This window comes from Cherax quadricarinatus, chromosome 87 (genome assembly GCF_038502225.1).
Source record: "Cherax quadricarinatus isolate ZL_2023a chromosome 87, ASM3850222v1, whole genome shotgun sequence".
In the NCBI taxonomy this organism is placed as follows: Eukaryota; Metazoa; Arthropoda; class Malacostraca; order Decapoda; family Parastacidae; genus Cherax; species Cherax quadricarinatus.
This window is the reverse complement of record NC_091378.1, coordinates 3,198,768-3,270,856: the sequence shown is the minus strand read 5'-3', so window position 1 is coordinate 3,270,856 and position 72,089 is coordinate 3,198,768. Positions and strand designations below refer to the sequence as shown.

The 72,089-nt window shown below is 41.6% G+C and overlaps 1 protein-coding gene across 2 annotated transcripts; it reads right to left on the bottom strand.

The window, feature by feature from the left end:
• Window positions 1–28,583: 28,583 nt before the first annotated feature.
• Spred (Sprouty-related protein with EVH-1 domain) lies at window positions 28,584–55,530 on the bottom strand. 2 transcript variants are annotated; one of them, XM_053798590.2, is made up of 5 exons: window positions 54,460–55,530; window positions 44,438–44,621; window positions 40,356–40,524; window positions 32,054–32,079; window positions 28,584–31,543 (listed from the first exon to the last, which is right to left on the bottom strand). In XM_053798590.2, exons 1-5 carry the CDS (start codon window positions 54,492–54,494, stop codon window positions 30,488–30,490), a joined length of 1,470 nt encoding a protein of 489 aa, XP_053654565.1. In that variant the 5' UTR covers window positions 54,495–55,530; the 3' UTR covers window positions 28,584–30,487. The 2 variants fall into 2 exon arrangements, with proteins under 2 accessions (XP_053654565.1, XP_053654564.1); XM_053798589.2 differs by having other exon boundaries at window positions 32,054–32,121; window positions 54,460–55,527.
• Between the last annotated feature and the right edge of the window lie 16,559 nt (window positions 55,531–72,089).

Here is a 72,089-nt window from a genome sequence, read left to right as displayed (position 1 = left end):
TATAACTACCATACACTTTACCAGGTACACTCAACAGACTTATCCCCCTATAATTTTTGCACTCTCTTTTATCCCCTTTGCCTTTATACAAAGGAACTATGCATGCTCTCTGCCAATCCCTAGGTACCTTACCCTCTTCCATACATTTATTAAATAATTGCACCAACCACTCCAAAACTATATCCCCACCTGCTTTTAACATTTCTATCTTTATCCCATCAATCCCAGCTGCCTTACCCCCTTTCATTTTACCTACTGCCTCACGAACTTCCCCCACACTCACAACTGGCTCTTCCTCACTCCTACAAGATGTTATTCCTCCTTGCCCTATACACGAAATCACAGCTTCCCTATCTTCATCAACATTTAACAATTCCTCAAAATATTCCTTCCATCTTCCCAATACCTCTAACTCTCCATTTAATAACTCTCCTCTCCTATTTTTAACTGACAAATCCATTTGTTCTCTAGGCTTTCTTAACTTGTTAATCTCACTCCAAAACTTTTTCTTATTCTCGAAATTCTTCAAAGGTAAGGTGTATAGTTTCCACGTCTAATGTTACTGCAAAGGTTATGAAGATACAGAATTTAATATTACACGAGAAAACTCGCGAACTATTCCTCAGACATACCATGGAGTGAGGTTTGAACCTAGGGCAAACAATTCTTAAAATTCACAGGCCAGTAGCCATCGAGTTTTAGAACTCCCCATACCACGGGCGAGGATTGAACCCATGGTCAGTCATAAAACTCCAGACCGACGCATTAGCCACTGGGCCAGCTGGCTACAATAAGATTCACCCAAGTAGGTATATTTATACACCATAGGAAGGTTAGCACAAGCACCACTGTGACCACAAATCCAAGTTTTTACAGATGAATCTCCCACCAGCGTGGCTGTTCCACGGTTAGTTTGCAATTGCGTTGCGATTTCCTAAGTCATTACTTATAACATTGCAGTAGAGAGCACTAACACGGTACAGTAATTTGATTTCACTATTGTAAAAAAAAAAAAAAAAAAAGCTTAATAGGGTTTCTGCCAAAGGCTTTACAACAATTTTCTTTAAACATTAAGACTATGAAGCAATTCACAATTTCCAGAACATGTGTCAATCCTGCATAAATTGTGTGCTAAAGATATATAAAATATGTACTTTACTTGGCTGGTAGGGGCTCATTTCTCCTAGTAACTAGTTCCATTAGATATTTACTAAATTAATTACATACAAGAAACTGTTCGATACACAAATGCACAGCAGATTATAATTTTTTTGAAATTACAATTAAAAAACTGCACCTTATAGTCCTGTAAAAAGCTGGAAAAAAAAAAGTCAAAACCTTTCAATGCTAGCAATTCCCTCTAGACATACATCTTTAAATTAATATTCTGGATGATGTACTATTTGATAAATTTGGTTTAGTGTTAGTACTGCATCTATGAGCAATATCCAGATATATCCTTAGAGTAATGTAATCTAAAAACATTAATATTTACAAATATTTAAGCTCACACAGTTGGCAATTAAAGCCAAAACAAATAACTAATATAACAGACACGAGCTTAAATTACTGATGCAATGGTAAATAACCTCGTCAAACAAGAGGGCTGTTGTGGGTGGTAATAATACATTCCACAATAATTAGTGCTTGGTGAGTACAATTTAGGTGATGCTCATAAGAGCAAACTCAACATCTAAACTTTGGTAAAAAAAAAAAAAAACTGAAGCTATAAAACAGTATTGATGCAAGCAGAACAAATAATTATTTTGTATGTACATTATGTTTTAAAACATTTTACCACAGTTAAGATACTTAGTTCACCCTTACTATCCAAAACTCTTCCAACAAATCCAAGCATGGTAAGAAAAACAAATTAGCCTTTGTTGTGTTACCTGTAAACTGCAACAGCACTTAGTCCACCTGAGCAAGTAAAATATTGTAAATACAGAATAAAAATTTAAACTTTTACCTAACAGCCAGTCTGGTGCTTTTAGACAAGCTTTTAATAAAAACTAACAAAACAATTAGCAACAGAAATCAAGAAAATATACTATAGGTAGTGCCTAATAAGCCAAGTTGGCCAAACAAGTTGAATTGCCTTTAATTTTTTTTTTTTAACTTTTACCTTCTACATCAGTTTATTTAATGTAAATAAAAATAGCATGCAGATTTTTAATTCTGCACCAAAACTAAGCAACCTAAAGTTTGCATGAACATAATATAATGTAGCTTAATCTAACCTACCCAACCCCATCTTGTATTACAGTATTCAACATAAATTAGGTTGTTGATTTTGTTACTTTCAACTGATTTTTGGCAAAATGATGTATGCTGATAAGTTTATGTGGCAAATCTGGTTTTAATAATAAAAAAAAAAGGTGCACAGCATACAGTGCATGTATAGTTACATACATAGGCACACAAGTATGAAAAATCTCGTTAACCTTAAGTAGCAGAAGTTTAGCTACAAATTTACATTTATGAGAGAAGTACTAAACTCTTAGAGATCATATAGCACATGAAGGACTGAGTGGCAATCAAGTTCAATCCTGGCTTGGGACCAAGCCTAACCCTGTGCCAGGCTTGGCCCAGGTGATGTAAATGTTTGTATGACTATGGAAATCTGCTATTTTTGTTGTGCATATAGCTGTATAATGAACGGACACTAAGATTTATTTTTGTCATTACATGTACCACACTTTATATTTACGCATAATATAATACCTTAGCATGTCATGTGGTCCTTCAACCTTAAATAGCCAAAATACTGATCATAGAATCTAATACAAAATGGGAGTTTAGATAAATGGTTCAGAGAACCGATAAGCTGATAAATTAGACAAGTGCAACACTTGAGTATCTTTACTGAAGAAACATTTTGCCGCACAGTGGCTTCATCAGTCCAGTCTTCTTTGTATAGGACTGATGAAGCCACTGTAGCAAAACATTTCCTTAATAAAGATACCCAAGTGTTGCACATGTCTAATTTATCAACTTGCCAGTTCTCTGAACCATTTATCTACATTCCTGTCAGACACATCATCTTGGGATCTTGATAGTGAATTCTTGACTTGCCTAATCTACTTCCACATGTGAATCTGTCTGGTGTGATATCGCCTATGACTGCTTCACCTCACCTGCCTACAGTATATGAGCCACTTTGTCATGCATGTGCTATATTCTTTTCAAGATTGATGGACTGATTACACTGACTCAAGGCTGAGGAACTGATTACCTCAAACTCATCCTGATCTTCACCATTCTTTGTATTGGACTGATGAAACCACTGAGTAGCAAAATGCTTCCACAATAAAGATACACAAGAGTTGCACTTGTGTCTAATTCATCAAAATGGGAGTCGTCTCAAATGCTTTTTGTTTTCGGGAGATTCGGAAGAGAAGCTGCAAAGGTTGGTGGATGAATTTGCGAGGGTATGTAAATGAAAGAAATTAAAAGTGAACATAGGAAAGAGAAAGGTGATGAGGGTAACAAAAATTAATAAGGAAAGACTGGATTTCAGATTGGGAGGAGGGAGTATGGAGGAAGTGAATGTCTTTAGACATTTAAGAGTGCACATGGGTGGATGGGTCTATGAAAAACAAGGTGAACCATAGAATTGAGAGGGGAAAAAAGGTGGGTGGTGCATCAAGGAATCTGTGGAGCCAAAGAATGTTATCCATGGAAGCAAAATGGGTAATGGATCAGTACAGTGGGACCAAAGCTCTTTATAGGTGTGAAGCATGGGTTGTGAATATTGTATTGAGGAGGCTGGAGGCAATGATGTGTCTTGAGGGCAATGTGTGGTGTGAATGTGTAAAGAATTCATAGCTTGGAGATTAGAGGGTGCAGGGTTACTATAAAAGTATTATCTAGAGGGTGGAAGAGGGATTGTTGAAGAGGCTCAGACATTTAAAGAGAATGGAACAAAACAGGATGACTTGAAGGGCATATGAATCTGTAGTGGAGGGAAGGCAGGGCAGGGATCATCCTAGGAAAGGTTGGAAGGAGAGGGTAAAGGAGGTTTTGTGCGAGGGGGCCTTAGACATCCAGAAAATATGTTAGGAGTGGAGACAAGTGGTTTTTACAGCTTGACGCGCTGTAAATGCGTGAGCAAGGTAACATGTATGAAGGAATTCGAGGAAACCAGTCAGCCAGACTAGAGTCCTGGAGGTGGTAAGTACAGTGAAGGGGTGGGGATATCTGCAGTTTCGAAATGTAGTATCGGCATTGCTCTGGTAAGACAGTGATGGAGTGAATGGTGTGAATGGTGTGTGTGTGTGTGTGTGTTTTTTTTTCTACCTCAGTGGGAGACCACTGGTTTGCTGAACACACACACACACAGTGAAACCCCGGATTTCGTCCGCACTGGATATCGTATGATTGGATTTTGACCACTTTTTACGGCGAAATTTTGCTCTGGATTTCGTACCTCGTCCCGGAAATCATTCGTATCAGATGAGTCCCCCTGGGCTGCTCATACGTTTGTGTCTCACTCTTGGGCAAATTAACCCTTTCAGGGTCCAAGGCCAAAATCTGAAGTGGTGCCCCAGTGTCCAAGAATTTAAAAAAAAAAAAAAATTATTTTTTCTTATGAAATGGTAGAGAATCTTTTTGTGAAGGTAATAAAACAAAAAGTATGAAATTTGATGGAAAATTGACGAAATTATGCTCTCTCGAATTTTGATGTCAGCAATATTTACGAATCAGCGATTTTGCCGACTTTGACTCCCATTTTAGGCTAATTACATTATTCCAGTCTACCAAATTCTTAGCTATTTCACTAGTATTACTTCCATTCTATCGATTAAGCACAAGAAATTGCCAAGTCAACCGTTTCAACTACAAAATAAAGTGATCGGAAATTGGTAATTTGGCCAATTTAACACAGTTCAAAATATTCCAATTTCAAAATAGGGTCGAGAATAAACAATGTAGGTATTCCTGGCACTAAACTAACATTTCCTCTGTTCATTAGTTATGTTTTGAGGCTCTACAAATAAATTCCATTTTGATTTTTTATTCACATAATGAATTTTTATTCACACCAAAAAATAGATTTACTGTTATGCAATATTGTAATAATTGTATAAATATCATCACCATATTTGTGAATGTATATTAGACCCACCAGCTGGCGTGTATTAGACGTGCAAGGTCATTTCTTTACTCTTGAACATCGGCAAAAAATAACATTTCCGCTACTTTGAGCTCAGTTTCAAGCCATTTCCAGTGCTAAAACTAATCAAAATCATCTCTATTTCTGTAATATGTCTTCCATTCTATCAAATGAGACCAAGAAATCGCAAATACAACTATAAAAAACATACGAAAAAACACTGCAAAGTCGCAGTTTTAATCGAAAATCACCGTCTCAGTTTTTTTTTCTCTCATTATATACAGTGTGCTGCAGGATTTGATTTATGTGGTGCACACATACCACATAGATGTATTCTCTCATATCTGGGCCCAAATTTACCACTCACAGTTTATCAGAGTGAGCTGAGCTCATGGCGTAGATCTACAGTTTGGACCCTGAACGTAAAGCCATAGATCTACGGGACGGACCCTGAAAGGGTTAAATGTCTTATTTTACGTTAATATAGACATTTTCATTAACACAAAGTTTAAATATTCCAATTTCAAAATAGGGTCCAGAATTAACAATGCAGGCATTCCTGGCATTAAACTAACATTTTCTCTGTTCATTAGTTACATTTTCAAGCTTTACAAATGAATTCCATTTTAGTTTTTTATTCACACCAAAAAATGGAAGATTTACTGTTATGCAATGTTGTAATACTTGTATAAATAATATCAGCACATTCGTGAACGTATATTAGACCCACCAGTTGACAAAAATTGAACATTTCCACTACTTTGAGCTCAGTTTCAAGCCATTTTCAGTGCTAAAACTGATCAAAATCATCTCTATTTCTACAATATATCTTCTATTTTATCAAATGAGATCAAGAAATTACAACTACAACTGTAAAAAACATATGAAAAAACACCGCAAAGTAGCCGTTTTAATCCAAAATTACAGTCACAGTTTTTCTCTCATTATGCACTACGAGCTGCAAGATTTGTTTTATGTGGTGCACACTTACCACATAGATATATTCTCTCATATCTAGACCCAAATTTACCACTCACAGCTTATCTGAGTGAGCTGAGCTCACGATGTAGATCTATGGCTAGGACCCTGGCTTCAAAGCCGTAGATCTATGGGACGAACCTTCAAAGGAAGGCGTCCTGCACAAAGTGACAACAATTCAAGAGCAGTGTATGAAATTTGGAAAAGCCAAATATACGGAGTCATGCAAAGCAACGATGAAGATGACAGTGTTTAAGATATCAAAAGGACATGATAATCTTCATTTACAAAAATGCAGCTCAGTACAGTACAGTGGACCCCCGGTTTACGATATTATTTCATTCCAGAAGTATGTTCAGGTGCCAGTACTGACCGAATTTGTTCCCATAAGGAATATTGTGAATTAGATTAGTCCATTTCAGACCCCCAAACACACATACAAATGCACTTACATAATTGGTCGCATTGGGAGCTGATCGTAAACCGGGGGTCCACTGTACTGGTCAACCAAGTATGAAATGACAAAAATAGACGTACTATTTCAGGCCAACAAAATTAAAAAGGTTTTGAAAACAGAAGCATGTGGAAAAAAATGTGACTACTGTACTCTCATTTTATTTATCAATCTTTACTGCATATACATCAAAATTAATATTTTGTATTAGTTGACCCTTTCAGGGTCCAAACTGTAGATCTACGCCATGAGCTCAGCTCACTCTGATAAACTGTGAGTGGTAAATTTGGGCCTAGATATGAGAGAATACATCTATGTGGTATGTGTGCACCACACAAAACAAATCCTGCAGCACACTGTGTATAATGAGAGAAAAAAACTGAGACCGTGATATTTTATTGAAACCGAATTTACAGTGTTTTTTCGTATGTTTTTAATAGTTGTATTTGCAATTTCTTGGTCTCATTTGATAGAATGGAAGACATATTACAGAAATAGAGATGATTTTGATTGGTTTCAGCAGTGGAAATGGCTTGAAACAGCTCAAAGAGTGGAAATGTTAAATTTTTGCCGATGTTCAAGAGTAAACAAATGACCTCACACATCTAATACACGCCAGCTGGTGGGTCTAATATACATTCACAAATGTGGTGATGATATTTATACAATTATTACAATATTGCATAACAGCAAATCTTCTATTTTTTGGTGTGAATAAAAATTAATTATGTGAATAAAAAATCAAAATGGAACTCATTTGTAAAGCCTCAAAACATAACTAATGAACAGAGGAAATGTTAGTTTAGTGCCAGGAATACCTACATTGTTTATTCTGAACCCTATTTTGAAATTGGAATATTTTGAACTTTGTGTTAAATTGGCCAAATTACCAATTTCCGATCACTATTTTGTAGTTGAAACAGTTGACTTGGCGATTTCTTGTGCTCAATTGATAGAAAAGAAGTAATACTAGTGAAATAGCTAAGAATTTGGTAGACTGGAATAATGTAATTGGCCTAAAATGGGAGTCAAAGTCGGCAAAATCGCCGATTCATAAATATTGCTGACATCAAAATTCGCGAGAGCATAATTTCGTCAATTTTCCATCAAATTTCGTACTTTTTGTTTTATTACCTTCAGAAAAAGATTCTCAATCATTTCATAAGAAAAAAATAAAAAAAAATTTTTTTTTAAATTCTTGGACACTGGTGCACCCTTTGAAATTTGGCCTCTGGACCCTGAAAGGGTTAAATTGCAACACTGGTGAAAGAAAAGGAAATATCAACAAAATTGGTAACCCATCCTTGCCATCTTTGGGAAACTAATAACTAATGTTAAGCATGAGGGGAGTCTATTAACTCTCAATTTGCCGATTTCCATGCACAGTATTGTCCAGCCAAGCCTCAACAGGATACTATAAACTCCAGAGAAATTGGCATGTTAATGACACCGCTAAGATAATGGGAAAACAGGCAATATTGCTAGACTTGACGGGGAGGGGTGTGTGGGGGATAATGAAATAGGCATTTCATGCATGGAGGGAGAGAAGAACAGAATTCGTTAGGAGGGAGAAGGTAGAGGCAACAAAACGGGCGAGTTGAGGGAGGCCTGGTCATGGACCAGGCCTCAGAGGCATTGATCCCCAGAATACCCTCAAGGTACACCCACCAGGTAGGTGGTGAGCATGTTGTATAAAGGGTAAAACATCAGAGCTAGAAAAGGTAGAGATTACATACTGTCCATGTAGAGTCAATAAAGTACTGGGAATGATGAAGTATTCTCCAGAGCAGAGAAAGATACTTGTGGGCTTAGTTCAGAACTACATGCTAATGTAAAAAGAGCCATATAAAAGGATGTGTGAAATGGAACCAGTGAAAAAACTGGTGCTAAGGGAACAACAAAAGAAGTGTCAACATCCACAGTCCAAAGCTATTCAACTTGCTACCAGTCGATATCAGAAATGCTTCCAAAACAAGTACAGAAGTTAACTAGAACACAGTGGATCAATACCTCTGCCAGGTACCAGTCTCAGTAGTATCAGTTCCCAGTAGTACCAGTTACCAGTAACCAGTTACCAGTAGTATGACTCACTACCAACCGTCTGTGTGAATCACTTGTTATTCACTGTTCAGCTGACCTAGCATGTTTTGAACGCCACTCACCCCTAGGACCTAATTCGTGAGTCAGTCTTAAGATAGAAAGCAGAGAGGCAGGGCGGGCCTGGTGCTTCCCATATATTCCATTATAATTATACCCCATTATTGTCTATGTGACTTTCCTTTACCCAATCCACGTAATCAAACCCCCCACATGACAATTTAGCGGTGTTCAAAACATGCTAGGTCAGCTGAACAGTGAATAACAAGTGATTCACACAGACAGTTGGTAGTGAGTCATACTACTGGTTACTGGTAACTGGTACTACTGGGAACTGATACTACTGAGACCAGATCAACAAGGTTGTGATAGCTATGCAAGCTGCCACTGAAACAGCCTAGTCAAACAGGCAACCAACATAAAAACTTGGCCCCAGGCCAGGCTGTGAGGGTAGAAACAATTTAACACCATCACAGGTATATCAGACTACAGCAGTGCTATCACTAAAAGTGGGGAAGCCCACAATCTACTGATTTTTCTAAGGTCATTTAAAACAAATTAATGTGTAAACTGAATATTCATATCAGAACCCTACAGGGTGATGCACCAATTGTCTATTATTATTTTTGTATGTCTGCCTCATGATAGGCAGGGAGTTTTCATATTTGAGATTTAATAGGTCACAGGTCATTTTGTTGCAAAGAACTGTTGAATTAATTACAAGATAAAGTATAAGTTCTAGCTAATAAAGTGGATAGGAATTTACATAAGTACCCCAAAATCATCTTGGGGTAACCTTCAGGTAAGTACATGTATATAACTTGGTGTTAAGCTAGATTGTCACCCTACTTCCCATTAAGTTTCACGCCTACAAGTTTTTTTTTAACCTCAAATACAGCAAGACCCAAAAGTCTGGACACATAGGAAATATTACTAACATTCTGTTTTTTCCCAGCAGTTACTGGAATTACTGCATTGTGTTCATGTGAATCTTGCATAGCGCACTGAACTTTGCATTGCTAATGGTGGACAACAAGTTGAAGATAAACATATTTTTCATCAAAATTATTGTATAATTATTACAAAAATGCAATTTTGCCTATATGTCCAGGCTTTTGGGTGGCCCTGTAGTTCATTTTTTAATAATTTAACAGATTCCTACATTAATTACATGTTCCTAAAAATGATTTATTTTTCCAAAAAATTTAAGGGATAATAAGTTTTAAGGGATGAAAGCTACTTGGCTTAGCAGTCAAGGTTCTGCTGAGCCGAGGCATCAATAAGAAAGAATAACTGGTCTAGTACTGAAGACTTTCCTACTCAACCATAAACAATTACTGTAAAAGGTTAATGAAGAGATAATAAAACTATCTAGGGAAGATTTCTCACTCACCTTCTTGAAGCCAATATCAGCAGAGTATTCTCTGAAGCACTGACGACACATCATGAGGCCATATTTCCTGATGAGACCATGACGGTTAGAACAAGACCGGCTGAAATAAAAACAGGATTACTAATGCTGACAAAAATAATAAATCAGTATAGAAGAAAACAATGATCAGTACATGTATGATTTGGGCCCAAATGTGGATTTCAGTTTTTTATTTTCAACACGTATCATTATTCATATTCATTTCACCGATATTCCCCCTTTTCCACGCAATTATAAGTTCAATGATAATATTTAAAGGGAAAATATTCCTGAAACAAGGGTTAAATGTTATTTTTCTACATTTTTCCAGGACATTTATGGTCTTCCATTAAAACAGACAAGAACTGTACAGAACAATTTAAATCGAGACAAACATTCATGCACTGTTGTCTTGGCTTCGGACTTCTAACTGCATAATTTTTTTTTTTTTTTTTACAACACTGGCTATACCCACTAAAGTAGGGTAACAAAAAAAACTCCACACACACACATTTTCCACCATTCTTTCACAATTCAAGTCTTGTTAGAAGCTCTCAGACTTCACAATTTAAATTATCTTCTGAACAGCAACATCCACTGTAATGGGGTGTATGGAGGTGCTGGTGTGGACACTCTACCTTGTCTGTTATTGCAGGGTTGTAGTTGGTGAGCAGGGTACTTGCAGGATATGGTAAACTTACTGGAGATTAGACAGTAGTTTACAGGCTGAGGGTACAACAGGCAAGAAGGGTGAGGGGGGCACCCAATGCAAGGTCTTAGGAGGGGAAGGTGTTCCTCGTCAAGCCGCTGTTGAGAGTGGGGACATGGGGGATACCTTCAACCTCTCTCTCCACGTCAGGGGATGAAGGCTACACACCCAGGCACATGGAAATCATGTATGAGGGCACTGTTCATCCTACGAGGATAGACTGAGGGCACTGTTTATCCTACAAGGATAGACTGAGGGCACTGTATCCTATGAGGATATACTGTGGGCACTGTCCATCCTACGAGGATATACTGTGGGCACTGTCCATCCTACGAGGATATACTGTGGGCACTCCATCCTACGAGGATATACTGTGGGCACTCCATCCTACGAGGATATACTGTGGGCACTCCATCCTACGAGGATATACTGTGGGCACTCCATCCTACGAGGATAGACTGAGGGCACTGTCCATCCCACGAGGATAGACTGAGGGCACTGTCCATCCCACGAGGATAGACTGTGGGCACTGTCCATCCCACGAGGATAGACTGTGGGCACTGTCCATCCCACGAGGATAGACTGAGGGCACTGTCCATCCCACGAGGATAGACTGAGGGCACTGTCCATCCCACGAGGATAGACTGAGGGCACTGTCCATCCCACGAGGATAGACTGAGGGCACTGTCCATCCCACGAGGATAGACTGAGGGCACTGTCCATCCCACGAGGATAGACTGAGGGCACTGTCCATCCCACGAGGATAGACTGAGGGCACTGTCCATCCCACGAGGATAGACTGAGGGCACTGTCCATCCCACGAGGATAGACTGAGGGCACTGTCCATCCCACGAGGATAGACTGTGGGCACTGTCCATCCCACGAGGATAGACTGAGGGCACTGTCCATCCCACGAGGATAGACTGAGGGCACTGTCCATCCCACGAGGATAGACTGAGGGCACTGTCCATCCCACGAGGATAGACTGAGGGCACTGTCCATCCCACGAGGATAGACTGAGGGCACTGTCCATCCCACGAGGATAGACTGAGGGCACTGTCCATCCCACGAGGATAGACTGAGGGCACTGTCCATCCCACGAGGATAGACTGAGGGCACTGTCCATCCCACGAGGATAGACTGAGGGCACTGTCCATCCCACGAGGATAGACTGAGGGCACTGTCCATCCCACGAGGATAGACTGAGGGCACTGTCCATCCCACGAGGATAGACTGAGGGCACTGTCCATCCCACGAGGATAGACTGAGGGCACTGTCCATCCCACGAGGATAGACTGAGGGCACTGTCCATCCCACGAGGATAGACTGAGGGCACTGTCCATCCCACGAGGATAGACTGAGGGCACTGTCCATCCCACGAGGATAGACTGAGGGCACTGTCCATCCCACGAGGATAGACTGAGGGCACTGTCCATCCCACGAGGATAGACTGAGGGCACTGTCCATCCCACGAGGATAGACTGAGGGCACTGTCCATCCCACGAGGATAGACTGAGGGCACTGTCCATCCCACGAGGATCGACTGAGGGCACTGTCCATCCCACGAGGATAGACTGAGGGCACTGTCCATCCCACGAGGATAGACTGAGGGCACTGTCCATCCCACGAGGATAGACTGAGGGCACTGTCCATCCCACGAGGATAGACTGAGGGCACTGTCCATCCCACGAGGATAGACTGAGGGCACTGTCCATCCCACGAGGATAGACTGAGGGCACTGTCCATCCCACGAGGATAGACTGAGGGCACTGTCCATCCCACGAGGATAGACTGAGGGCACTGTCCATCCCACGAGGATAGACTGAGGGCACTGTCCATCCCACGAGGATAGACTGAGGGCACTGTCCATCCCACGAGGATAGACTGAGGGCACTGTCCATCCCACGAGGATAGACTGAGGGCACTGTCCATCCCACGAGGATAGACTGAGGGCACTGTCCATCCCACGAGGATAGACTGAGGGCACTGTCCATCCCACGAGGATAGACTGAGGGCACTGTCCATCCCACGAGGATAGACTGAGGGCACTGTCCATCCCACGAGGATAGACTGAGGGCACTGTCCATCCCACGAGGATAGACTGAGGGCACTGTCCATCCCACAAGGATAGACTGAGGGCACTGTCCATCCCACAAGGATAGACTGAGGGCACTGTCCATCCCACAAGGATAGACTGAGGGCACTGTCCATCCCACGAGGATAGACTGAGGGCACTGTCCATCCCACAAGGATAGACTGAGGGCACTGTCCATCCCACAAGGATAGACTGAGGGCACTGTCCATCCTACAAGGATAGACTGAGGGCACTGTCCATCCTACAAGGATAGACTGAGGGCACTGTCCATCCTACAAGGATAGACTGAGGGCACTGTCCATCCTACAAGGATAGACTGAGGGCACTGTCCATCCTACAAGGATAGACTGAGGGCACTGTCCATCCTACGAGGATAGACATAAGAACATAAGAAGGAAGGAACACTACAGCAGGCCTACTGGCCCATGCGAGGCAGGTCCAAGTCTCCTACCGGCTTAAGCCAATGCCCCAACCTATTCAGGTCAGGTCACATTCACTTAAGGAAGGAACACGGCAACTGACCTAGTAGCACAAGCTAATCAGGTCCAAATCACACCCACTCACGTATTTATCTAACCTATTTTTAAAACTACACGTTTTAGCCTCTATAACTGTACTTGGGAGTTTGTTCCACTCATCCACAACTCTATTACCAAATCAGTGCTTTCCTATATCCTTCCTGAATCTGAATTTTTCCAACTTAAAACCATTGCTACGAGTCCTGTCTAAAACCATTGCTACGAGTCCTGTCTAGACTAGATATTTTCAGCACGTTATTTACGTCCCCTTTATTTACAGATAGACTGAGGGCACTCTCTATCCTACAAGGATAGACTGAGGGCACTCTCTATCCTACAAGGATAGACTGAGGGCACTCTCTATCCTACAAGGATAGACTGAGGGCACTCTCTATCCTACAAGGATAGACTGAGGGTACTGCACTCTGGAAAGACATTTAATTAGAGGAGATAAGACTGAACTATATAAAGACAGAATAATTAAAGGGGTTACAAATAACTTGCCAAAAATATATAACCAAGACACCTAGCAGAAATAACTCGGCTTGGTGCTAAACCCACATGGGTCATACAAGCTAAACATAGTGGAAGGGTACACGAGTAGTTATGAGTTAGACCTACTTAGCATGGGCCAGTATTATTATAATCAAAAAGAAGCGCTAAGCCACAAGGGGCATGGGTCAGTAGGCCTATTAATAATTTTAATCTATTTCTACCAGTACATGTACAAGGTATACAGACCATAGCTGACATTAATAACATACTACTATATAGAAAGTCGCTTGTTATGCTGAGCATTTCCCAAAAAATTTGGTCAATTTTGTCCCAGGATGCGACCCACACCAGTCCACTAACACCCAGGTACATATTTTACTGATAGTGGAACATGGACAGCAGGTGTCTTAAGGAAACACGTTCCAAGGTTTACATCCGTACCGGGGATCGAACCACGGACACAGCGTTGTCTACCAGACTTATTGCCGTGTTCAAGGACCCAATATAACTGTCACCGACCTTTTTTGGTTATACTAGGTAATTTACATACGCGCTAAATTATATATATGATAATTGTACGTATATATACCTGAATATTATTATAATCAGAACTTAGCGCTAAACCCACCAGGGTCATACAACTATACCTGAACAAGCCTCACGTGGGCGCCACACACAGCCCTCCATTACACCCTTAATACATCACCTACCACAACCACACTCACTCTACCAACTCCACACAACCACATCAACACAACCACAACCATACTAACCAGCGGCGGGAGCCTGGGCCGTATTTCTTGGGGTGAGAATTCCAGACAGTGTCAAAACCCATACTTGTTGTTTCTCAGCTCTGGCAGGAAGGGGATACCTGCCTCCCCAATGGTTCTTATTTTAACTCTTTTTTTCCCATTATTTAGCCACTTAATTTATATATGAGTATCTGGGCGAGATAAATAGAATGATTTTTTTTATTATTTTGTAATGTATCTTTGTAGTAAATCGTTGTAAATGAGTAAATGCTACTGACTTTTTTTTTGTACCTAACAATATTTTATTGTATGTAAATTACACTACTGCAAAAAGAAATAAATTTATTATTATTATTATTATTATTATTATTATTATTATTATTATTATTATTATTATTATTATTACGGAAATAAGTCACTTTGAACTTTTTTTGTGTTAGTCATTTTGTAAATTACCTAGGATAACTCATTGGGGTCCTTGTATTTCCACTGGGGTCATTGTATTTCCATTGGAGTCCTTGTATTACCATTGGGGTCATTATATTTCCATTGGGGTCCTTGTATTACCATTGGTGGTCCTTGTATTACCATTGGTGGTCCTTGTATTACCATTGGGGTCCTAGTATTTCATTGGGGTCCTTGTAGTCCAATGGTGTCCTTATATTACCATTGGAGTTAGTTCCATTGGGGTCCTTGTATTTCCACTGGGGTCCTTGTATTTCCATTGGGGTCCTTGTATTTCCATTGGGGTCCTTGTATTTCCATTGGTGGACCTTGTATTTCCATTGGGGTCCTTGTATTTCAACTAGGGTCCTTGTATTACCATTGGGGTCCTTGTATTACCATTGGGGGTCCTTGTATTTCCATTGGTGGTCCTTGTATTTCCATTGGTGGTCCTTGTATTACCATTGGTGGTCCTTGTATTTCCATTGGGGTCCTTGTATTTCAACTGGGGTCCTTTTATTTCCAGTATTGGTCTTTGTATTTCCATTGGGGGTCCTTGTATTTCCATTGAGGGTCCTTGTATTTCCATTGGGGATCCTTGTATTTCCATTGGGGTCCTTGTATTTCCATTGGTGGTCCTTGTATTTCCATTGGGGGTCCTTGTATTACCATTGGAGTAAGACACATGCAACACCTGGGTATCTTTATTGAGATATTTTGCCCACCAAGGGCTTTATCAGTCTAATAAGAGACTTGAGAATGAGGTCTTTTACAGTAAAGCAAGTGGAAGAAATGTTTAAAATTGTACCACTGTTCATTTAGCTACCTCTCTTATTGTACATTTAACTGCTTACCAATAGCTTAGGCCAGTAGGTGACTTGGACCTGCCTAGCATGAGCCAGTAGGCCTGCTGCAGTACTCCTTATGTTTTTAAGAAGCCATACTTAATCATTTATGCCTAGTTTTTAAGTAGTCTTTAAGCATTATGATTAGTTTGCGCAAAATGCATTACATACTAGTGACTTTCTGTTGTTGCTACCAATGTTTTATTGCATGTAAATTACATTATCTTTGTTAAGTATAAAAGAAATAAAAATTTTAATTTGAACTGCATAATCAAAAAGCACTAAACCTACAAGGGTCATACAGAATTTGAACTGCAATGAATTATAATCACAACAAAGCACTAAATCCACTAGGATGAACTACAGTGAAGCAGTTGTAAATGTGGTCATATGTGAGTGGGGCCACTAGAAGTGGGTCAGTCCCCGAAAGTGGGTCAAAGATTTAGCAATTTTAGTTGTGAATTATGAGTATTATCAAAACTAAGTGCTAAACCCACAAGGGTCATACAACTTTTGATTGTGGAGCCATTGGAATTATTATAATCAAAAAGAAGCGCTAAGCCACAAGGACTATACAGCGGAGCCATTGGAAGTAGAATGAAGCAGCAGCAGATGTTGTTGCATGTGGGTGGGGCACATTAGTGGGAGCAGGTCAGGCCTATCCTTAATATTCAAATGGGAAGTGCTAAACTCAATAGGGGTCACATAATATCTGGGGTACTGGAGGCATTCAGATTTAATCCAAGGGAAGGATCATGAACCCCTCACTAGCCCCATCAGTTAGGGGAGGCACTAAACCTGTGAGTTATATTACATTATCTAATATTTAGAAAGTTAAGGTTGTATCTAGGCAAGTTACAGTATGTAATTATGAATTACAATAGCACATTCAGGGTGGTTACAGATTTTTATTATAATCGTAATGAAGCGCTAAACCCTTAAGGGCCATACAGCACTGGGGTGGTTGCAGAATTACCGATCACACAACACACTGGATAAAACACATAGGTTTATTTAGGTACAGGTACACGTAAATACAGTTATTATACCTAGTAAAGTTACCTAGAATAACCAAGAAAGTCAATGAGTTATTTTCATTCAGGTCCTTGATATCTTAATCAAGGGAGGCAGTGGCACTAAACCCATAGGTGTTACATAGCACCCTGGGGATGGGTGGCATTCAGGTTTGATCCAGGGAAAAGGAGGTTCAGTTCCTCAGATCAGGAGCTCTCACAGGTATCAAGGTACATCCACTGATGACTGGGAAGCAGGAGGTAATCAGGTTTAATCCAAGGAATAGGATTATGCATGTATAATCAAAATTAAACACAAAACCCACAAGGGTCCCAAGGAATGGGAAGGTAAATTTAATTCATTGGATCAAGAGCCTTTCAGCATCAGGTTGAATGAATGCATCGGGATACTGCAATACATATTCAAAGGAAAGTTTGCATTTTCTGTTCAATTAATAGATGTGTATTTTGAAATCTAAAATCTTTGGTGGGTTTTGAGTTTTCCTACTCTTGCAGCTTGACCCTAGACCAAGTTTCTGGTGCTTGCTTGATCAAATAAGTATTTGCTGCATTAATCTTTAATGGCTGAGGCATCTTATGAATTTGAGTAAACATTGTTTAGGTGTAAGCTGCATAGATTCAAATTTTGTTGGATTCTATGCAACAGCTCATTCATGAGTTATGTAAATGGTGTTTTAATCAGCCCATTTGATCTGGCACAGCCTGACACTCCTGAGAAGCATTGGGCTTTTTTTCCATGAGGTGTCCACAAGAGTCTTGTGTTCAGTGTAATTACAAGAATACAGCTTCCCACACCTGGCAGCACTGAAGGAAATGGTCACGTCATCATTGCAATTTGATGGGAAACAGTTTACTGGTTACCGACTCGGATCAATGCCATTACCAGCAGTTTTGAAGACTCGAAATATATTGGTCTGAAAATGGATATCCCATGTGGGAGATTGAAAAGTCTAACTGTGGAACAAGCAGTGGAATATGAGAGTTCATTACCCAAAATATCAGAATGACTAGGAACCCACCAAAGGACAGTCTCTGCTAGAGATGTGACAAAAGCATCATTTAATTCAGATTACAAGATGTATGGACTTTAACCTTTTGATCACTTGTAACAGGTCGGAAAGGACAAGGAATGACTCATGGACATGGTTGTGATAAGTACAATTGTTATGAAAAGTGCACATAATATTGTCAAAATACTGACCATCTATGGTAAATGTCCTTGAATTACATTACTTGGAAATAAATGCTGGGGATTTGGAACCATTTGTCCATACTGTAGCAAAGTGCAAATGTGATTGGAAATGTTCAAGGAAGAATGAACTTGAGTTCATGGTAAAATTTGAGTTTAGGTATGGGAGAAGGAAATGTTTATACAGTTCAAATTTCTTGGATCATGAGCTCTTCACTGCCATCAAAGCAGCCCTCGAAGGGCAGGCTACTGTATGTACATGCAAGTAACCAGCAGAGGGCCCAGTGGCAATCACACAACCAAAGGGGTATTCACCTACTGATGCTTGCATTGCCCTAGCTAAAAATGATACATTATAGAACCATGTGTTATGGCACTCAGTGCTACCCAACCTCACTAGTCACCGAAGCCAGTGATTGATAAGGTGGGCCCATAACTGAGAGTTTGGGTAGTGAATACAAAAGCAGGCCAGCATCCAACCCACCACCAGACTGTGAAGGAACATTGCGAGATCAGCAGATTACCTCAACTACCATATTCATGAGGCAGCACAAAACCCATAGGTATTAAATAGTTCAAGCCATGGTATAGGTGGGAATTGAACTTGTGGTGAGTGAATCATAAAATTCACTCACCACAAGTTCAATTCCTGCCCGTACTGTGGTTTGTTTGCAATCGTGCCATTACAATTTCCTGAATCAAATAGTGCCTAGGGAAAGTGAAGTTCAATCTGAGGAAAGGGTGGATTCTTCCAATTCAAGAGTCTTTCAACAGCATCAAAGAATACACACATGGAGACTGAATCAAATGGAGCCACACACCTTTTTATCTCTTTTTTTTTTTGGATGTTATTCGGTTTCATATATAAATTATTATTACATTCATCATACAGTGCTAAACCCATAGAAGTCATAGAGCACCTGGGAAAATGGAAGGTAATCAGGCTCAATACAAGGAAGAGGACAGCTCCAGCTCCTAAGATCAGGGCCTTCCCCTTCCCTTCTGGAGTCAAGGAACCCCCTTTGAGGAGTTTATATCATAAACATTCAGAGGTCAGCTAAAATTTGAGAAATAAGAACAAGGTAGAAGCCTTCCCAGGAACTGGTGGAGAGAGGAGATATAAGATTTAAGAGATACAGGTTTGAGCATCTAGCAGGCTTGTGTGAGCTTCTTAGATTCGAATGGAGACCAGTGCTGTTGAAGTGTGAGCAAAGTAACATTTATGAAGTGAATCAGAGAAACGATTAGCCAGACTCCAGTCATAGAGGTGGGAAGAGAACTGCCGGCACTCTGAAGGAGAGGCTGGTATGTTTTATGTAGTTGGAGGGTACTCTGACTGCTGTGTCAGTACAATTCTGGAAAGGTGGAGACTGAGTAAATATTGGTGAATGTGTTTTCTTCTCTGGGTCACCCTGCCTTGGTAGGGGTCAACCATCAAGTTAGAAAATATAAATAATTATTCAAGCACGACTGCAAACAGAGAAGTGGGAAAAGACAAAAAACAAAAACAATACGAGTAAAAGGATAATATGATAAAGTTTGATTGAATAAAAAAAAAAATGTGAAATATGAATATGTGTCTCATAACTAAGATGTGCAGCAGAAGAAACCAGTCATAGGACATATTATGAAAATGCTTCATTAAGAAATGAAAATTTTTATCATGGCTTTGGCATTTCTCTTCCTTATACATCTGAGAGCCTTAAGAGGAAAATCCATTTCTGAAATTGGTATTCTAATTATGGGAATGCATCAAATTTGTAGGTGTTATACATCTGGGAGGTAATTAAGCTTGACTCAGTCAGCCATGATTCAATGCACAAATTACTCAATACAGCTTGTTGCAACTGTTTTCATTAATGTCTTGTGTATGAGTCATATCATTGTCCGCCTCAAATCCCCTGAAAAAAATCAGTATATTTTGTATAATATAATTAAACAGTAAAGGAGGTTTTATGTGCAAAAGGCTTGGACATCCAGCAGGCATGTTAGAGTGTTAGATAGGAGTGGAAGCAAATAGTTTTTGGGACTTGGACTTGACAAGCTGTTGGAGTGTGAACAAGGTAATATTTTGTGAAGGGATTCAGGGAAGCTGGTTAGCCAGACTTGAGTCCTGGAGGTGGGAAGTACAGTGCCTGCATTCTAAGGCAGGGGTGGGGATATTTTACTGCTTGGAGGGATGTCCAAACTGTTGTATTTACGCGCCCCTGGCAAAATAGTTATGGTGTGAATGATGGTGAAAGTGTTTCTATTCCAGGTCACCTTACCTCAGTGGAAGATGACCAGTGTTGAAAAAAAACCTCAGCAAGTCTTCATGCTAATGAAATCAGGCTGTTTTATAATAAAATGTGAAGAAAACTTTATACTGTATCAAAGACCCCAAAACAGCCTTTGATTTAAAATCTGTCAGGGACTGTCTAAAATTTGTGGGTGCAAATCCAGCTACAGATTTTCAGCTTATGCCCTTGTTAGTGTACTAATACTAGGGGATATGAAGAACATTGTCAAGAACAGCCTACACGCAATGCCAGTCAAAACATGACTCACGAAATTGTAATGACATGATTGCAAACAAATCACACCATGGGCGGGGATAGAACCCGTGATCAGAGAGTCTCAAAACTTCAGACCGTCATGTTAGCCACTGGACCACTGTTTGCAATCGTGTCATTACGATTTCGTGAGTCATGTTAACAGCTTTGAGGGGACTTGAGCTAGAGTTCATCATGGCCACGCTAGCTGGAGATTCGTCTGTAAACACTTGCATTTGTGGTCATAGTGGTGCCTATGCTAACCTTCCTATGGTGTAGAAATATACCTAGCTGGACGAATCTTATTGTGGCTAGCTGGTCCAGCGGCTAACGCGACAGTCTGGAGTTTTGAGACTCTCTGATTGCGGGTTCTATCCCCGCCTGTGGTATGGTCAGTCAAAGAAACTTAGATAATTCTGTTAACCGTTATCTGTTAATGGTAATGAGAATCATTGCCCCTGTGGCCCAGTCGCATCTCAGCCATCAAACTGGAAAGGAAATATAACAAGATTAAAAACTATTTTGAACTACATACAAAAGGAAATGTAAGAGCATGCTGAAAGCAAGTATAAGTTTGTAAGATTTACCTGCCATCTTACATATTCATAGCAGAAAAAGACCAGCACTCTAACAGAGTGCAAAAATGTTTATAGTCTTCCATTTGACACTAAGGACAGGACGGCAGTATCTGGAGGTGAAGAATTAGACATGTGCAACATCTGGGTATCTTTGTTGTAAACATATCACCACCCAGATGTTACACGTGTCTAATTCTCCATTTTATTTTTATTTTTTTTATTATCACACTGGCCGATTCCCACCGAGGCAGGGTGGCCCGAAAAAGAAAAACTTTCACCATCATTCACTACATCACTGTCTTGCCAGAAGGGTGCTTTACACTACAGTTTTTAAACTGCAACATTAACACCCCTCCTTCAGAGTGCAGGCACTGTACTTCCCATCTCCAGGACTCAAGTCCGGCCTGCCGGTTTCCCTGAACCCCTTCATAAATGTTACTTTGCTCACACTCCAACAGCACGTCAAGTATTAAAAACCATTTGTCTCCATTCACTCCTATCAAACGCGCTCACGCATACCTGCTGGAAGTCCAAGCCCCTCGCACACAAAACCTCCTTTACCCCCTCTCTCCAACCTTTCCTAGGCCGACCCCTACCCCGCCTTCCTTCCACTACAGACTGATACACTCTTGAAGTCATTCTATTTCGCTCCATTCTCTCTACATGTCCGAACCACCTCAACAACCCTTCCTCAGCCCTCTGGACAACAGTTTTGGTAATCCCGCACCTCCTCCTAACTTCCAAACTACGAATTCTCTGCATTATATTCACACCACACATTGCCCTCAGATATGACATCTCCACTGCCTCCAGCCTTCTCCTCGCTGCAACATTCATCACCCATGCTTCACACCCATATAAGAGCGTTGGTAAAACTATACTCTCATACATTCCCCTCTTTGCCTCCAAGGACAAAGTTCTTTGTCTCCACAGACTCCTAAGTGCACCACTCACTCTTTTCCCCTCATCAATTCTATGATTCACCTCATCTTTTATAGACCCATCCGCTGACACGTCCACTCCCAAATATCTGAATACATTCACCTCCTCCATACTCTCTCCCTCCAATCTGATATTCAATCTTTCATCACCTAATCTTTTTGTTATCCTCATAACCTTACTCTTTCCTGTATTCACCTTTAATTTTCTTCTTTTGCACACCCTACCAAATTCATCCACCAATCTCTGCAACTTCTCTTCAGAATCTCCCAAGAGCACAGTGTCATCAGCAAAGAGCAGCTGTGACAACTCCCACTTTGTGTGTGATTCTTTATCTTTTAACTCCACGCCTCTTGCCAAGACCCTCGCATTTACTTCTCTTACAACCCCATCTATAAATATATTAAACAACCACGGTGACATCACACATCCCTGTCTAAGGCCTACTTTTACTGGGAAATAATTTCCCTCTTTCCTACATACTCTAACTTGAGCCTCACTATCCTCGTAAAAATTCTTCACTGCTTTCAGTAACCTACCTCCTACACCATACACCTGCAACATCTGCCACATTGCCCCCCTATCCACCCTGTCATATGCCTTTTCCAAATCCATAAATGCCACAAAGACCTCTTTAGCCTTATCTAAATACTGTTCACTTATATGTTTCACTGTAAACACCTGGTCCACACACCCCCTACCTTTCCTAAAGCCTCCTTGTTCATCTGCTATCCTATTATCCGTCTTACTCTTAATTCTTTCAATAATAACTCTACCATACACTTTACCAGGTATACTCAGCAGACTTATCCCCCTATAATTTTTGCACTCTCTTTTATCCCCTTTGCCTTTATACAAAGGAACTATGCATGCTCTCTGCCAATCCCTAGGTACCTTACCCTCTTCCATACATTTATTAAATAATTGCACCAACCACTCCAAAACTATATCCCCACCTGCTTTTAACATTTCTATCTTTATCCCATCAATCCCGGCTGCCTTACCCCTTTCATTTTACCTACTGCCTCACGAACTTCCCCCACACTCACAACTGGCTCTTCCTCACTCCTACAAGATGTTATTCCTCCTTGTCCTATACACGAAATCACAGCTTCCCTATCTTAATCAACATTTAACAATTCCTCAAAATATTCCCTCCATCTTTCCAATACCTCCAACTCTCCATTTAATAACTCTCCTCTCCTATTTTTAACTGACAAATCCATTTGTTCTCTAGGCTTTCTTAGCTTGTTAATCTCACTCCAAAACTTTTTCTTATTTTCAACAAAATTTGTTGATAACATCTCACCCACTCTCTCATTTGCTCTCTTTTTACATTGCTTCACCACTCTCTTAACCTCTCTCTTTTTCTCCATATACTCTTCCCTCCTTGCATCACTTCTACTTTGTAAAAACTTCTCATATGCTAACTTTTTCTCCCTTACTACTCTCTTTACATCATCATTCCACCAATCGCTCCTCTTCCCTCCCACACCCACTTTCCTGTAACCACAAACTTCTGCTGAACACTCTAACACTACATTTTTAAACCTACCCCATACCTCTTCGACCCCATTGCCTATGCTCTCATTAGCCCATCTATCCTCCAATAGCTGTTTATATCTTACCCTAACTGCCTCCTCTTTTAGTTTATAAACCTTCACCTCTCTCTTCCCTGATGCTTCTATTCTCCTTTTATCCCATCTACCTTTTACTCTCAGTGTAGCTACAACTAGAAAGTGATCTGATATATCTGTGGCCCCTCTATAAACATGTACATCCTGAAGTCTACTCAACAGTCTTTTATCTACCAATACATAAACCAACAAACTACTGTCATTTCGCCCTACATCATATCTTGTATACTTATTTATCCTCTTTTTCTTAAAATATGTATTACCTATAACTAAACCCCTTTCTATACAAAGTTCAATCAAAGGGCTCCCATTATCATTTACACCTGGCACCCCAAACTTACCTACCACACCCTCTCTAAAAGTTTCTCCTACTTTAGCATTCAGGTCCCCTACCACAATTACTCTCTCACTTGGTTCAAAGGCTCCTATACATTCACTTAACATCTCCCAAAATCTCTCTCTCTCTCTCTGCATTCCTCTCTTCTCCAGGTGCATACATGCTTATTATGACCCACTTCTCGCATCCAACCTTTACTTTAATCCACATAATTCTTGAATTTACACATTCATATTCTCTTTTCTCCTTCCATAACTGATCATTTAACATTACTGCTACCCCTTCCTTTGCTCTAACTCTCTCAGATACTCCAGATTTAATCCCATTTATTTCCCCCCACTGAAACTCCCCTACCCCCTTCAGCTTTGTTTCGCTTAGGGCCAGGACATCCAACTTCTTTTCATTCATAACATCAGCAATCATCTGTTTCTTGTCATCTGCACTACATCCACGCACATTTAAGCATCCCAGTTTTATAAAGTTTTTCTTCTTCTCTTTTTTAGTAAATGTCTACAGGAGAAGGGGTTACTAGCCCATTGCTTCCGGCATTTTAGTCGCCTCATACGACACGCATGGCTTACGGAGTAAAGATTCTTTTCCACTTCCCCATGGACAATAGAAGAAATAAAGAAGAACAAGAGCTATTTATAAAAAGGAGAAAAACCTAGATGTATGTATATATATATATGCATGTGCGTGTCTGTGAAGTGTGACCAAAGTGTAAGTAGGAGTAGCAAGATATCCCTGTTATCTAGCGTGTTTATGAGACAGAAAAAGAAACCAGCAATCCTACCATCATGCAAAACAGTTACAGGTTTCTGTTTCACAGTCATCTGGCAGGACGGTAGTACTTCCCTGGGTGGTTGCTGTCTACCAACCTACTACCATCTTATCGATAATGTATACTATACATCTACAGTACCTGGAGGGCTTGTTTGGCAAATGGGTTGCTAAACATTTTTGTCTATTTTATTCATAAAAAATCCTGATGTGCACCAGGGTAGTATAGAGGCTACGAATAGACACTAGACTCCTGCAACCACAACTAGGAGGAAAAAAAAAAAGTGATCATCAGAAATGACAATCATGTTATCGTGTATTACGATTCCATGAGTCAAGCAAGCAAAATTTGCACAAGAAAGCATTGCCAGTAACCTTACAAAAACATGAATTTTATAGTAAAATATCTTATAATGAAAGATCTTATAATACAAGCATTTATATTGCAATAAAAACTTATGCTTCTTGTAAAACAACAATTATTATTACTATTAAAAAATCATGATTCTTACAAAACAGTACTATTTTTGTAAATAAAAATCATAATTTTTATTTACATATTTTTGTAATTAAAAAAATCATAATTTTTATTTACATATTTTTGTAATTAAAAAAATCATAATTTTTATAAAAACTAGTTTTTTTTTGTAATAAAACAACAAGTCTTACAAAAACAGTACACTATTTTTGAAATAAAAAATCATAATTCTTATAAAAACATTAACAAAAACACTCAAGATGTCTTCTATAACTCATATTCAGAACTTATTCTATGTCAGAAGCAGTTGGTGAATTATTAGATTCATGGGAGGTACTAAACCTGTAAGGGTAATTTGGTGGTTGAGGAATGGGAGGTACAGTAATCTGGTTTTGATCCAAGGAGAAGGTAGTTCTGATTCTTTGCATGAAGAGCCACCAGCAAGGCATAAAGGTACATAGTCTTCAGAACAAATCCTTCAATAACATCAAGGCAGCTTCTTAGAAGGTATCAAGTCCTTCAGTAACATCAAGGCAGCTTCCTAGAAGGTATGAAGTCCTTCAATAACATCAAGGCAGCTTCCTAGAAGGTATCAAGTCCAATAACATCAAGGCAGCTTCTTAGAAGGTATCAAGTCCTTCAGTAATATCAAGGCAGCTTCCTAGAAGGTATCAAGTCCTTCAATAACATCAAGGCAGCTTCCTAGAAGGTATCAAGTCCTTCAATAACATCAAGGCAGCTTCCTAGAAGGTATCAAGTCCTTCAATAACATCAAGGCAGCTTCCTAGAAGGTATCAAGTCCAATAACATCAAGGCAGCTTCTTAGAAGGTATCAAGTCCTTCAGTAATATCAAGGCAGCTTCCTAGAAGGTATCAAGTCCTTCAATAACATCAAGGCAGCTTCCTAGAAGGTATCAAGTCCTTCAATAACATCAAGGCAGCTTCCTTGAAGGTATCAATTCCTTCAATAATATCAAGGCAGCTTCCTAGAAGGTATCAAGTCCTTCAATAACATCAAGGCAGCTTCCTAGAATGTATCATCCTTCAATAACATCAAGGCAGCTTCCTAGAAGGTATCAAGTCCTTCAATAACATCAAGGCAGCTTCCTAGAAGGTATCAAGTCCTTCAGTAACATCAAGGCAGCTTCCTTGAAGGTATCAAGTCCTTCAATAATATCAAGGCAGCTTTCTAGAAGGTATCAAGTCCTTCAATAACATCAAGGCAGCTTCCTAGAAGGTATCATCCTTCAATAACATCAAGGCAGCTTCCTAGAAGGTATCAAGTTCTTCAATAACATCAAGGCAGCATCCTAGAAGGTATCATCCTTCAATAATATCAAGGCAGCTTCCTAGAAGGTATCAAGTCCTTCAATAACATCAAGGCAGCTTCCTAGAAGGTATCATCCTTCAATAACATCAAGGCAGCTTCCTAGAAGGTATCAAGTCCTTCAATAATATCAAGGCAGCTTCCTAGAAGGTATCAAGTCCTTCACTAACATCAAGGCAGCTTCCTCACATTACTGACCTTAATGGGGAAGCACTAAACCCATATAGGCCATACAGTGCCTAGGGAATGAGAGGCAGTCAGGTTTGATCCAAAGTGGGAGAGGATAACTTCAGGTCCTTGGATCATGAGCCCTTCATCATAGTTATTGCTTCTATTAGATAACTTTTCACTTCATGCTCTTCATAGGTGTGATCTTTAATTAGTACAGGTGCTCCTTGACTTACAATTAAGGATTAAGGATGGTTCGACTTACGACATTTCAACTTTACAATGGTGCTAAAGCAATTACTTTGGAGATGAAATTAACTTAATTACCCAGATTCTCATCAGACTAAGAGGATAATTCATTTCGGCTCTCCTTTATAAGTTAAGAACTCCATAAAGACCACCTCCTTCCACTCTGCTAACAGACAGAGCTGGACAATTTCACTCTTCTTCCACCAACTGAAACAAAATTTCTAACTTTCAACATAGACACACACCAGTTGTCTCCCATAAAGATAGAGTGACCTGAAAAAGAAAAAACACTTTCACTATCATTCACTCTTATCAATGTTTTGCCAAAGGCATGCCAATGCTACAGTTCAGATGCCTCCAAACTGCAAATATCCCCACCCTTTCTTCAGAGCGCAAGCACTTTACTTCCCACCTCTGGGACTGAAGTCTGGATAACTGGTTTCCCTGAATCCTTTCACAAATGTTACCTTGCTCACATTCTAACAGCTCATCAAGTCTCAAAAACCATTTGGCCCTACTCACACCTATCTAACACACTCACACTCGCCTTACCCCCTCCCTCCAACCTTTCCTAGGGCAATCCCTATCCTGCCTTCCCTCCACCACAGATTTATACAACCTTCAAGTTATCCTATTTTGCTTCATCCTCTCTAAGTGTCCAAACTACCTCAACAACCCCTCCTCCTAATCTCCAAGCTATGAATTCTGTTTAGAATATTTACACCACACAAGCCTCTATACACACATGTATACACACATAAAACTGATCAAGCAGAACTGTTTTTTATTTTTATAACACAGTTTAAAAGGAACTGAAAGTACTTCAGATGGTGTCCCTTTACTTTTTTAACCCACCCATGGCATTAACAAGGCTTTTCTGTTTCAAAGTCAGGCTGATGGGGAGTAAATTTAAGCTAAGAATCTATCTCAATTATTTTAAGTAGGAATCACATTGGCAAACATCCAATCTCCAGCAACAAGACAGTACCTGTTTGTAGTGATAGAGACCTTACTGCCCCAAGTTAAAATGCTCACAAATTCTCAAATAGATGACTAGCACATAAAAATGTCATGCAGCCTTGAAAAGGTATGCCATTAAGCAAACTTCAAAATCTTACCTGAAAATATTATAGTATAATATTTTGCTATTAATTCCTTGTGTAGCTCATCTTATTGCATACAGTGAGGGAGGAGTCAAATCATAGTGTCTGTAGTAGCATCAATCTCACTTCATCAACATCTGGCTGCTTAGCCGAGATCTCGCATACAGATGATGAGGGACGAGTCTCAGCCCCCTCCTTCCTTTTGTTGTTATCAGTTTGAGGTCATCTATTATTTGTTCACATAAATGTATAGTAAAAATATTATGTTTATAAATAAAAAAAAATTAGGAACCATAAAGCAAGGGATAAAACACTAAAGTTTAAGGATATGTCTTTGGTTGTCATTATTGTTCATAAAATCTTTTTTTGTTACATCCCATACTTGACAATGATGTAGACAATATTCACATGTGGAAAAATTATTAGGTTAATAAATCACTTGAGACAAACAGTGAAAATAGAAAAAAACTTGTGGAATACTTTCTATGGATGAGTAACATTTTCAATGAAGGTCAAATGAAACTACAACTTTTGTGACTTTTTGCTTAAAATTGTTGCAAAGAAAACAAACGATAGACTGCTGACATTAGTTGCAATTTTGTTCGTGACTAGGGGTGGCATGAACGGAACAATCAGGGAGCTGACATGTGCTAGGTCAATTCACTGGGTCACACTGGTTTGGGTGACCTCTTCACCACAGAATTAGTTATCTTGTATATCTGGAGTCTCGGGTAGACCCAATACCTCACCAAGGTGACGACCTAGCTACTCCCAAATCACCGCTACCAAAACATCTATTTTAACCCAGGCTGCAGCTCCACAGGAGAAAGCAGAGGAAGCCATTCTCCCTCCAGAGCTGCTGGCCGAGAAATGAACACCTAAGAGGCCTGCAGTCATCTTGGGTGTGACCATGAACTGTTGGGGCCACCATCTATGTTGTACATAAAATTGGCCTCTTCCTGGTAATCATACACATGTGGATTATCAATATACATGATAATTGCGACAATGGTAGTTACAAGATTTTTCACAGGGCACTGATTCATATGCCGCCTGTGTTACTTACATGAATGAAATTTGGAGGTTTAGTCTTTTTTCATTGAACAACTACATATTGTAGTTATATCATTACCTTAGTTTGATTTTTAAGAAGCCAAACTTCACCTTGTATTTTATGTTTCACAGTGCAACTGCCTTACACATGTTTATATACAAAGTTGTGTAGAAAACTGTTCTTTTGAATGCAACACAACTGAATAACCTTTTTATTTAAATAATTACTCGCTTAAAAAAAAGGAAAATCCATGGTTTGTGCTATAGCACCTAAAATGACAAGGAAACCCTTGGTTAAGTTGTCTGGCGTACACAACGTGGTGACAACGGCGCTAATCTTCGCCAAAAGACTAAACACAAAGTGTTGGTATGTAAGGCAAACGCAAGTGAGACCTTCACGTTGTTATGTGACACGTGACAGTCCAGCTGTCTTGGCCACCTGTCCGTCTTGGCCAGCTAAAGCTATCAATATATAGAACATCTATCACAATAATAATTAAAAGCATACAAAAAGTCACAGCAATTCCAAAGGGTGTCACAATTTCTCCTGAGCCCTTGAAAAATTGGGATCCCTTTAGATGATTAAAGAGACCAAGGCGGACAGACTTACCATCAATACAGCAGCTCACATATAGATGAACAAGGGTTTCCAAATGCAAGAGTTGAGAACTGGCCATGTACGGCAGTGTGTGTACTATGCACATTAATGCACATGTGCACACACTCTCTGAGGCCGGAGTGTGGCCATCAGGTACATAGAACACTCAAACTGTCGTGTCCTTTCTAGCCACTTAGTCAAAAGTGGTTACATTCACACTCCTTTTATCACACAATTACATTCTTTCTATACTTTCCAGTAGGCTGTTTGACAAACATGTTTGTGCTAATGAGCAGCACCCTCACATTCTTCAGTACACACTACCGTCATTGTTGTCCCTGACACAATGCCTCACTGGCTACAAGACTTGACCAGAAATCCTCTGGCTTGGTTCAACCATCCACATACATGCCCAGGACCACACCAGACTGTTGGGAACTGCTCCCTTGATCACACCAAGGTTGTGGAGAGGGCAGTGTAGGGCTGCCAGTTACTGTGAATACGGTATCTTCTTCCTCATCGTCATCGTCTTCTTCTTCTTCGTCCTCTTGGGCATGAGTGGGGGCGGTGAGTCAGGAGGCCTCGTGACGGCCGCCACACAGTCCGCAGGCAACGGCACATCGGTGACATGCTCGCAGTGGCAAATAACACCACAAGCATGGCACCAACAGGGATAACAAAGTTAATCCGAGCCACCGCCGCCCGCATGACTCATCCGCTGTGCCTCCAGGTCCCCCACATTCACACGGATGGTGTGCAAAATCTCCTTCAGCATCGCTCATGCAGTGGTATAACATACACTGTGCACAAGAGATGCATGTAAGTGTATCAATAGCTGTGCGCACACAGTCTGGGGCATATTCGCAACTGCCTCGTGAATTCATATCATATGTGAACATCTCCTGGCAGTGCCGGCAGCGGGCTTTTATGGTCTTTCTGATCCTCTTGTCTCGTTTCCTAGGTCTCTTACCAGGTAGTAATTGAGGGGGCATTTGTTGTGAAGGAGTCCCCCCAAAATCAAGCTGCTGTTGTTTCTTAAGAGATGCTATGCTGTCTCTTTTCTCCCCTTTTATGCCTTCAACCACTGGGTAGCTGTATTCATGATGGAGCACAGTTGATGGATTTTCTAAATCAAACTGGACATAAGAGTAGTTATCTCCAGAGACTCCCATTTTATCTTGGTCTTGGGATATATCTAATGGATTGACTGTCTTGTGTTCACAGTCTAGCTCCAGTGGCTTATCAGGGGGGTTGTTGTTGTGGGGTAGCGGAGGTTTGGGCCGGGGTGGAAATGTGATGCGGTGCAGGTGCTGTTGGTAGTGGTTGGTGTGTGGGTGGGGGTGGGTATACGGCTGAGTTGTCCCTGGCGTAGAAGTGGCCATGTTAGAAGTGGTGGAAGAAGGAGAGGTGTTTGTTGTGGATACACCAGTTCCTCCCACTGATCCCACCCCCCCAACGCCACCACCGGGTGGTGGGTAATGGTGGTGGGGGTGATGGTATTGGTGGTGGTGAGAGGGGTGGTCTGGGGTGGGTAGGGGAGTTGCGGTGGGTGTGTGACGGCTGCTGCTGCAGGTGGTGACCGACCCTGACGACGACCGTGACCCATCTCTCTCCGGAAGATTCACCGTCTGCAAATCACCATCACTGTCAAGGTTGTTTATTAATAACTATGTCAGTTCTTAACAATGAATAAAATCTAAACTACAAAAAGCACAATTAATAGTAAAGAACAAAAAGGCACAATACCGTGACTGGAGCAATACACAAATAACCCGCACACAGGAGAGAGAAACTTATGACATTTCTGTCTGACTTGAACTAACAATCAGACACATACTGTGTGACTAGTTAATGGTCAAAGTCGGATCGAAGTGGTATTATGAGTTTCTTTCTCCTATGTGTGGGTTATTTGTGAAGAATTAACACTGTTTTAGAAAATAAAGATATAGGTAATTCAAGTGCTAACACATGAAAATTAAAAATAAAATAAAAAATAAGATATTCTGGTAAATAATTTTTTTACTAATAATTGTGGGCAAACAAGGAAAATTATTCTTAAGCAAATAAAGAAAGAATGCAAAACACAGTATTAAGAAATGCAAAATGCACATGCAACACGACAACAACACATCACTTACCATGAATACATTATCATCGCCGACATCTATATTGAGTCCATGACGGTACGAGGGAAAATCGGTGAGACCTGAGAATCACACAATATTTACATTATAACTTCAACATTCCCTCATTACAGTTTCATCTTACAATGTTATGCATCATGTTATACCTAATTTATATACATATACACTGTAGTATGACATTTCTATTAGAGATATCTTGGTGACAGACTTACCAATAACATATCCAAAATTTGCAGCACACAAAAAAAAAAAGAATATCAGATCACTAAATCATCATCATACAAACTGAAAAATGCTTCACATATACTGTGAAAAAAGTTTTAATTCTATTCCCAGATATTTTCTTTGGTAACTGAAAAGATCGAGTATCAACCTAGACCAGTAGATACCAACCCGTAGACCCCTGTGGACCTTATGGCAGGTTCTGTGAGTAGAAAAACTCATAACTCATCAAAGGTATACTGACTCAACAAAGTTATATCAACTCATCAAAGGTTTACCTGGAGTTTACCTGGAGAGGGTTTTGGGGGTCAATGCCCCCATGGCTCGGTCTGAGACCAGGCCTCATGCAGGATCAGGATCTGATCAACCAGTCTGTTACTGTTGGCTGCATGCAAACTGACATACAAACCACAGCCCAGTTGGTCAGGTACTGACTTTAGGTGCCTGTCCAGTGCCTTCTTGAAAACAGCCAGGGGTCTATCGGTAATCCCCCTTATGTATGCTGGGAGGCAGTTGAACAGTCTTGGGCCCTGGACACTTATTGTGTTGTCTCTCAGTGTAATCGTGGCACCCCTGCTTTTCATTGGGGGAATGTCGTATCTCCTGCCAAGTCTTTTGCTTTCATACGGAGTGATTTTCGTGCACAAGTTTCGTGCTCAAGGATTTTCCAAGTGTATATTATCATGCATGTCTCTCGCCTGTGCTCCAGGGAATACAGATTAACCGTTCCCAGTAATTTAGGTGCCTTATCATACTTGTGTGCCATGAAAGTTCTTTGTACACTCTCCAGGTCAGCAATTTTGCCTGCCTTGAAGGGGGCAGTTAGTGTACAGCAGTATTCCAGCCTAGAGAGTACAAGCGATTTGAAGAGAATCATTGTGGGCTTGGCATCCCTAGTTTTGAAGGTTCTTATTATCCGTCCTATCATTTTCCAAGCAGATGTGGTAGATGTATTGTTGTGGTCTTTGAAGGCAAGATCCTCTGACATTATCACTCCCAGGTCCTTCACATTACTTTTCGCTCTATTGTTTTGAGTGGGCTCTTTGAAGATTTGGTTCATGTCTGCTTGGAGTCTTGCAGTGTCCTTGATGGAGGTCACTGTCATGGCAATCCAGGTGTCATCCACGAAGGAAGACACGGAGCATTGGTTTACATCTCTATGTCAGATATGAGGATGAGGATTAGAATGGGAGAGAGTACTGTGCCTTGTGGAACAGAGCTTTTCTCCATAGCTGCCTCAGACTTTACTCTGTTTACTATTTCTCCTTTTGTTCTATTTGTCAGGAAGTTATAGATCTATCTACCAACTTTTCCTGTTATTCCTTTATCATGCATTTTGTGTACTATTACACCATGGTCACACGTGTCGAAAGCTTTTGCAAAGTCTGTGTATACTACATCAGTATTTTGTTTATCCTCTACAGCATCCAGGAGCTTGTCATAGTGATCCAGAAGCTGAGACAGGCAGGAGGGACCTGCTCTAAACCCATGTTGCCCTGGGTTGTGTAACTGATGGGTATCTAGGTGGTTGGCAATCTTGCTTCTTAGAACCACTTCAAAGATTTTTATGATACGAGATGTGCAAGACAGGTATACAATACCGACAAGATGAAAGTTAAGACAATTGTGCAACATCTGGTTATCTTTATTGTAAACGTTTCGCCATCCAGTGGCTTTATCAATACAAATTCTTGGACATAATTAGAAAACAGAAGAACTATATACAAAATTACCTCTTTTGCATATAGTTCTTCTGTTTTCTAATTATTATTTATTTATTATCACACTGGCCGATTCCCACCAAGGCAGGGTGGCCCGAAAAAGAAAAACTTTCACCATCATTCACTCCATCACTGTCTTGCCAGAAGGGTGCTTTACACTACAGTTTTTAAACTGCAACATTAACACCCCTCCTTCAGAGTGCAGGCACTGTACTTCCCATCTCCAGGACTCAAGTCCGGCCTGCCGGTTTCCCTGAACCCCTTCATAAATGTTACTTTGCTCACACTCCAACAGCACGTCAAGTATTAAAAACCATTCGTCTCCATTCACTCCTATCAAACACGCTCACGCACGCCTGCTGGAAGTCCAAGCCCCTCGCACACAAAACCTCCTTTACCCCCTCCCTCCAACTTTTCCTAGGCCAACCCCTACCCTGCCTTCCTTCTACTACAGACTGATACACTCTTGAAGTCATTCTGTTTCGCTCCATTCTCTCTACATATCCGAACCACCTCAACAACTCTTCCTCAGCCCTCTGGACAACAGTTTTGGTAATCCCGCACCTCCTCCTAACTTCCAAACTACGAATTCTCTGCATTATATTCATACCACACATTGCCCTCAGACATGACATCTCCACTGCCTCCAGCCTTCTCCTCGCTGAAACATTCAACACCCATGCTTCACACCCATATAAGAGTGTTGGTAAAACTATACTCTCATACATTCCCCTCTTTGCCTCCAAGGACAAAGTTCTTTGTCTCCACAGACTCCTAAGTGCACCACTCACCCTTTTCCCCTCATCAATTCTATGATTCACCTCATCCTTCGTAGACCCATCCGCTGACACGTCCACTCCCAAATATCTGAATACATTCACCTCCTCCATACTCTCTCCCTCCAATCTGATATCCAATCTTTCATCACCTAATCTTTTTGTTATCCTCATAACCTTACTCTTTCCTGTATTCACTTTTAATTTTCTAATTATGTCCAAGAATTTGTATTGATAAAGCCACTGGATGGCGAAACGTTTACAATAAAGATAACCAGATGTTGCACAATTGTCTTAACTTTCGTGATACGAGATGTTAGTGCTATCGGTCTGTAGTTCTTTGCAAATGCTTTACTGCCATCTTTGTAGAGTGGGGCTATATCTGTTGTTTTTAGTGAGTGTGGGATGACCCGTGTCCATGCTCCCTCTCCATAGAATGCTGAAGGCATGCGACAGGGGTTTCTTGCAGTTCTTGATGAACACAGAGTTCCATGAGTCTAGGCCTGGGGCAGAGTGCATGGGCATGTCATTTATTACCTTTTCAAAATCTTGTGGTGTTAGAATAATATCCAAGATTTTTGAGATAACCAAATTTTGGGTCTTGTTCATCCTTGTTGATCCTTAGTCTGGGCAGCGGCTCGCTGAACACCGAGTATTGGGACTTTAGTATCTTGCTCATTTCTTGGCTGACATCTGTGTATGTCCCATCTCGCCTAAGCAGGGGCCCAATACTGGATGTTGTTTTTTCCTTAGATTTGGCATAAGAGAAGAAATATTTTTTTTTTTCAATTTCCTTTATGGCTTTTAGTTCTTCCTGCAATTCTTGTTTCCTGTAAGATTTCTTCAGCTTAAGTTCAATATTTGCAATTTCATTAACCAGTGCCTCCCTTCATATATCAGATATATTAGCCCCTCTCAGCAGGTCTGTGACTCTTCACCTTCGTCTGTATAGGGAGCGTCTCTCTCTTTCTAGTTTACATCTTCTCTTTCTTTTTCTTAATGGAATGTGCCTCGAGCAGATCTCAAGGTATATCAACTTATCAAAGGTATACAGGGGCGGATCTACAATGAAAATTAATCATCAGGGCCTGCAATCCAGGAGGGGCCCCAGAGTCCACACTGCTTAAAAATTTTGAGTGTACTGTATGAGAAGGGGCTGCAAGGGGGCCCCCATAACAATTCAAGCTTCAGGGGACCCAAAAATGTAGGTCCATCACTGAAGGTATATCATCTCATCAAAGGTAAGGTGTCCACCAAACTTTACAGCGGGGCAGGGGTCATCCTCGAAAAGGTTGGAAGGAAGGAGTAAGGGAGGTTTTGTGGGCGAGGGGCTTGGACTTCCAGCAGGCGTGCGTGAGCGTGTTAGATAGGAGTGAATGGAGACGAATGGTATTTGGGACCTGACGATCTGTTGGAGTGTGAGCAGGGTAATATTTAGTGAAGGGATTCAGGGAAACCGGTTATTTTTATATAGCCGGACTCAAGTCCTGGAAATGGGAAGTACAATGCCTGCACTCTAAAGGAGGGGTTTCGGGATATTAGCAGTTTGGAGGGATATGTTGTGTATCTTTATATGTATATGCTTCTAAACTGTTGTGTTCTGAGCACCTCTGCAAAAACAGTGATTATGTGTGAATGAGGTGAAAGTGTTGAATGATGATGAAAGTATTTTCTTTTTGGGGATTTTCTTTTTTTTTGGGGTCACCCTGCCTCAGTGGGAGACGGCCGACTTGTTGAAAAAAAAAAATATACCAAACATATTATATACTGTACATGAGTGGGCACAACACCAGCAAACATCTCAAAAAACTACTCAACTCATGAGAGTACAGCATTTTTAATTTCATTATTGAAGGAACATCAAATTAAATAGTCTACAGAACATATTTCATTCAACAAGACGCAGATGAAATATTGAGATATTTTTTAAAGGAAGTATTTCACCAAAGATGTCTGCTTCACGGCGGAACACCTCCTTAAAATATCCTACCACGGCACATGTCTTATTTCACACTTGCCAGAATTTTATAACATGTCTCACCCAAGGAACAAGTACTTATAACACAGTTGTCTATGGGAAAGTTGAAAAAATAAAAATAGTTTAAGGACTTATTTTTAAGAAGGTATTGGTTAACTGTATGGGCTGGTGCTACAGGACCATAGGAAATATTATCCATGGTGGGTACAAAGGTGTATTGAAAACAAGAATAAGGAAAAAAAAAAAAAGAGGTGCAGAACAAGCTTTTTTTTAACGTTTTACTCTATGTACAGCTTAATTCAGTCAATAATATTTGATTGGCTTTATAAAGCTCTTCATGGAGGAAAGTACTGTCACAGTTTAAGCTTGCTGTGTACAGGTGCACCTCTACTTATGATGGGGTTGCGGTCTGACGAACCCATCGTAAGTATAAATATCATAAGTCGAATATGAATGTGGTATGTTAAATGAGTAAATAAATGTCACTGAATAAATAAATAAACAAATAATTACTGTAACTAACTAAATACCGGAACTGAAAAGTAAAAAAAAAAAAGTACACAAGCTACAGACTTGATGCCTTCATGCTGGGTAGTTATCTTAAGTTTCATCTCCAAAGTAACTGATTTTGCACCATCATAAAGTCAAAATATCATAAGTCGATCCATCATAAATTGAAGAGCACCTGTACTTGTTTCTTTTCTTCATCTCCCAAATTAAAGAAATGTGTGAAAGAATTTGACTCACTCTTAATTGCTTTTTGGATTTCACGAAAAGTAAAGCAGCCAATAAATGGAAAATGGCTAACATACTGCCAAACCAAAAGCAAAAATTTTCAATAGAAAACTGGATTACTACCTCTGAAAAGTGCCACAGCATTCAGGTTGTTTACCCGTGACCCGTTTCAAGAGTTTTCCTACTTTCGTGGCCCGGCCTGGAAACAGGCCTCTCTCTCTCTCGTGATAATTATGTCGGCATAGGAACTGCTTGCAGCAATAGCAAAGTTAATCAAGAAAGAAGCTTTCCTTCAGGCCAGGGTGCAAGAGTACAACAATCATTGAAATCAGTGGAAGGTGTAAAATACAGCCTCTCCTCACTTAACGACGGAGCTCTGTTCCTAAGACCACGTCGTTAAATGAATACGTCGCTAAGTGAGGAGCATACTATAATGGTAGCGAGTTTGTGTCAGCCATCTCTGATATTGTTTTCATGTCACCTTTGTACCATTTATAATATTTCTGGTATATTTTTAAATGTTTATACAGTACAGTGGACCCCCGGTTAACGATATTTTTTCACTCCAGAAGTATGTTCAGGTACCAGTACTGACCGAATTTGTTCCCATAAGGAATATTGTGAAGTAGATTAGTCCATTTCAGACCCCCAAACATACACGTACAAACGCACTTACATAAATACACTTACATAATTGGTCGCATTCGGAGGTGATCGTTATGCGGGGGTCCACTGTAGTATACTGTACATTGTAATAACCAGAATAGAGAAAATCAGCTCTAATATATATTATTTAGGTATGAATACTGGTCAGAGAGCCTGTCGTAAGTCAGAGGCATTGGTAAATGAGTGCATCGCTAAGTGAGGAGAGGCTGTAACAGGTTATTGATAATGGTATAAAATATCGACAAGTTGATGAGTAAGATACATGTGCAATAGTGGGATATCTTTATTGTTGAAACGTTTCAACTACACAGTAGGCTTCTACAGTCAAATACAAATTCAGCAGGAGTAGAAGCCAAGTAAAGATGACATAGTCAGTACATCAATCTTGGTATTGAAGATGGCGAGTCCCTCAGCCTGGACTGGTTAACAGGCAATACCTGGAGGGTCTTACCTATTAACTGGATTCACTTGTGTTCTGTAGGTGACTTACGGTTCAAGTTCAAATAGCGCAAATTTTGATTTAGTGCAAAATTAATTACAGGTGCTCCTCACTTAACGACGTACTTGTTTAATGACCATTCGCACTTACTACCAGTTCTCTCTGACCAGTCAGTATTGTATGCTGTATCACAACTTTGCTAATGGAAATGGAAGTGTGGCATCTCAAAGTCAAGCAATCTCCAACATTACATATTTCACTCATAAATTTGTACTTTATTCTGCACCCCATAGTTAAAGATAGAGTTGGGAGCACAGCAGCACTTGGAAGAGAAAGAAGAGGAAAGAATGGAAGTACAAAGGATGTTCACTGTTAGGGGTTAGCTGGTGCGTTCATCTTTGTGTTTACATTCTTGGTGTCTCTTTCGTTTATGATTTCATCTAAGGGTAGTCGTTAGAAATGATTAAACTCAGTGAACAAGGTATGTCGATGATGATAATAATAATAATAATAATAATAAACAATAATAATAGAAAACAATAATAATAATAACGGATCTGGGGAGCTTTATGTGTCATATATTTTGTGTAGGTTTGGTAGCTGGGTGACCTACCAAACGGGATTCATTATTCACATTAATCAAGATCTAGTTGTACTGGAAATGCTTGTGGACTATATGGGCAGTACATGATCTCTGTATATTTTTTAAGATCTGGATTGTACCATCAATGACATTACTTCTCTTGCTATGAAAGTTCTCATTTTTCATTCTCTCATTTTTCTCACCTTTAATGCATTACCGCACTTTGTTGTGTTCTCTAACTGATATATCAACTGACATTATTATTTCTAAGTCTTTTACCCATTTCTTGTGTTGTATGAGATGGTCTGCCTGCAATCTGTGTTCACTGTTCAGTTTTTCATTCTTCCCATCGCTAAGTAACTGAAATTTGTCAACATGTTATTTTGATTTGTCCACTGGAAAACTTTGCTGATATCTATTTAAAATTTTTCTGTATCTTCTACTGAGGTAGCTTTCACACTTATCTTGGTAGCATCCATAAAGGAAAATACAAAACTGTGACTAATGTTAATTTTTATTTATGTCTACTATGAGGATAGGACTGTGCCTTGGGGTATGGAACTTTCCTGAGACAGGATTTTGTGCTTTGTTTATTACCACTCTTTGGATATCTAGTACCTAGGCCCTTTGTGTATCCATATGCCCTTGCACTACCATCTGCAGGAAAGATATGAGGTACACAATAAACTAGCCACTACCATGGCAAAATCAATAGTTTTAATATCCATTTTCCTATGTCTCCTGTTACAGTTATTGGCAACTGACCTACATAGGCATCACAGCCTGGTTGATCTAGCACTTGGCAGAGATAGTGATACAGTTTAATCTTGAAAATTTCTACAGAGGAATTGTTCACTGGCGATCTACTAATAACAAGATTCAAATTTATAAGATTTTCTGTTAAAAACACACTGGTAAATAGTCTTTTCATAGTTTATATAAACAAAATCTCATGCATAGTAATCTGTTAAAAAATACAACCCTTTCATATGTAGTGTAAATTAAAAAATACTGTAATAAATTAGCATTAAAAGAACATGAAAGAGAATTACCACAATACATGCATACATTATACTACTATAAATAGTATACAAGTGTTGAACCTGTGTCTTACTCATCAATGAATAAACATATTTAATGCCATTAAAATTTAAAACTATGGAGGCAAGTACTGACCATCTAATAGATCTTCTACTGCCATGCGAACACCTTTGTCAAATGCTCTGGCATCGGCAGCTGTTTGAAAAGTGAGTCCAAACTTCTTGTCTCCGGTCTTCCAGTGGTGAAAGGTAGGCATCACTTTGTTGTACTCAAAATCCTTTTTTATCGTACAACTCAACACTACCTGCAGTGCAAACAAAAGATGTAATATTTTATCCAGTAAGTTTATTTAGGTAGAGTTACCCAAATACAGTTACACAAATTATCGTACACAGTAACATATGCTTAAATTACCTGGGATAACCACAAAAATAAAAAAAATAAAAAAATAAAAAAAAGCCAGAAAGTGACTTATTTCCACTGGGGTCCTTGTAATAACTTATTATTTAAACCTTAAAAGTTAAAACAGCTAAGTCAACAGTGTGAAAATCAGTTACAATACAAGGACATATACTAGAAATAAGGTAAACTGAGTTATTTACATTAACAATAGAGAAAGGATCAGATCAGGGTAACAAGTACAGTAATGGAGCTTTTCTCTCATGTGTACAAGTTATTTGTGGATTGCTACTATAAAAAGAACAATAAGTACGGATTATGTCAAGATTTAACACCAAGGTAATCTGCAATTGTGATATACCACCATACCACGACATGCAAATACTACTCCCTCTGGTGCATAGATGCAAATACTACTCCCTCTGGTGTACTGTTGCAAATACTACTCCCTCTGATGTATTGTTGCAAATACTACTCCCTCTGGTGTATAGATGCAAATACTACTCCCTCTGGTGTATAGATGCAAATACTACTCCCTCTGGTGTATTGTTGCAAATACTACTCCCTCTGGTGTATAGATGCAAATACTACTCCCTCTGGTGTATAGATGCAAATACTACTCCCTCTGGTGTATAGATGCAAATACTACTCCCTCTGGTGTATAGATGCAAATACTACTCCCTCTAGTGTATAGATGCCAATACTACTCCCTCTGGTGTATAGATGCAAATACTACTCCCTCTGGTGTATAGATGCAAATACTACTCCCTCTGGTGTATAGATGCAAATACTACTCCCTCTAGTGTATAGATGCAAATACTACTCCCTCTGGTGTATAGATGCAAATACTACTCCCTCTAGTGTATAGATGCAAATACTACTCCCTCTGGTGTATAGATGCAAATACTACTCCCTCTGGTGTATAGATGCAAATACTACTCCCTCTAGTGTATAGATGCAAATACTACTCCCTCTGGTGTATAGATGCAAATACTACTCCCTCTGGTGTATTGTTGCAAATACTACTCCCCCCTTGGTGTATAGCTGCAAATACTACTCCCTCTGATGTAAAGCTGCAAATACTACTCCCCCTAGTGTATAGCTGCAAATACTTCCCCTGGTGTATAGTTGCAAATACTACTCCCCCCCTGGTGTATAGATGCAAATACTACTCCCTCTGATGTAAAGCTGCAAATACTACTCCCCCTAGTGTATAGCTGCAAATACTACTCCCCCTGGTGTATAGTTGCAAATACTACTCCCTCTGATGCATAGTTGCAAATACCACTCTCTCGTATTTATGGTAAGAAATAATTTCCACTATATCAAAAAAAATAAAATTTCTCTTGGCTTATCAAATATTTTGCAAATTATTATTATTGCTATTACTATATTCTAAAAATTAGTAAACTTAAATGAGCCATGGTTATAGTGCTTAATAATAGGGAAACACTGTGTGCAGAGGAAGGGTAGGTGTATAAAAGGTTAGATGAAATTCAAAGATGGTGAACTTACAAACACCAACAAACAGTAGGCTTTTCATTTTTGCAATCCTTTTAAACAAAACAAACAGACAAACTTACTTTCTTTCTGCAGTATTACAAAATGTAATTCATATGTAATAAAATATTCTTAAGCACAAAAAAAAACTAATAGTATGCATGAGCATTTCAGACATATTTTTTAAAACAAACGAAATTCTTGTATCCAACCTGCACCCTGGATAACTATGTTGTTTGTACATTACAAGCCTTCTCACTGAAGATATCATAGAGAATAAACACTGAAGGTGCAACTATTACAGATCAACATCTTTCCAAAGCATGACCTTGTACAGTAGTTCACTTTAAGGAGTCTCTTGAACATGCACTTTTTCTTACTGCACTACCAAGTTAGGTAGGCAAAACATTAAAAAAACTTTGTTAGGTTAGGTATGATTTGTTGGGAAACAGGACAAGTTATGTATTTTCTGACACAGATCTGGAGTTTGTGGTTATCTGACCAGGGCCTTCCACCCCACAAAATACGAGATCATGGCTGCTGATACAGAACAATGTTCTGTATCAGCCCAAGGTATTGTGCCCATGGTGCCCCTGCTTTTCACTGGGTTTATTTTACATTTTCTCTCATATCTCTCACTCCAGTATGTTATGGCAATTTGAAACATGACGTTCAAGTCCAGGTATATATATTATCATGTACGTATCTCTTTTCTCTTCTCTTCTCCAGTGAATACATAGTGAATATTAGGACTTTATCTGAATAATCATATAAAAATTATCTTGTCATAATATTTTTCCCTTGAAAACATACTGTGGTACTGTGCCAAGATCAAAAGTTAGAGGCAGTAAACCCTGCATTTGATGGACTAACAGAGAGGAGTGGGTGATCAGCAATGGTGAGTGTGATGGATAGAGATGAGGTCATTTTGCTAAGATCATAACAATAACTGACAATTCTGTAACCAGTGGAATTTATCAGTTGTTTCAGAATCAAATGACCTGACAAATTGTGTCCCATATTTCCAAAGTTCCTTAAATTGAGGGGTTACTGTATACATACTCTATCTGGAATAGCCCCAGGAGAGGTTGGAGAGCCCCACACCAACCTGGATATTATGAGAGTCCTATCCAGCAATTTTTAAAGCAAAAAAAACTGCATCCAATAATTTGGGATTAGCCTCCTTTACTTCCTAACACACAATATTACAAGATAAACAGGTCAGAAAGATCCTGTGCATCTTACTTGCTTGATAGACAAGGATACCTTATAATGAAGGTAACAGATGACAGGCAAATGCAGTATTTAAATTATGAACAATGACAAAAGTTCCTGTGAATGAAAGGCTGCAAAACAAAGAAACTAATATAGACAATATAGCAGAATGGAGATGTTTATTAAGATGTCTGAGACATTTAGGCGAGTACAAGTAAAAAGTGTGTCTGTCTCACGTTCAAGAGATGGAAGATCAAGCCTCCATCACGTCTTGTGCTGAGTGATCCACATGGGTTTAGCTCTTACCATGAATTTAGTAATTATTATTATGATGCCTCACTTGGACATCAAGCTTTTGTAACAGCTTGCTCTTGGATAAATTTCTCAGTAAAAGTTACCATTCCACCATGTCTATTAATCATCAGAATGCTTCCTTAAGGATAACTTTGGAAATTACAAAAAGAAAATAGATAGTTTGAAATAAATATAAGATATTTTGGATGAAAAAATGAAGTGCAGTGAGAAAGATGTGCTACAACAACATACTACACTACAGTGCAATACTTAAGTAGCTAATATTAGAATGAATAAAAAGTCACAATACCACGACTGGAATATGTTACCAAAAACAAGGTGATGTTTTGCTCCATCTTGGACCAGCTGTGACTTTACAATGGTCTAGGATAGAGTGAAATGTCACTGAAAAGTTTTTATCTTTAGCACATGCTTTTGGTAAATTAGAAAGGAAACTACACAAATAATTTGCACTTAGGAGAGAGAAAGTAATGAAGACATTTCAGTCTGACTTGGCCGATTGACAAGTTAAATTGAAACATCATTACTTTCCCTCTCCAAGGGGATTATTGAAGCATTGTTCCAGTCATGGTAGTGCGAGTTTATTCTTCAGAGGAACATTAGATATTTTGGTGCATCCAGGTCCACTGTCATGTTGCAATTTGACAATGATCCAGGAGAGACTGAAACATTGTCTAAAGTCTTGTAAGTCTGGGTTATTTGTGAACTGTTTCAATTACAGTGCTGTGACTTTAATTGTTGAAGTGGCCAGTTGCAAAACCCTGAAGGTCAACAGAGTAAGTACTTACGGACTGATCTGATATTCTCTTGCCGTAGATGAGATATTCGTGTTTAGGGTCGTCAAGGTCGGGTTGTGTGACGCGCTTTCTGACAGACACGTTGGAAAGGCCGCCCACACCCAAGGGCACCCAACCACCAGTGCTGTCATCGCGCATCATCACCTGAGCACGCACTCGAACCAAATAGTTGCCGCTGAAATATAAGTTAGCATGTTTTACTACTCTAACAAAGGATAAAAACTGTCAACTAGCTTTACACATCAACGATTATCATTAAGCTTGCCTGAAATGCTCTGCATAACCATGAGCTTTCTGTATGTGCAACCAAATGTTGCTCATCACTAAACAATGTATCGTGTGAAAATAAATCTTTGACTTTGAAGTGCTAAACCTGCTCGGGTCATGCAGAGCCTGGAAAATGACAGGTAATTAGGTTTGATCCAAAGAAAGTAAGAGTTGTTTCAATTCTCTGGATCAAGAACCTTTCATCAGCATTAAAACAATGCTCTTGAAGGGCATCAATAGATTAAATAATTTGCACACAATGCCCAACACTTCAGTCCACTAACAATAACTTAAAAGATTTTCCAGGTGTGTAAGATTTTTTTTTACATAAATTAATTTTACAGGCTAAGAGCTGTTATCCTACATTGGCTTATTTCAAAGCCCAGCCCTATCCAAGGTATACTACCATCCCCAGGATGCAATTCACAATAGTCGGCTAACACCCAGGTACCTACTTACTGCTAGGTATTCTTATCTCATCCTGAGATAAGAATCATTACATCCAATATATATTTAAAAGTTGATGAATAACACTCAAGTGTAACACCTCTTGCCCATGTTAAGGGTTTGATCTACTTCCACTAGTAGGCCTGCCCACATGTGACCATCTCTCCACTAACTCCAGTATGAAAGGCTCCATCCATGTGCCTCTGTATAAACAAGCTAATGGTTATAATTATAACAATAACTTCTAATGGAGTGGACAGGCAAGCCAGCGGAAAGCCTCAGTTAGATGACCAAAAGTTCCAGCTGCTGGTCATCATATGACTAGGACCCAGGTCAGGAAACACTTGTCTTGTTTCATGACAAACCTTACCTAACCTAACAAGTCTCTGTATTAGAATGATAAAGCATACTGAGCAGGTGAAGACATCTCTATAAAGAAGATACCCAGGTGTTGCATGTTATATATACATGTATCAACTTCTCGGTATTATACCTTTGAACTAATATTAATAATAATGATCTTTATTTTAAAAGTACATGATACAACTGATGCAGACTTGATAACATCACTGACATAGAAAGCCCCAGGTTATGCAGAGCATTTTGGGCAACTTAGGTTAATCTTGTCCCCTAGGATGCAATATCATCAGACAATAACACCCAGGTACCTATTTACTGCTAGGTGAATGGGGGGACAGCAGGTGCAAGGCAACTAACACTCAGGCACCTACTTACTGCTAGGTGAACAGGGGCAGCAGGTGTAAGGTAACAAGCCCAATGTTTCACCCATGCCAGAGATCGATCATGGACCCTCAGTGCTTGTTCTAAATATGGCCTCATCAACTATGTATTAAGTGGTACTACAACCTTGGCACTTCTCTTACTTTTACTTATTAATAAGATGCCAAGTAATCTATGAGTTCACCCAGAATACTTCATGTGCTAGTGTGTTGGCAGCAGATTTCTACTGATCATAGATAAATTTTTTCACCAGATAGGTTGCATATTAGTTTCCAGGTATACCAGTGGAGAAGAGGTAAACAAGCAGATGTTTACATAAATAACTCATTATGATAGTAACCAGATATAAACATGTAAACAGTTCATCACCGCTTTAACTTATTTAGCTATTAGAACTTTGCGGCCCAGTCCCTGGACCCATTATGTACCTCTGTCAACTTTTGACTACCACATCACAGGATGGGTCTCGGGTGCATAATAAAGATATTAAACTGAACTAATAAAGAGACTATGACATGCCATGGGCAATGCTCTCGCCTCACACACACTGTCCATGGTTCAATCCCTGGCAAGGGTGGAAACATTGGGCATGTTTACTTACACCTGTTGTCCCTGTTCACCTAACAAGCAAGAAGGTACCTGGGTGTTAGATGACTGGTGTGGACGGTGGCATCCTGGGGGGACAGATTGAAGGACCCAAATATAAATAAGACGGTCCTCGATGATGCACTGTCTTGGGTAATTCTGGGTAGCTAACCCTCCAGGAATAAAAATTTGAACAAACTCTTTTCTTATCCATTGTTTCATCTTGGGTATCACACTGTATGACTCCACTGGGTTATACTAGGTAAAGTCTACATAGTGTATTATATAAAGCCATGTCGTCTACATGTGCCCTCATATCACTAAAAAATTGATTCTTTGTGAAACCACAACATTAACCTATCCACATCATCCTGTTTTGCCTTAGTGTCCTCAACAGTCATGTAGACGGAACAACAAGGGGCTTGAGGGATTGTGGGACTGACCACTTTCATTGAAGACTAAAAGACTGACATTCCATTCAGGCTAAGGTATTAACCACCTTCATTCTGGCTAAGGACTGACCACCTTCATTTAAGGCTATAAGGGATTAAACACTTATCAAGGCTGAGGGACTGATCATCTTAAAATTACCTCTCAACTTCTTCCACCATCTCTAGTATTAAATCGCCTCTATATTCAACTGAAGAAGCCTTTTGTGCAAGCAAATAAAGATACTCAAGTGTTGCACATGTTTTTTATTCATCAAGGGACTCAGCAATGACCCCTGTGGAATGCCACTCTGATTTCTCTCCATTTATGCACATGTTGCCTAATTGGTCAGTCATGCTTTGCCTCTTAACATTCATCCTAAGGTATGCTGCTGCTGCTACATTCACCCTGAGGTATACTGCTGCTGCTACATTCATCCTGAGGTATGCTGCTGCTGCTACATTCATCCTGAGGTATACTGCTGCTGCTACATTCACCCTGAGGTATACTGCTGCTGCTACATTCATCCTGAGGTATGCTGCTGCTGCTATATTCATCCTGAAGTATGCTGTTGCTGCTGCTACATTCATCCTGGGGTATGCTGTGCTGCTATATTCATCCTGAGGCATGCTGTGCTGCTACATTCACCCTGAGGTATGCTGCTGCTGCTACATTCATCGTGAGGTATGCTGTGCTGCTATATTCATCCTGAGGTATGCTGTGCTGCTATATTCATCCTGAGGTATGCTGTGCTGCTATATTCATCCTGAGGTATGCTGTGCTGCTGCTACATTCATCCTGAGGTATGCTGTGCTGCTATATTCACCCTGGGGTATGTTGTTGCTGCTACATTCACCCTGAGGTATGTTGTTGCTGCTACATTCACCCTGAGGTATGCTGCTGCTGCTTTCATCCTGAGGTATGCTGCTGCTACATTCATCCTGAGGTATGCTGCTGCTTTCATCCTGAGGTATGCTGCTGCTACATTCATCCTGAGGTATGCTGCTGCTACATTCATCCTGAGGTATGCTGCTGCTGCTGCTGCTGCTACATTCATCCTGAGGTATGCTGCTGCTGCTACATTCATCCTGAGGTATGCTGCTGCTGCTACATTCATCCTGAGGTACGCTGTGCTGCTGCTACATTCATCCTGAGGTATGCTGTGATGCTGCTACATTCATCCTGAGGTATGCTGTGCTGCTATATTCACCCCGAGGTATGTTGTTGCTGCTACATTCACCCTGAGGTATGCTGTGTTGCTGCTACATTCATCATGAGGTATGCTGTGATGCTGCTACATTCATCCTGAAGTATGCTGTGCTGCTATATTCACCCCGAGGTATGTTGTTGCTGCTACATTCACCCTGAGGTATGCTGTGTTGCTGCTATATTCATCTTGAGGTCTGCTGTTATGCTGCTACATTCATCCTGTGGTATGCTGCTGCTGATACATTCATCCTGAGGTATGCTGTGCTGCTACATTCACCCTGAGGTATGCTGTGATGCTGCTACACTCATCCTGAGGTATGCTGCTGCTGCTACTTTCATCCTGAGGTATGCTGCTGCTACATTCATCCTGAGGTATGCTGCTGCTGCTACATTCATCCTGAGGTATGCTGCTGCTACTATATTCATCCTGAGGTATGCTGCTGTTGCTGCTACATTCATCCTGAGGTATGTTGCTGCTGCTACATTCATCCTGGGGTATGCTGCTGCTGCATTAATCCTGGGGTATGTTGTGATGCTGCTACATTCATCCTAAGGTATGCTGTGATGCTGTTACATTCATCCCGAGGTATGCTGTGATGCTGCTACATTCATCCTGAGGTATGCTGCTGCTACATTCATCCTGAGGTATGCTGCTGCTGCTACATTCATCCCGAGGTATGCTGCGATGCTGCTACATTCATCCCGAGGTATGCTGCGATGCTGCTACATTCATCCTGAGGTATGCTGTGATGCTGTTACACTCATCCCGAGGTATGCTGTGATGCTGCTAAATTCATCCCGAAGTATGCTGTGATGCTGCTACGTTCATCCCGAGGTATGCTGTGATGCTGCTACATTCATCCCGAGGTATGCTGTGATGCTGCTACATTCATCCCGAGGTATGCTGTGATGCTGCTACAATCATCTCGAGGTATCTGGAGTTTATCTGGAGAGAGTTCCGGGGGTCAACGCCCCCGCGGCCCGGTCTGTGACCAGGCCTCCTTAGGTCAGTGTCCCAGGATGCGACCCACACCAGTCGACTAACACCCAGGTACCCATTTTACTGATGGGGAACATAGACAACAGGTGGAAAGAAACACGTCCGTTTCTACTCTGGCTGGGAATCGAACCCAGGCCCTCACCGTGTGAAGTGAGAGCGTTAACCACCAGGCTGTGATGTTGCTACATTAATCCTGGGGTATGCTGTGATGCTGTTACATTCATCCTGAGGTATGCTGTGATGCTGCTACATTCATCCTGAGGTATGCTGTTACATTCATCCTGAGGTATGCTGTGATGCTGTTGCATTCATCCTGAGGTATGCTGTGATGCTGCTACATTCATCCCGAGGTATGCTGTGATGCTGTTACATTCATCCTGAGGTATGCTGTGATGCTGCTACATTCATCCTGAGGTATGCTGTGATGCTGTTACATTCATCCTGAGGTATGCTGTGATGCGGCTACACTCATCCTGAGGTATGCTGTGATGCAGCTACACTCATCCTGAGGTATGCTGGTGCTGCTACATTCATCCTGAGGTATGCTGCTGCTGCTACATTCATCCTGAGGTATGCTGCTGCTGCTACATTCATCCTGAGGTATGCTGCTGCTACATTCATCCTGAGGTATGCTGCTGCTACATTCATCATGAGGTATGCTGCTGCTGCTGCTACATTCATCCTGAGGTATGCTGCTGTTGCTACATTCATCCTGAGGTATACTGCTGCTACATTCATCATGAGATATGCTGCTGCTGCTACATTCATCCTGAGGTATGCTGCTGCTGCTACTCATCCTGAGGTATGCTGCTGCTACATTCATCCTGAGGTATGCTGCTGCTACACTCATCCTGAGGTATGCTGTAATGCTGCTACATTCATCCTGAGGTATGCTGCTGCTGCTACATTCATCCTGAGGTATGCTGCTGCTGCTACATTCAACCTGAGGTATGCTGCTGCTGCTACATTCATCCTGAGGTATGATGCTGCTACATTCATCATGAGGTATGCTGCTGCTGCTGCTACATTCATCCTGAGGTATGCTGCTGCTGCTACATTCATTCTGAGGCATGCTGCTGCTGCTGCTACATTCATCCTGAGGTATGCTGCTGCTGCTACATTCATCCTGAGGTATGCTGCTGCTGCTACATTCATCCTGAGGTATGCTGCTGCTGCTACATTCATCCTGAGGTATGCTGCTGCTACACATCCTGAGGTATGCTGTTATGCTGCTACATTCATCATGAGATATGCTGCTGCTGCTGCTGCTACATTCATCCTGAGGTATGCTGCTGCTACATTCATCATGAGGTATGCTGCTGCTGCTGCTACATTCATCCTGAGGTATGCTGCTGCTGCTACATTCATTCTGAGGTATGCTGCTGCTGCTGCTACATTCATCCTGAGGTATGCTGCTGCTGCTACATTCATCCTGAGGTATGCTGCTGCTGCTACATTCATCCTGAGGTATGCTGCTGCTGCTACATTCATCCTGAGGTATGCTGCTGCTGCTACATTCATCCTGAGGTATGCTGCTGCTACACATCCTGAGGTATGCTGTTATGCTGCTACATTCATCATGAGATATGCTGCTGCTGCTACATTCATACTGAGGTATGCTGCTGCTGCTACACTGATCCTGAGGTATGCTGCTGCTGCTACATTTATCCTGAGGTATGCTGCTGCTGCTACATTCAACCTGAGGTATGCTTCTGCTGCTACATTCATCCTGAGGTATGCTGCTGCTACATTCATCCTGAGGTATGCTGCTGCTACATTCATCCTGAGGTATGCTGCTGCTACATTCATCCTGAGGTATGCTGCTGCTACATTCATCATGAGTTATGCTGCTGCTGCTGCTACATTCATCCTGAGGTATGCTGCTGCTGCTGCTACATTCATCCTGAGGTATGCTGCTGCTGCTACATTCATCCTGAGGTATGCTGCTGCTGCTACATTCATCCTGAGGTATGCCACTGCTGCTACATTCATCCTGAGGTATGCTGCTGCTACACTCATCCTGAGGTATGCTGTTACATTCATCATGAGGTATGCTGCTGCTACATTCATCCTGAGGTATGCTGCTGCTGCTACATTCATCCTGAGGTATGCTGCTGCTGCTACATTCATCCTGAGGTATGCTGCTGCTACATTCATCCTGAGGTATGCTGCTGCTACACTCATCCTGAGGTATGCTGTGATGCTGCTACATTCATCATGAGGTATGCTGCTGCTGCTACATTCATCCTGAGGTATGCTGCTGCTACATTCATCCTGAGGTATGCTGTGATGCGGCTACACTCATCCTGAGGTATGCTGTGATGCTGCTACATTCATCCTGAGGTATGCTGCTGCTGCTGCTACATTCATCCTGAGGTATGCTGCTGCTGCTGCTGCTACATTCATCCTGAGGCATGCTGCTGCTGCTACATTCATCCTGAGGTATGCTGCTGCTACATTCATCCTGAGGTATGCTGCTGCTACACTCATCCTGAGGTATGCTGTGATGCTGCTACATTCATCCTGAGGTATGCTGCTGCTGCTACATTCATCCTGAGGTATGCTGCTGCTACACTCATCCTGAGGTATGCTGCTGCTGCTACATTCATCCTGAGGTATGCTGCTGGTTATTGCTGTTCTTACTGCTGAAAAGCGGGTTAGTGCCGATGAAGGTAGCGTAGGTAGCAATGATACGGCCGTGGACTAGTTTGGCTTTAATTGGGTAGGAGTGAGTACACAACGGGCAGTGTGAGGGAGTGACCGCAAGCCAGTCTGTGGAGGGGGAGCACTTGCGTCTATCAAGTCGGTCGGCCTAGGAGTGAGGGCGGATGGGCTCAGCCTCCCACTGACCTGAGTGAGCCTACAGAGGGCAGCACCTAAATGCCGCGAAATATGAACTGGTCAGAGCAGACGGCTAGGCTGTGTGTTCTGACAGTACAGGCTGTCTACACTGCTGCTACATTCATCCTGAGGTATGCTGCTGCTGCTACATTCATCCTGAGGTATGCTGCTGCTGCTACATTCATCCTGAGGTATGCTGCTGCTACATTCATCCTGAGGTATGCTGCTGCTACACTCATCCTGAGGTATGCTGTGATGCTGCTACATTCATTGAGGTATGCTGCTGCTGCTGCTACATTCATCCTGAGGTATGCTGCTGCTGCTGCTACATTCATCTTGAGGTATGCTGCTGCTGCTACATTCATCCTGAGGTATGCTGCTGTTGCTACATTCATCCTGAGGTATGCTGCTGCTGCTACATTCATCCTGAGGTATGCTGCTGCTACATTCATCCTGAGGTATGCCGCTGCTACATTCATCCTGAGGTATGCTGCTGCTACATTCATCCTGAGGTATGCTGTGATGCTGCTACACTCATCCTGAGGTATGCTGTGATGCTGCTACACTCATCCTGAGGTATGCTGTGATGCTGCTACTCATCCTGAGGTATGCTGTGATGCTGCTACACTCATCCTGAGGTATGCTGTGATGCTGCTACTCATCCTGAGGTATGCTGTGATGCTGCTACTCATCCTGAGGTATGCTGTGATGCTGCTACACTCATCCTGAGGTATGCTGTGATGCTGCTACACTCATCCTGAGGTATGCTGTGATGCTGCTACTCATCCTGAGGTATGCTGTGATGCTGCTACACTCATCCTGAGGTATGCTGTGATGCTGCTACTCATCCTGAGGTATGCTGTGATGCTGCTACATTCATCCTGGGCAGCGCTAGTAAAAGTTCTTCATTACACTTTTCAACATTTCAGAGTTTTTTTTTTTTAGACATTTCTGACATTTTTAGCAACATTATGCAGATTTAATTTTAGTGTATTGAAACAAATTCCTGTAATTTCAGATCAAACTTGCCGATATTAACGAAGGCATAGGTTTTCAAGGGGTAACTGAATTACCATCTGAAAAATCCTATCCAGCTGGGTTGTGATGGTCCTGTGGGCCTGCAGGCCACTAACACCAACAACCTGGTTAACAAGGCGGTAAACAGGTAGATAACTGGATACGGTTAGGTTAGGTAAGGTTTGTCAGGAAACAGGACAAGTGTTTCCTGACGTGGGTCTTAGTCATATGATGACCCACAGCTGGAGCTTTTGGTCATCTGATCGAGGCCTTCCACTGGCTTACCCGTCCACCCCTTTAAATATTATGGTTATGATTATAACCATTTCGTTACTGGACACGTCTATGTCCTTAGCTTATAACTGCTGACAGTCTGATGTTAGTTGTGGAGACATTATAGAAAGCATTCGCTGATGCAAACATTAGCTCCTTACTAATCACCTGCTTGTGAATCCAGGCCTTACACTAGGCCTCCTTACTACCCACCTGCTTGCGAATCCAGGCCTTACACTAGGCCTCCTTACTACCCACCTGTTTCTGAATCTAGACAATCTTGATACATTATAAAGTAATCTTGGCTTCTAACAATTTTTGGGTATTCAGAAGGGAAGATCATGTTATAATATTTAAAGATTATCTAAATTCACAACACAAACACATTAAAATCACTCGTTGTTTAAAAGGAGAATATTCTTTCATTCTTTGATATTTCAGTCTAAATGTTACAGGTTTTGTGATTTCTGTATATCGTAACCCCTCAAGGAAGGTTCCTTGATGTTGGTGAGGGGCTCTTGATTTAGGGAATTGGATCTGTGCTCCAGTTCCCCGAATTAAGCCTGAATGCCTTCCACATCCCCCCTCCCCTGGGCGCTGTATAATCCTACGGGTTTAGCGCTTCCCCCTTGATTATAATAATAATAATGTATATCGTAAACGAGCATTCATTGGTCTAGGTTTAACCTATCTATTGTATCAAACTTGTTTAAGTTTAATGCCAAAAGGGCTCTAATTCACCCGGGATTTTTACTTTCTTCCAATTGGATTAAACGATTTAAAAATGAACAAGGTAAACTATTTTTTTTCCAGAATAATGTTTACCCCTTAGATGTCATACAGACCATATTAAAGAAGTGTTTGGATAAAAAATTTAAAAACCTTAAGTATACACAGTACCTATATACATACACATATATAAGCTGTTTTTGCGTGTGTTTTTCGCAAGAGGTGGTGTAACCCGTCCAACGAGTCTCCACTCCTTGGTAGGTGTTGCAACAAGTGGACTCCCTCCCCCCCCCACACACACAAGAAAAGTATCTATGCCATTCACTCCCTTCCAGGAGAGAAGTGAATGGCCTTGATGCTGGCGAAGGCTCTTGATTTAAGGAAATTGAGGCTACTCTCCCCTTTCTACGATATGGCCATTACCGATTTAGTGTTCCCGTGTGATAATAGTATCAGTGTTGTAAGGTACACGAACCTGCCACTAGAGGAGAGACGGAACCAACGAACCATTCTGCCTTAAGAATCCTTCATTCATAGTTTGGAGGGAGAAAGTGTCTTCTCTCTTGACTCCACGCTGGTGGCTGGAGCTTGTTGGTGAGACTATCACAGGTGATGGTGTTGGAAGGGCAAGTGGGAGAGGCAGGTGGTGGTGGTGGGAAAGATATAGGACAGGTGGTGATGGTAGAATACCATCCACTGGGAAAACAAACCAGCCAACACAAATGCCGGACTTCACACAGCACCGGAAGTGCTTAACTGGCAGTAGCGGAAATACCCGGATACCCGTCGACGGAAGTGGGTTCTGGGTTCTTCATTACACCACCCACTGTCACAGTGGCCTGAAGTGGGTGGTGGTGGGTGTAGACGACTTTATACCACCCACTGCCACAGTGGACCAAAGTAGATGGTGGGTATAGATTTTACACTACCCACTGCCACAGTGGGCGGAAGTGGGTGGTGGTGGGTTGAAATACGTTAATACCACCCACCACCACAGACTTGAGCAACACAATCCCACCATTCACTCTCTCCAGCTGTGATGTTTCACTTGCCTACTTTCCACTTTAATCTTCTCCTCACCATACACTACAGTTTTTCCCCTCACTATACACAAGTTTTCAATACCACTATCGTACAGTAACACTAGCAAGAGACTCAAGTCTTAAGAACCAACACAGGCTACAACATACACAGCTGTAAACTCCTGTTTGCATTCGAGTCAAGGTAAACTTTCACGTTTAATTCTAAAACCGGTAAATGTCTCCACGGGTCGACTCACTACTACGCTACACTCACTAGTGTATCCACTGAAGCAAGACAGGTAGGTGAAAACAATTTAACTCGGTGTATCATGACTGTGGTTAGGGAGGATTGTCGTCCCGTACACTGGCTTACACCTCACAACCAGATCTCCACATAATATACACACAATCAAGCTCTTGGAGCAGGGAGAGTGGACCTAGTAATGGTTAGCGAAGAGGCGGGGCCAGGAGCTGTAAGTCGACCCCTGCAACCACATATAGGTGAGTACACACACGTACACTGCACTCAATAAACCTGTGAATGAATATCTGGATACAACGAAGCCGTGTTTAGCTGGAGTAAGGCGGCTCAGTTGCCACATTGCCTTTTCTTGGTGCCTTTGAAGGATCCTTGAATTAGTTGTATTAGATAGATACAAAACGCTGTAGAATCTTGAAGCAGTGTGCATAATTGTAGAGTCCAGAGATGTACCGTAAGTAGCTCGCTCTGGTTCACACCTTCCCGGCTAATGTAAATACTAGTAGGAATGAATAAGGTACTTCATGGTTGAGACGGAGCCAGCCAGGAGGTAGTGGTGATGGGGGCATAGGGGGTGGGGAGAGAGAGAGGTGGAGGAAGTGAGGGCAAGGTGGGGAGGTGGCGATAGTGGAGGGGAGAATGGAGGGTGGAGGAGCTAGGGGGGGACTAACTCCGCCCCTTCTCTTTCAAGAGACTAACCCGCATCCGTTTTCATTTAGAGCTGCGCCTGAAGGACGTCTTAAGTATATATAGTATACCAGCATGTGGGACAGGAAACCCCCCCCCCCTTTTCCTCACCTCACCTCACCTCACCTACTCCACCCCTTTCCCCATCCAAGGGCGAGGTTATGTCCACGTGGTCACCCACTTAGGTTCTTGAAAATGGTATAAAATACTGACAAGTTGAAGATTAAGACACATGTGCAACAGTTGGGTATCTTTATTGATGAAACGTTTCGCCCACACAGTAGACTTCTTCAGTCAAATACAAAGGGAGCAGTAGAAATGAAGATGTAGTCAGTCCATCAACCTTGGAGATAAAGTATTTGAGGTGGTGAGTCCCTCAGCCTGAGGGACTCACCACCTTAAATACTTTTTCTCCAAGGTTGATGGACTGACTACATAATCTTTATTTCATTACTACTGCTCCCTTTGTATTTGACTGAAGAAGCCTACCGTGTAGGCGAAACGTTTCATCAATAAATATACCCACCGTTGCACATGTCTTAATCTTCAACTTGTCGGTGCTTTATACCATTTTCAACAAGATGGTTTCATCGCTCCGCAGACCCATACAACTCCGGCTGACTAGACATTTTTCCATTTCCTCTTGAAAATTCAACTTATTTGTCTAGTGTCGTAGGCTGACTGGCACGGGGACAAGTATCTTCTCGTGTAATAAAGTTGGTACAAATACCGACAATATGTAAAGTATATCAAAATGGTATAAAATACCGACAGGTTGTTAGGTAAGACACATATGCAACAGTTAGGTATCTTTATTATGAAACGTTTCGCCTACACAGTAGGCTTCTTCAGTCGAGTACAGAAAAGTTGATAGAAGCAGAAGATACTTGAAGACGATGTAATCAGTCCATCACCCTTAAAGTTTTGAGGTGGTCAGTCCCTCAGTCTGGAGAAGAGCATTGTTCCATAGTATGAAACAATATGTTTCATACTATGGAACAATGCTCTTCTCCAGACTGAGGGACTGACCACCTCAAAACTTTAAGGGTGATGGACTGATTACATCGTCTTCAAGTATCTTCTGCTTCTATCAACTTTTCTGTACTCGACTGAAGAAGCCTACTGTGTAGGCGAAACGTTTCATAATAAAGATACCTAACTGTTGCATATGTGTCTTACCTAACAATATGTAAAGTAAAAGGACACAAGTGCAACTAATGTGACATTTTGTGGCAACGTTTCGCTCTCCAGGAGCTTTATCAATGTCACATTAGTTGCACTTGTGTCCTTTTACTTTACAAGTATCTTCTCGTCTCTTGTAGATAATTTGTGATATACCTACGACCAGTTTCCAGAGCTTTTTCAACCCTGGTAGCCCGGCCTGGGGCCAGGCTTTTCTTTCGACTGATTGTTCAACCAGAGACTGTTGCTGTTGGTGGCCCACTGGCTCACATATCCATCATCATAGCCTGGTAGATTTGGCACTTCTCAGAGGTAATTCAGTTATGTTTTTAAACTTCTATACACTTGCTGGTAGCAGGTTGATTAGTCTAGGACCACGGATGTTGACACAGTGGTCTCTTATTGTGCCCATGGCGCCCATGCCAACATTCTAAACTAGAGCACAAGCGATTTATAAGTGTTATCAATGACATTACTTCACTTGATAAATCAAACAATGGAAACATAAACACTTATGCAGTTTAATGTGATCCTTTATTGACAACGTTTCGCCCACACAGTGGGCTTTTTCAAGTCAAACAGATCTACCTGGGGTGGATCACATTAAACTGCATAAATGCTTATGTTTCCATTGTGTCGGTATTTTATACCATTTATTTTCATAAATCAAACACTTGTGCAACACTTGGAACGTTTCGCCACCTAGTGGCTTCCCCAGGTCAGCAGAGAAGAATGGAAGTCACTGGTGGGCGAAACGATTCCACAATAAAGCTACCCAAGTGTTGCAAATATGTCTAATTCATCAACCTGTCAGTTCTCTGAGCCAGTTACCTACATTATTTATCTTATTTTAAGGTTTATTATTATGTACCCTAATCATTGTTCTGACCTTCGCGGCATTTGTCTTGTGTTCTGTAAAGGCATAGGTATAACAATGTCAGATGTTCAAAGTCTTTTACATGTTCCGTTTGTTCTATGAGAAGGTCCTGTGTTTTGGTACCCAGATCTCATATTTGGTAGGGCTGCCCCCGCCCCGGTGCCCCGTGGCTAAAGCTCTCGCTTCACACGGTAAGTGTCCGGGTTCGATTTCCGGCGAGGGTAGAAACATTGGGCGTGTTTCCTTACACCGGATGTCTAGGTTCCCCATCAGTAAAATGGGTACCTAGGTGTTAGTTGACTAGTGTGAGTCGCATCCTGGGACAAAACTGACCTAATTTGCCCGAAATGCTCTGCATAACAAGCGGCTTTCTATATAGTAGCAAGTCACTGATGTCAACAAGGACTGTATACCTTGTACATGTACTTGTAGAAATAAAGATATTATAGGGCTTTAAATGGCACTCCACTTGACCTGAAGAAGACTCACCGTGCCCTTAGTCATAGGGCTGTAAACGGTACAGCACTTGTACCAACTCCGACACTCCTTCGGGAGCCACTGCCGGGTCACCACATAGAGAAGACCCGGGACAGGACTCGTCCTGGCAAACCTACATGAACATGCTCTCTTTTTGAATTATTCATTCTTTCCATATCTGAGAAGATGGAATTAGTCACCGATGAATATCATGTTATATTCCATTGCCCACTGGAAGGTTTTGTTGATATGGCAATTTCTGAGTCTTCTACTGAGGCGACTGTCACACTTGTTTTGGTAACGTCCACAAAAGAATGATACGAAGCTGTGTCTCTCTTCGAGAGGGAGATGGACAGATACCTAGAGTCAGTACCCGATCAGCCGGACTGTGGTTCGTACTTTGAAGTACGTGCGGCCAGCAGTAACAGCCTGGTTGATCAGGCTGCTCCACTGGGGGGCCTGGTTAAGGACTGGGCCGCGGGGGCATTGACTCCCGAACACCCTCCAGGTAGACACCGGGTAACTATGAGGATGAGACACAAAGTCAAGCAATGTAGGATAATTTTCACTGGGGTTCTTTAGCCAGGGGGGCCAAGAAATATCCTGGGATCAAACTCTGGTTCCTCGACTGCTGACAACGGTTCGGTCGGGACCGTGTCCCCAAGACACACCTGCTGGAACTCTATGCTTATCAATTTCCCTCACTGCACTGCTCCTAAAGAACTGTTGCTTTCTGCAACACGAAAGGCCCTGAACAACATCATTCTCCATCACTGTGGTTATCTTGCAGATAACTGCTGCAGCATACGGGCGCCTGGCAAACCTACGGATAGCGTTCCGATACCTCAGTAAGGAATCGTTCAAGACTCTGTATACCATTTACGTCAGGCCCATACTGGAGTATGTAGCACCAGTTTGGAATCCACACCTGGTCAAGCACGTCAAGAAATTAGAGAAAGTACAAAGGTTTGCAACAAGACTAGTCCCAGAGCTAAGGGGATTGTCCTACGAAGAAAGGTTGAGGGAAATCGGCCTGACGACACTGGAGGACAGGAGGGTCAGGGGAGACATGATAACGACATATAAAATACTGCCCGGAATAGACAAGGTGGACAAAGACGGGATGTTCCAGAGATGGGACACAGAAACAAGAGGTCACAATTGGAAGTTGAAGACTCAGATGAATCAAAGGGATGTTAGGAAGTATTTCTTCAGTCACAGAGTAGTCAGGCCGTGGAATAGCCTAGAAAGTGATGTAGTGGAGGCGGGAACCACACATAGTTTTAAGGCGAGGTATGATAAAGCTCATGGGGCAGGGAGAGAGAGGACCTAGTAGCAATCAGTGAAGAGGCGAGGCCAGGAGCTGTGACTCGACCCCTGCAACCACAAATAGGTGAGTACAAATGAGTACACACACAGGCCAAGTGTCTATCGACAAGTGCCTTTGACAACTAGCACCTCCCTCTGTCTACAACACAATATCAAAGTTACATGTTGATAGCTATACCAGCCTCTAGTTAACATTAATTCTCCTGGAGAAAGAAAGGAGGAAGAAGGGAGGGAGAGAGGGGGAGAGAAAAACAAGGGTGAAAGGAAGCAAAAGTGGCGTCTTTACTACAGAAGGGGGGTGGGGGACGACCAGGAGTAGGGGAAGGGTGGAGTGGCGGCGGAAGTGGACTAAGAAGTAATGGAGGGAGGTGGGGCATTTCAGGAGGAGGAGGAGGAGGAGGAGAGGGGAGCAGACTAGAGGCTGGAGAGAAGGGAGGAGGGAGGGAATGAAGGAGAGAATGAGAGAGGAGGGAATGAGGGAGCAGGGGAGGCGGGGCAGGGAGGAGGGGAAGGGGAGGAGGGGGTAGCTGTGGCATGGGAAAGGAATTTCATTCATTCAGTGAGTGGGTGGTGGCGCACCTGGCAAGCCTCCTTTACCGTTTGCCAGAACCCCCTTAAACCCCTCCCCTCTTACTGTCACCACCACACCCCTCACAGGGGTCACCTGTGACCGGTTTCTAGAGTTTTCTCATTCTCGCGGCTCATCCCGGGGCCAGGCTTGTTCAACCAGGAAGTTCCTCCTATCATTAACCACTACCAGGCTGTGTACTGGCGATCAAATCCCCGGTACAGCTAGAAAACATTAGGACGTGTTTCCATAAGACACCTGCCGTCCGTTTACCCATCAGTAAAATAGGTACCTGGGTGTTATTAGACTAGTGTGGGTCGCATCCTGGGACAAAACTGACCTAAATGCCCGAAATGCTCTGCATAACAAGGGGCTTTCTATATAGTAGTATGTCACTGATGTCAGCTGTGGTATGTATACCTTGTAATAAAGTTGGTAGAATTACCGACAATATGTAAAGTAAAAGGACACAAGTGCAACTAATGTCACATTAGTTGCACTTGTGTCCTTTTACTTTACATATGTATACCTTGTACAAGTTGGTTTAGAAAGACACGTAAGCAAACACTATGACATATTTATTAGAAAACGTTTCGGTCCTGGGACCTTGATCACTTCTAACATGATCAAGGTCCCAGGACCGAAACGTTTTCTAATAAATATGTCATAGTGTTTGTTTACGTGTCTTTCTAAACCAACTTGTACAAGGTATTTATTACCAAGGTTTATACCACCTTGTACAAGTACATGTAGAAATGAAGATATTATTGTTATTATTAACAATAAACCAGGTTGTTACTGCCGGCGACCCGCTAGCCCACATATCCAACAGCCTGGTTGATCTGCCACTTAAGAACATAAGAATGGAGGAACACTGCAGAAGGCCTACTGGCCCATACAAGGCAGGTCCTTGTAAAGTAAAAGGACACAAGTGCAAAATGACCTCTACCCAAAGCCACCCAAGAATTTACTCCCGTTCCACTTGGTGGAAGTAGTGATCCAGTTTCCTCCCGAAAACTGCCTAGTATGGGCCAACAGGCCTCCTGCAGTGTTCCTCCTTTCTTATGTTCTTATGTTCCAGCAATATTTCCAATATCTGCCGGTAGCATGTTGAAGATTGGTGGACCACGCATGCTGACACAGTGCTCTCTCACTGTGCCCAAAGTAACCCTGTTGTTAGGTAAGACACATTTTAATGTTCAAAGTAACCCTGCTTCTACTAAGTGTATTTTACACTCCCATATCTATTATTCCAGTACTACCACAAAAATGGCAGTAAAACAATCCAAGTACTTTTTCTGATTTGACATGCTGTTGGAGTGTGAGCAAGGTAACATTTATGAAGGGATTCAGGGGAAAAAAGTTAGCCAGACTTGAGTCCTGGAGGAAAAAAGTGCAGTGCCATACGTCCAGCATTAAAGTCTTTTAAATTTTTTAAAGAGGTACGGGTTGACAGCCACTCACTACTACTGTACTCCAGATAGTGGTAGTAAAGAATTAGACAGGTGCAACATCTGGGTATATATGTTGTAGACGTTTCGCCATCCAGTGGCAATATCAATACAAACTCAAGGATATAATTGGAAGACAGTAGAACTCGATACAAAAGATGAGATAATCAGTCCCTCAGACTTGAAGTTGGTGAAGAGCACAGTAGTCTAGAAGAATCTTCAGACTCTTTACGACCATGGCTGCACTCTTCAACTCCAAGTCTGAGGGACTGATTACCTCATTTTTTGTATATAGTTCAACTGTCTTCCAATTATGTCCTTGAATTTGTATTGATAAAAGGCCGTGGAAGGCGAAACATCTAAAGTAAAGATTCCCAGATGTTGCACATGTGTAATTCTTCATCTTGTCGGTATTGTATACCATACATGTATAACTCCAGGTCGCCCCTGCCTCTTGCTGCTGGTAGGTAAGACACATAGGCAACAGTTAGGCAACTTGTGTACGAATGGTATATAATACCGACAAGATGAGATTAAGACACATGTGCAACATCTGGGTATCTGGATGGCGAAACGTCTACAATAAAGATACCCAGATGTTGCACATGTGTCTTGCAGATTGAGACACTTATGCAGCATATGGGAATCTTTATTCAGGAAACGTTTCGCCACACAGTGGCGATGGGTGGGTGATGGACTGATTACATCGTCTTCACTTCTCTACTGTTCCTGCCTACTTTCTGTATTCGACTGAAGAAGCCTACTGTGTAGGCGAAACGTTTCCTGAATAAAGATTCCCATATGCTGCATAAGTGTCTCAATCTTCAACTTGTCGGTTTTTCAAACCACTCATCACACATGTGTCTTAATCTCAGTTAGGCAAACATCAAAATGGTATACAATACCGACAGGTTGTTAGGTAAGACACATATGCAACAGTTAGACAACTTTATTCCGAAACGTTTCGCCTACACAGTAGGCTTCTTCAGTCGAATACAGAAAGTAGGCAGGAACAGTAGAGATGTGAAGACGATGTAATCAGTCCATCACCCTTAAGAACATAAGAACATAAGAATGTAGGAACACTGCAGAAGGCCTACTGGCCCATGCGAGGCAGGTCCAAGTCTCCTACCGGCTTAAGCCAATGCACCCAACCTAGTCAGGTCAGGTCACATTGACTTAAGGGAGGAACACGGCAACCGACCTGTTAGCACAAGCTATCAGGTCTAACTCACACCCACCCACATCTACTCATGTATTTATCCAACCTATTTTTAAAGCTACACAACGTTCTGGCCTCTATAACGGTACTTGGGAGTTTGTTCCACTCATCCACAACTCTATTACCAAACCAGTACTTTCCTATATCCTTCCTGAATCTGAATTTTTCCAACTTAAAACCATTGCTGCGAGTCCTGTCTAGGCTAGATATTTTCAGCACACTATTTACATCCCCTTTATTTATTCCTGTCTTCCATTTATACACTTCAATCATATCCCCCCTAATTCTACGTCTTTCTAGAGAGTGCAGTTTCAGGGCCCTTAGTCTATCCTCATAGGGAAGGTTTCTGATACATGGGATCATCTTTGTCATCCTCCTTTGTACATTTTCCAGAGAATTTATATCCATTCTGTAATACGGTGACCAAAACTGTGCAGCATAATCTAAATGAGGCCTAACCAAGGATGTATAGAGTTGAAGAACAACCTGAGGACTCCTATTATTTATGCTTCTTGATATGAAGCCAAGGATTCTATTAGCTTTATTGCGAACACTTATGCACTGTTGTCTTGGTTTCAGATTACTGCTAACCAGAACTCCTAAATCTTTTTCGCAATCCGTAATATTAAGATCTACATTATTTAGTTTATATGTGGCATGGTTATTGTCCTGTCCAACATTTAGAACTTTGCATTTGTCTATATTAAACTGCATCTGCCACTTCTCCGACCACTGCATCAGTCTATTCAAATCTTCCTGGAGTGCTCGAATGTCCTCGTCAGAATGAATTCGACGGCCTATTTTGGTGTCATCGGCAAACTTGCCGATGTCGCTCTTTATGCCCTCATCTATGTCGTTTATGTAGATTGTGAACAGCAGGGGGCCCAACACTGACCCCTGTGGAACACCGCTCGTGACGCTTCCCCACTCTGATTTCTCCCCATTTATGCAAACTCTCTGCTGCCTATTTGTCAACCATGCCTCTATCCAGGAAAAAATTTCTCCTCCTATTCCATGTGCTTTAATTTTCCTCAATAGTCTCTGATGTGGGACCCTGTCAAAAGCCTTACTGAAGTCCATATACACAATATCATATTCATTACCATGATCTACCTCCTCAAATACCTTAGTGAAAAAAGTTAATAAATTCGTAAGGCAGGAACGCCCCTTTGTAAAACCATGCTGAGATTCGTTGATTAATTTATGCTTTTCAAGATGGCTACGAACTGCCTCGGCAATTATTGATTCCATAAATTTTCCCACTATGGAGGTTAGGCTTATTGGTCTATAGTTCGAAGCTAAGGACCTGTCACCTGTTTTGAAAATAGGTATCACATTTGCCATTTTCCACTTATCTGGCACCATGCCAGTTTGTAGTGATATGTTGAAAAGATTAGCCAAAGGTGTGCTAAGCTCCTCTTTACATTCCTTTAGAACCCTTGCATACAGTTCATCAGGGCCTGGGGATTTGTTAGGTTTTAATTTATCTATTTGCCTAAGGACCATGTCACTTGTGACCCTAATAGTGCACAGTTTATTATCGTCCTGTTCTACATAATTTATCATTACTGGAATATCGCTGGTATCCTCCTGTGTAAAAACTGAGAGGAAGTATGTGTTAAAAATTCTACACATTTCCTTATCACTGTCAGTGAGCTGACCCGAGGAACTTTTGAGTGGGCCTATCTTGTCCCTGATCTTACTTCTGTATACCTGAAGGAATCCTTTTGGGTTAGTCTTCGATTCTTTTGCAACTTTAACCTCATAATCTCTTTTTGCTTTTCTAATTCCCTTTTTTATTTCTCTCTTTAACTGAATATATCGATTTCTTAATTGCCCCTCTCCTCTTTTGATTTGCCTATATATGCCTCTCTTTTGACCAATCAGATATTTTAATCTATTGTTCATCCATTTAGGATCATTTTTGTTTGATCTGATTTCCCTATTTGGAACATAATTTGACTGAGCAGCTAGAACTATGCCCTGGAAAGCATCATATCGGCAACCATCACCACCTACCTGACCCTTAGTCAGGTCATTCCAGTTCAGCCCACCTAAGTAATTTTTCAGTCCTATGAAATCAGCCAAGCGAAAGTCAGGGACGGAGACTTGATTGCCATTATTAGGGGAATTCCATGATATATTAAAACTGAGTGATTTGTGATCACTCTCCCCAAGCTCATCATTAACCTCAAGATTATTAATTAGTGTTTCCCTACTGGCAAGAACCAAGTCAAGGAGGTTATTTCCCCTAGTTGGCTCTGTCACAAACTGTTTTAAAAAACAATCCTGGATCGTATCAAGAAAGTCACCCGACTCTAAATTTCCTGTCAAATTGCTCCAGTCAATCTGTCTATAGTTGAAATCTCCCATTAGCACAACATTTTCGTATGTAGATGCCTTACGAATTTCGTCCCATAGAAGTTTACTGCACTCCCTATCAAGATTTGGGGCCCTGTAAATCACACCCAAAATTAGTTTCTCTCGGCCCTCGAGAAGCTGTAACCAAACAGATTCAGTGGCTGACGCTTCTAATTTAATATCTTGTCTAACACAACAATTTAAATTGTCTCTGACATACATCGCTACTCCACCACCTTTCCTGTTGACCCTGTCAGTGTGGAATAATTTATAGCCTTGTATGTGACATTCAGAGGGCATCTCTCTATCTTTCAGATTGAGCCAGGTCTCTGTTATAGCAATAATATCTATGTTTCCTGCACTTGCAATTAATCTTAGCTCATCTATCTTATTTCTAACACTTCTGCTATTAGTATAGTAAACCTTAAGGGAGCTAGTCCCTTGCTGCCCTCTGCTGTCCCCCTTTGTCGTAGAATTTGAGGTTGTCAGTCCCTCGGCCTGGAGAAGTTTAGTTCCATAGTCAGGAACTATCTGAAGATCAAGCGACAGTGCGGAGACTTAAATACTGTCGGAAGGAGAGGTGCAGGGTAGTAGTAGTAGTAGAAGTAGTAGTAGTGAGAGGCAACTGAGAGGTCATGTCCCTCTCAGATCCAACCCTTCTCACTTGAAAAGCTTGTCCAAGGTGTTTTCTGTACCAAGATGCCACGTGTTGCAGTGTCTGACAAGATGAACATCAAAATGGTATACAATACCGACAGGTTGTTAGGTAAGACACATATGCAACAATTAGACAACTTTATTCCGAAACGTTTCGCCTACACAGTAGGCTTCTTCAGTCGAATACAGAAAGTAGGCAGGAACAGTAGAGATGTGAAGACGATGTAATCAGTCCATCACCCTTAAAGTCGTAGAATTTGAGGTTGTCAGTCCCTCGGCCTGGAGAAGTTTAGTTCCATAGTCAGGAACTATCTGAAGATCAAGCGACAGTGCGGAGACTTAAATACTGTCGGAAGGAGAGGTGCAGGGTAGTAGTAGTAGTAGTAGTAGTAGTGAGAGGCAACTGAGAGGTCATGTCCCTCTCAGATCCAACCCTTCTCACTTGAAAAGCTTGTCCAAGGTGTTTTCTGTACCAAGATGCCACGTGTTGCAGTGTCTGACAAGATGAACATCAAAATGGTATACAATACCGACAGGTTGTTAGGTAAGACACATATGCAACAGTTAGACAACTTTATTCCGAAACGTTTCGCCTACACAGTAGGCTTCTTCAGTCGAATACAGAAAGTAGGCAGGAACAGTAGAGATGTGAAGACGATGTAATCAGTCCATCACCCTTAAAGTCGTAGAATTTGAGGTTGTCAGTCCCTCGGCCTGGAGAAGTTTAGTTCCATAGTCAGGAACTATCTGAAGATCAAGCGACAGTGCGGAGACTTAAATACTGTCGGAAGGAGAGGTGCAGGGTAGTAGTAGTAGTAGTAGTAGTAGTAGTAGTGAGAGGCAACTGAGAGGTCATGTCCCTCTCAGATCCAACCCTTCTCACTTGAAAAGCTTGTCCAAGGTGTTTTCTGTACCAAGATGCCACGTGTTGCAGTGTCTGACAAGATGAACATCAAAATGGTATACAATACCGACAGGTTGTTAGGTAAGACACATATGCAACAGTTAGACAACTTTATTCCGAAACGTTTCGCCTACACAGTAGGCTTCTTCAGTCGAATACAGAAAGTAGGCAGGAACAGTAGAGATGTGAAGACGATGTAATCAGTCCATCACCCTTGAAGTCGTGATGAATGGTTTGAAAAACCGACAAGTTGAAGATTGAGACACTTATGCAGCATATGGGAATCTTTATTCAGGAAACGTTTCGCCACACAGTGGCTTCATCAGTCCAATACAAAGAGGAAGGCGTAAGGGGAGGAGGAGTATGAGGTAATCAGTCCCTCAGCCTGGAGTCGATGTGTTCAGTCCATCAATCTTGTAGAATGGGACTGATTACCTCATACTCCTCCTCTCCTTACGCCTTCCTCTTTGTATTGGACTGATGAAGCCACTGTGTGGCGAAACGTTTCCTGAATAAAGATTCCCATATGCTGCATAAGTGTCTCAATCTTCACCCTTGAAGTCATAGAATTTTGAGGTTGTCAGCCTACTTTCTGTATTCGACTGAAGAAGTCTACTGTGTAGGCGAAACGTTCCGGAATAAAGTTGCCTAACTGTTGCCTATGTGTCTTACCTGTGCAAGAAAGGTATAAAATACCGACACTATAAAAGTTTAGACACAAGTGCAACATCTGGATATCTTTATTGTAGACGTTTCGCCATCCAGTGGCTTTATCAATACAGATTCTAGGACATAATTAGAAGACAGTAGAACTATATACAGAAGATGAGGTAATCAGTCCCTCAGCCTTGGAGTTAGTATACTCAGTATACGCAGTATACTCAGGAAATCAGAAGAAGGTAAAAAGCTCTTGCGCCTCATCCCTACCAATGGTTTTAAGTTGGAAAAATTCAGATTCAGGAAGGATATAGGAAAGTACTGGTTTGGTAATAGAGTTGTGGATGAGTGGAACAAACTCCCAAGTACCGTTATAGAGGCCAGAACGTTGTGTAGCTTTAAAAATAGGTTGGATAAATACATGAGTAGATGTGGGTGGGTGTGAGTTAGACCTGATAGCTTGTGCTAACAGGTCGGTTGCCGTGTTCCTCCCTTAAGTCAATGTGACCTGACCTGACTAGGTTGGGTGCATTGGCTTAAGCCGGTAGGAGACTTGGACCTGCCTCGCATGGGCCAGTAGGCCTTCTGCAGTGTTCCTTCGTTCTTATGTTCTAACCCCAAGTCAGCTAGACTTTATGGTTTACCAAAGACCCACAAACCAAATGTGCCTATGAGACCCATTACATCTGGAATCGGCAGCGCCCCTCACAGTCTAGCAGGAGTTTTGGCGAAATATTTGTCAAAGCTCCTGGGTACAATCAGTCAGGCTCATCTAAAGCATTCGGGTGACCTCCTTAACCGTATCAGGGATCTCGACATGAGTGATAAGAAGCTTGCAAGTTTTGACGTGACTGCCTTATTCACCAATGTCCCAGTTGATCAAGCCATTGATCTTCTTCGCAGGGTGATTAAAGATGATACAGAGTTACCTGTTTGTAGATGAATGGTTCAGAGAACCGACATGTTGATAAATTAGACACATTTGCAACTCTTGGGTATCTTTATTGAGGAAACGTTTCGCCACACAGTGGCTTCATCAGTCCATACAAAGGAGAATCTTGAAGAACAGGAGGAGAATGAGGTAATCAGTCCCTCAACCTTGAGTCGATGTGGTCAGTCCATCAATCTATTCAAGATTGATGGACTGACCACATCGACTCAAGGTTGAGGGACTGATTACCTCATTCTCCTCCTGTTCTTCAAGATTCTCCTTTGTATGGACTGATGAAGCCACTGTGTGGCGAAACGTTTCCTCAATAAAGATACCCAAGAGTTGCAAATGTGTCTAATTTATCAACAGAGTTACCTGTACCCCGCCAAGATTTTGTGAGCCTTGTCGAACTTTGTGTTCGTTATAACTGTTTTAGGTTCGAGGACAAGAAGTACAAACAACTCTTCGGACTAGCCATGGGATCCCCCCTTAGTGCAGTTCTTGCCAATTTATATATGGAGGACCTGGAATCAAGAAGGATCCTCAATAACATCCCTCGTTCAGTTACTTGGATGCGGTACGTAGATGATATTTTGGTCATTGTACCCAAAAATCTTGACGTACAGGGCATCCTCAACACCATCAACACTCTGGAACCTACTATTAAATTTACTCTAGAGGAGGAGAAGGACAACCAGTTACCTTTTCTCGACGTTCTCTTACGCACAGGGGAAAACAAACTTTCTTTTAAAGTCTACCGGAAGCCTACCTACAAGAATGATCTACATTTCTTCTCTCACCATGACACAAGAACTAAAAGAGGGGTAGTTATTGGCTTCTTTCTGAGAGCCTACAGAATTTCCAGTCCGCAGTTCCTCGAAGAAGAATGTACATACATCACCAACTCTTTTAGTTCACTACATTTTCCCCTACACTTCATACGTGACTGCAGGAAACGTGCAACACGTATCCTCAGCAAGACCAACACCTATCAAATTGAAGAAAAGCCTCCAAGTTACATCGTTTTACCGGTCAGCAACGTTGCCACTAATGTTTCAAAAATGTTTGACAGAAAACTGGCTAAAATATCTACCAGCTCTTCAACTATTATTAGGAACCTGATACAAAAACCCAAGCATGATTCTGGCACAAGTGCAGGAATCTACACTATACCATGTGGGGGGTGTGACAAAGTATATGTAGGGGAAACAGCCAGAACTCTGGACATTAGGATAGCAGAACACAAAAATGCTTGCAGAAATGATGACCGCAAAAACGCATGTGTTCAACATAGAGACGATGTTGGACACCTCATGAAATTCAATGAAGCTAAACTAGTTATTAAAGAAGACGACTTAAGACGGAGAAAATGCATTGAAACCGCACTAATTTCTGTCAGTAACACTATAAAGCAAAAATCCGGTAGTTACAGTATTTCAAAATTACTAAGCAAGAGGATATTACCCATCCTGGGAACTGGTGTTACTTGATGCCAGCAGGTCCCTCTCTTGCCTCACCTCCTTGGTTCCATTACTACTACTACTACCACTACTACCACCTCTACCCACACATCACCTCACCTGACTCCCGCCACTAGAGCAACTGACCAGTCGGAAATCTCGCCTTCACCAGTTCAGCCACCAGCCAAGAAAGCAAAAACACAAGACACTGCGGATGCACCTCACGGTGCCTCTGTCACTGACACTGCTGCACCACAACGGGTCCGATATCTGAAGGGTGTATACTTCTACACAACCAAGGAGTATAAGAACACAATGCTGTCTTCAGAAATCCATCATCACCTCCAGGACGGAACAGTCAAGTATACCTACGACCAAACTGCTACATACACCACTGAAGACATGACCAGACTACTCACTGCCAACACCCAACACCTTGTGGAAGTCAAGTACACCTCAAAGAGGAAATTCAGGATGCTTCAGAATAGGGACCTTGAAGACGGTACCCTCGTCTAGCACGACTATCCATGACCATTCACCCAGCACTTTGCTGTCCGCTAAAGCTGGGGTGTGGCTCCAATCAACCCTGTAACTGCTGCCTCTGCCCGACTGCGCTTCTCTTTGGGGAAGTCAGCGCAAGATAGAAGAAGACGACATCCTCCAACCGGAGGGCCAAGAAAGAAGAAAGATGATTATCGTCACCCCCCACCCGGGGGGCCACTGCTGGGTCACCATCTGGAGAAGACCTGGGCCAGAAGGACCTGCGAATCAACATGAATGAAAATGAACACCAACACACGACACTCCACACAGGAGAGCACAGCGCTAGCACGATCGACACCATGCATTGCCCTTCTAGGGCATGGTTGGTGCCAGAGCCCGAGTTTGTACCTTACAAGATGAGGGGGGTACTTGTGCCTCCTCCCATGGGAGACTTAGGTCTCAGACACTCCCTAGACAGGGAGCCAGTGCCGGGCCACCACTTGGAAGGGCCCGGGCCGGGAAAATACCGGCGAATCTTTAACAACAACAGTTTTCTCTGTATTAGGACTGAAGAAGCCACTCGTGGCGAAACGTTTCCTTTAATAAATGTCCTGAACTGTACATAAGTGTCTTTTTCCACATCTTGGAGTTAGTGTTCCATGATGTTGAACATTAAAATGGTATAAAATACCGACAGGTTGTAGGTAAGACACATATGCAACAGTTAGGTATCTTATTTCGAAACGTTTCGCCTACACAGTAGGCTTCTTCAGTCGAGTACAGAAAAGTTGATAGAAGCAGAAGAGACTTGATGTTGCAACATCATGGAATCTTGGTTCAGAGGACATCTACATGACCTTCTTCACGGCTGCTACAACTAACCCATCTCTTTGGGAAGGACCTACTTCCACTGGGGAATCCCGCCTACCAGTGACTATGCCCTCGTCTGCTACACGTCCCTGTCCACTGACGCCTATATAACCGTCAGTCTTCTTGCCTTTGCTCCAGATTCTCCTCCACCACGATGCTGTGAACACTAACTCCAAGGCTGAGGGACTGATTACCTCATCTTCTGTACATAGTTCTACTGTCTTCTAATTATGTCCTAGAATCTGTATTGATAAAACCACTGGATGGCGAAACGTCTACAATAAAGATATCCAGATGTTGCACTTGTGTCTAAACTTTCATGTGTCTTACCTACCAACCTGTCGGTATTGTATACCATTTTGATGTTCGCCTCTTGCTGCTACTGTACTCCACCTACGAGATGGTCTTGGCTGCACTACATGATAAACAAAATGCAGATGTAGAATACACGAGCTTCATGTGATTGAGTTTATACAAGCTGGGAAAGTTCTCTGTACATTTTCGAGCTGAGCATTTTGGCCTGCCTTGAAGGGTGCTGCTAGTATAGCAATATTCCAGCCTAGAGAGACCGAGATCATTATCAACATAACTAATACTCTTCTCCAGACTGAGGGACTGACCACCTTAAAACTTCAAGGGTGATGGATTGATTACATCGTCTTCAAGTCTCTTCTGCTTCTATCAACTTTTCTGTACTCGACTGAAGAA

Bases quoted from the DNA above. Each gene is read 5' to 3' on its own strand.
- Spred (XM_053798589.2), bottom strand. From the start codon at position 54,494: ATGGTTCGTTGGTTCCGTCTCTCCTCTAGTGGCAG. The intron at 32,122-40,355 runs GTCAGTACTTGC...TGTGATTCTCAG, and splicing joins AGTAGAAGATCTATTAGATG to GTCTCACCGATTTTCCCTCG. The intron at 31,544-32,053 runs GTAAGTGATGTG...GGTGATTTGCAG, and splicing joins GCGATGATAATGTATTCATG to ACGGTGAATCTTCCGGAGAG.